The sequence below is a fragment of the Daphnia pulicaria genome, chromosome 6 (assembly GCF_021234035.1).
Source record: "Daphnia pulicaria isolate SC F1-1A chromosome 6, SC_F0-13Bv2, whole genome shotgun sequence".
Lineage (NCBI taxonomy): Eukaryota > Metazoa > Arthropoda > Branchiopoda > Diplostraca > Daphniidae > Daphnia > Daphnia pulicaria.
The window spans coordinates 20,034,576-20,087,895 of record NC_060918.1 but is presented as its reverse complement, the minus strand read 5'-3'; the positions used below and the strand labels follow the sequence as shown (position 1 = coordinate 20,087,895).

Here is a 53,320-nt window from a genome sequence, read left to right as displayed (position 1 = left end):
CAAACCGACCGAATGATCGATTCCATCGTCTCCAGTCCCAACGGCCGACAAGAGAAGATCAACATTCTGGAACTGATGGGCGCAGTCAATTTTTACTTTTACGAGACGCATCCAGCCCCGCAAAACGGCCTCAAGTACTGGAGAGCAGCCCTGCATCTTCGTCACTCGACAGCGGCCGACGAGCCGAATCTACCCAAAACTATTCTTCCATCAGAAGCTGGCCTGGCTTTCGGCTTGACGTCCGAGTTTACCACATTGGAACAACTAGAGCAGCTCTCCAGCAACACCTTCGAGCTCTTCACCCAGGGACTTTTGGTCAGCCAGCGAGTGCTGGACATGGTGCATCCTGATGGTCCGCACATCTTTAATCTCACCTACTTGTGCCGATGCGCTTCCGTCTATTCCTTCGGCCAGCAAGAGCAGAGCGGCGAAGCCAGCATCCGCGCGTTGAGGCTCTTTCTGCAGCAATCGGAGCAAGGACTCGAGTGGAAGGGATGGAAGACGAGTCGTATAGTCAACTGGGCCTTGGACATCATGACGAAAAGTGTCGCCCATCTGCGACAGAAGAAGCCGGCCGGCCAGGAAGAATTCCCGTTTGCCAGTCTGATGGCCACCTTCGATTTCGCTTGCAGTTACATGTCTAATCTGCAGGCAAATCGCAGACTCGAGAACATCTACCCCAACACTCTGGTCAGTCTGGCCGGTTTAATCGTCGAACTGATTTTCTGGGCCAGCGAGATGACGCCACAATGGAGCCACCAGGATCGCCAACAGTTTGAGCGCAGTCTGTCGCTCTTCATCGCCAAGGATCACCGGTGGGGAAACGCCAATCAGAATCTCCTGCACACCATTTGCAATCTGACGAGTCTCGGTAACATGCTGGTCGCTGAAATTCCTCAAGACATGGATGACAATGACGACAGCAGCAGCAGCAGCAGCGACTCCGGGAGCCAAGTGTCCGGCTCACTCACCGGCAGCTATGGCCACAGTGATGATGGGCTAGACGACAACAGCGAATTTGACTGGAGCAACTCCAATGATGGGAGCGACCTGGACAGCAGCAGCGACTGTGATGCTGACGCTGGCGGCGACTTGATTGACAGCCCTGATATTAGCCCTGCTCCTGCTGATGGTGATGAGAGCCAAAATGTGCGTGACGACGACGTTTCTAATTTGTCGGAGGATGAAGTCATTGATCCATACGACTACGACTACAGCACTGACGTGAGCGGATGTCCGTCGTGTGCCCATCACCGAGATGCTCAGCTGTGGTCGGACGAACGTGACGACGCGGAATTTGTGGAAGTGATGAGTAACCATGGCGACGAGGAAGAGCCGACTATTACTCGGGCCGAAGATTCGCAGCTGCTTCTGTCTGTGACCCGGTTGATCCTTGGACTCGGAGCCGATCCCAACGCCGTCAACCTGCACGGATCGACTCCCCTCCACTTGCTGGCCATGAATCGTAGCAGCGTTATTGCCCAATCTCGGCTGCTTTTGGAATACGGGGCCCGCATTGACCAGCAGCAGTTGAACCAAAGCAACTGGACACCCTTGATGCTCTTCCAGCAATGGCAAAGTCAACTCGCCAGTCAGGGCCATCCCGATCCTGACCTTCAATTTATCATCAACTACGTCCCGCCACCGTCTCTGAGGTGCTTGGCTTCTCAAGTCTTGCACAAAAGTGGAATTCTATTCGACGAGGACCAGGTTCCGCCCGCTCTACGCCACTTTCTTCAGTCAATAATTTAATAAGACGCCGATTGGAATTATTGTCAAGAATTTCCAAGATTAAATTTCTCAGCTGTTTTCTTTCAGTTTTGGTCAGCACTGTTCCGTCAGTTGATTTCAATACATTTCTTTTAAACACAAGTTATTATTGAACTGCTTTTATTTGTCTTTTCATTTGATTCATTCAATATATTGTAGGATTTATTTTTAAAAATCAAGATAGAATTATTCACTTTTTAGTAGTGTATTTGAAGCTTACATCACAAATAATTAGCACATAAAAATGGTATTCGTTATCAGGCAAATCAAAAAATTGTTGTTAAAATAATCAAAAATCAAAATCAAAAATTTTTTGACTTGCCTGATACTATTTACAAAATACTTAAGAATGCCGTTAACGAATACCATTTTTTCAAAGCCCAATAATAAAATACAGCTGGTATCGCACGTAATACTTTTTTATTATTTTACTATAGAAATGGTGTTAATTTTTATCATAGAAAAACGCTTATAACTCAAAAACAAAAAATAACACACATCCAAATTTATTATATGTTTTTGAAGACATACTAAGCTATACAATGTGTAATTTTCACGAAAAAAAAGTGTTCAACACTTTTTCTGTGAATTTTTAAAAAAGAGTTATTTGCAGATTTTGACACTTTTTGCATTCTATGGAATTTTTTAAATTTTTTCTACTTAAGTTAGGGTTACCGTCTTTTGTATACTTAAACTAGTTATATCGAACTATATTATGATCGAATAAAAAATGAAAAATTCTTGTGACGTCATCACTAGCGCATAGTTCAAAGTAGGGTGGTTTTAGCGTTCGGAAAGATCAATGGTGCTGCCACCTGGGTCGTCCGATTTCGACGCGATTTTTTTCTAAAATTAAGTTATCGTTCCCTTAACACATACTGATCAATAGTTTTCCCTTAATTTTAGTTAAAAATACAAAAAACTGTAATTTAAATGAATACGGTATATCAGCAGGGTACGAAAAATATAAATCGATGCCATGCCCACCCATCCCCTTATTTTTCAATACCCTTCAACAAAAAGTCTTTATTTTGACCTATATTTAAGATTTATCATTAAAACAAATTAATTCGGGAATATGACCGCGGCAAGGTTTTGTCGTTTTGGCTTGTAATAATGTCCCATGATGTCTAGCTCAGGCCGGAAATCTGCACAAAGGAAAAGGTTGATACATGGTGCGGAAACAAACTGCCATGCGATGATTTCATGTCTCTTCTGTCAACTTATCGATAAACTTGGAACGAGTATGAATCTTCCTTAAACTCCTAATATCATTATATTCATATTCTTGGTTTTATTTACCGCTGCTTTTACTTTTGCTATCACTTTTTTTGTGTATTAAGCAATTCCAAAGACACCACCAGAGCTGACACGACCGCCACATTTTTGAAATTTTATTTGTCCTGCTATTTTTCGTGCAGCCACGTTTCCAAAATAGTGATCTTAATCCCGTATCTTTGTGATCTAAAAAATTCGTCTCTTTAAGACCTTTTCGAACTTGTAATTTATTGTAAAGTTGTAAAGGAAAACGAAATGCAGACAGTATATTCTAATATATATTCTAATTAGTCATTCTTAAAATATCGATAGACAAAATTAAAAAATCGACCTCTCTCCTAATTAAGCAAACCTGAATTAAACACACCGATCAAAAACAATTAAAGCGGTTTTCTCACCTGCTGAAGGATATATTAGTTTCAACTTTCCAGTCTAATTCGTCTCCCAGACAAGAAAAAAGTAAAAAAACAGCAGATAATTACTTTTAGACCAGAAACTACCATGGCCGGTGACGTTGTATATTAGCTACTACGGATTGGCGATGACGTTGTATAGTTTATGCCTTTAACTAGCCCAGTACTTCAATTGGGGAATAACCTGCGGTTTCAAGTTCTGGTGTCTACATTTTATCTCTTGGACTAGGGTTTGCGTATCTGTACCGCTGTAAAATGAGGTTGTGGACTGTTTTGAGCCCACTTCAAAACAAGTGTGGTTGCTCAGACGCTTAATAATACACGATAAGCTCAGACGCTTAATAATTGAAGTGGAATCTCGGCGCGGGAGGCATTAACAAACAACCAACTGAGAGATTCAAAGCAAGTTGAACTCGTCGTTATTTCCCATATTATTTAGACAATTGTAGCCATTATAGCAGACGATTTTTTGTCTGATTAAGTAGAAATCATTACAAGAATTCCTATCCAGCAGAGTTGTGCAGTGATTCCATAACCAACTGGATGATGGAAGTTTATTGGGGATTGCTGCTCTTCTTGATCAGCTCATTGATTTCGTTTTTCTATTATTTCTACAGAAAACGTATTCGTGCTACTACAACTATTATTGAACAAACGGAAGCACCTGTTATTGATCATGGTAAATACTCTAGTCAAAGTTAATACAATAGTATCTGTAAAGGGTCGTTAACTTATAGATTGTGTTGTTTACATTTCTAGTGACTGTAAGTGGAAATGCCGACGGAATTGCTTTTATAACTCTGCCATCCGATGGCCAGCGCACCAACTTGTCCCCTATTCCTTCTTATGGAACGTTTGTTCACAAAGAGAACGATCCCCCGCCAAGTTACGAAATGGCGACAGCGTTGCCGACTGGTTGACTCCCGTTTTCTGGACTTGGATTGATTAAAGTGCTGCTTTGGTCTCGGTAATTTTTGATTGACGAATGATTTGACGAACTTTTCTGTGCCTTCATATACTGCAACTAAGAAAGAAACTCTGCCGCTTACGAGCAATAATCTGTAAATTTATTGACATAATGTGGCAACTGAGAATTGCATTATTGCATCACACACCTATTCTCGCAACGCACTTGAAATATCCCCCAGTCAGTTAGTCATCATCATAAGAGGACAAAGTTATTAGAACAAGCCGACAGCACAAACGGATCGCCAAATAAAACTAGCTTAGAACCAGATTATTAACCCGGCATTGTGCAACTTATAACGTGTATGTGTTTTCAATGGTTATATTGCTTTAATATATTATTTCCCTGATAACTTGTGCTGGGATCTGATAATAACGTTTGGCCTTGGTTGACGCGGTTTTATATCTATTCTGGTAAGAAAAAGACAACGTAACGAGCAGTTATTGTGAGTCATCATGTGTACCGTGTCATATATAGAATCTCGTATATTTACGTCAGCGTCAGGTATGGTACATATAACGTAACTAGCTTCAAATCTGGGCAATGACATCTTCATCAATTGAAGCATTTTTATCTCGGTACGGACAGCATTCATAAATAGACTAACCAACTGAAGGATTCCGAGTCAGTTCAATGAGACAAACGTAGCGAATTTTGACATCAAATTTGTCCGAATTTAAACTATTTCCCTAGTAGAACAAGATATCTTGTAGATATCGTTCAGACAGAAATACATCTATTAGATAGCTTCAAGACATGTATGAGACAGCAAATTAATAAATTATTTACCGCTTCTTATGCCTTCCTAATTCCCTTTTCAGTATTCCTTTCATTCTTTTGCAGTTTTAACTGATTTCAGACACTTTTGTAGTGATTTATTACTTATAAAAGCTTTGTCTTTACCGGGAATTGAACCCGGACCAATTTATCAATCGAGTGCGATACCAGCACGCCACATTAATTACATATATTCTTGTTCAGTTTTGATAGAATAGTTTGTTACCTTATTGATTGATGAGAAAGCGCTTTTATATCGCACATAAGTAAGGTAATTATCTCTTAACGTACACATACAAATTTTTCTTCCGATTTGTGGTGTGATCTAACTTTTAATCTTTTTAAGTGGGGTTGTTATGTAAGATATTATGGTACCTTTTTTTAAAATATATTTTTTAAATCATGCACATTAACAGTTGTAGTGCAAAATCTTTATTTACGTACAGATTTAGCGTGTTTTCTAATATTAGTCTGACTAAGGATTTTTCCAAGCAATTTTTCCCAGTTGCTAAATGTAATGAATAATCTATTGAAACATAATTTTGTGAACAAAGAAAATTCGTGACTTTTTCAGGAGTTCCTCTGTGGATGTTTTACAGCTCAAATAATTTATAATAATTTGTTAGAATTTCAAATAAAGTCGCAATGCATGTTTTTCGCATATTTATAACTTAAAATTGAAGAAATTACATTTGATAATAAGACTAACTTACGTTGGTTTCACTTAAACAAATTTGCTTTTACACGTTGTTTTTCTGTTCACACAAACCGAAGAAAAATATATTTTATGAGATATCTTATAGATAGTTGCCATCTATCTCAAGAAGATATCTAATTGTAAAATTGTTCGAGCGCTAGCGCTGAACAATTGGGATTATTTACTAAAATGAAAAGAGAGACAGAACTGTGTGTGACCTTTTATATTGAGCATATTTATAGCAAACATGACTTGAAGTATGGCAACAGTGCCATACAAAAAAAGATGAAGAGGTGTGGACGAAGCCTATGAGGCACCACACGTCGGTATATTAATCAGACTTTAGAAGCACTGAAATATAAAGTAACACGGAGGAAAGGCAACAAGAAAAGGAAACATGATTACTTTTTGTCTTGTCTCCTTTTCCCGGCTGTAATCGTTATTATTTCCACTGAAAAATAACAAAAGCAATAACGAGTCTGATCATTATTAATTACTAAAAATATGAAAAGCAGCGGTGGGCGCGTGGGAGAGACAGTTCTGTCTCTCTTTTCATTTTAGTAAATAATCCCAATTGTTCAGCGCTAGCGCTCGAACAATTTTACAATTATTTAGTAAAATTCGTTCGACAGAACTGTGTGTTCAAAGCAAAAGCTGACGAGGTATAGGGAAAAGAGCGAAAATAGAACCACAACACAGCAGAGGGTTCGACTGTGACTCCAAGATGATGTCAGATGGATGGCGATCAGGTTGGATGGTCCATCGACCATCTCCCTGTGGTAAAGCTGTTTCAACATAGACTGTCTGGCCCAATGGCCGAAGTCTAGGATAATTCGGACTCTTTTTCTCTGGTGCCGTGAAGGTTCACCCTAAGCGCTAACTAGTCCCGTGGCCTATTGTAGTGACGGGGAACGGGATCACGAAGTTTGTTGTTGTTGAGCAAGAGAGAAGCGGAGTTGGTGGTATTGCGCAATGCTACAGTACAATCCAAATGTGTTTCCACGCATTTGACAGAACAAATTGAAAAGAAACATAAAGTCGCTCGGTCCCGAATGACACACGATGGAGGGGCCTGGAGTGTTGAGTTTTACTTAGTTGGCCAATTGTAAAACACATTTCGGAATCGACTCAAACAAATTTGAAGAGATTCGTAGGTTTCTAGTAGTGTGGGAGTCAAGAGCAGAGATACCAACTTCCGAGACATTTCAGGGTTGTGTTGTTGTGACATCAAAAAAAGGATTCCATGATTGGGGGTATCTGACTGATGTAGGCAAATATATTTTTTTTTTTTTCGCATTTGACAGGACAAATTGAAAGGAAAAATTAAGTCGCTCAGTACGTGATGGAGGGGCTCAGAGAGTTGAGCCTTACTCAGTTGGCCAAGGGGAAAAGACATTTCGGAATCGACTCCAACACATTTGAGAGATTTCGTAAGTTCTTAAATATTGGCATGAGGGTCAGAGAGAGAGCAGAGTGACCAACTTCCCTGACAGTTCAAGGAGAGATCTCTTGTTTTTGGCGGGCGGATGAGATGTTACCCGGGTTTACAGCAAGCGTAGAGGAGAGAGTAGGGGTGCTGGCCTACGTCTTTGTTCTGCAGCTCCTTCTCACGCTCGTAGCACATAAAACAGTTCCCTACTAACACGGCCCATCCTCTTTATGTAAGATGTAGATAAATATGGGATGGATAGATCCAGGTCGCAATTGTGGGGCGGTAGTATAGCGTAGGTATAAATTTATTCGGATCTAGGATGGGATCAAATAAAGAATATTCATCGTAGATCCACCAGCGTATATTCATTAACATACTGATTGTACATCAAAGTAATATACTCGGGGGTATGATTTTGTTGTGATACCATTTGGTACATACACAGAATGTGCATCACAGTATAACCATATTAGGTACACAGTGGACGAAAAAGCTAAAAAATATCTCAATTTCCATTACTCCCAAACTTTTGTTCCTAAATTGTACGAGCTGTTGGTCAAATGGTTAGAGAGGTGAGCTACGGAATTGAAGGTCAGTAGTTCAAGTCTCGGGGTAGACTTTTATCTTTTAATTTCTGACAGAAATCATATCCAAAGATGGATGTTATTTAAGGATACTGTGTATACACAAACCGGTATATTCAAGGGACATACAAATGGTACGTGCGGGGAAGGGGAAATAAGGATAAACATGAAGCATTCCATGGATATGCTGTTTGTATCTCCCTTATCCTTGGGAGTACGCTTCAGTCATATCCATGGTACATCGCTGTGTTAGTAGGGTTTCAGTCGGACTTATGTGCAACGATTTAATGTAGATAACGGTGGTGTCGGTCTTGCTCTCCGCCATGCAATCAGGGTGAGAAGAAGCGATGAAACATTCGAAAGGTTATTGACATCTCGGCCAATTCCGCTTTACACCAAGGCAAGTGACAAGGCAAAGGCAAGGGTAACCCAAAAACGCCCTCGGTTGTGAACAGAAACCAAAACGGAGGGTAGGTGAATATTTGGATTAGTTTCAGAAACGCCCCCGACGCAAGTATTTCTTTTGGCCTCGAAAGACTAGACTGTTACCTTTGTCGACTTAGCTTTCTTCTCCTTCGTCTGTACTACTTGCCCCCCCTCTCCTTTTTTTTTTTTTTTTTTATAAACTCCACCTCTGTTGACCAAATATCCAGCTGGACGCTATCCATCGATGCATTTGGTGGAATATTACGTTGAAAGAGGGGAGGGGAAAATTCGCCTTTGCTGTTTAGTTATTAATTTCAGTTCAAAAAATTCGGCTTTTTTGTAATAGTAGACAAACAAAAAATCTAACGGCACAACCCACAGGTCATTGTCAGACGGGCCTATGTGATAACAGAATGAACGGAGCGACTGGCAATCGGCCAATAACTGAGGAAACAAAAAATTAAAAAAGAATTTGCATACCGGGCGAAGCTGTTGTTGTCGTTGGGAGAGCCGTATAGAGGATGTGAACGGCTCAATTTCCCCGGTGTTGCCGAAGTCGATGGTCCAGCCACAGAGCTGATTATCAAACTAGCGGTCTTGACTTGAGAGACGAGTTCATTGACAAAATCCGTCCCAAAAAGATCCTCGCCTCCAACTGGAAGTTTTCCTGCTGCGCGGGAAAGTAGACCGATGTGATTGGGATGAGTCTGTGTAAGAATGTTGAGACGTCTAGAGTGGGTGATCTCGCGAAACAGGTGAACCCACAGCATTAACAGGGATCTCAAGGCCTTGGAGTCGTTGTTGCTTCTCTTTCTTTTCTTGTTGAGCAGAAATAAGAGAGGTTTGGCCATATCCAGGATGAAATCTGTCTGTTTTCGATACACTTTCTCCAATTGGTCAATATTGGCCATTGTTGCACTCGAATTCTTGGCAAATTTAAGGGCCCCGTAGAATGTCTCGTCCAATTTGGGATTCGTAAAAAGATCAGAGGCACTGACACTAGCCTTTTTGCCACGTTTGACAATAGGCTTGTACTCCTCTCTAGCAGACTTCAAGTTTCTTTCACCTATGCCTTTCGCAATCCAATTAGCGAGAACCAACGATTTGCGTCTGCTAAGCGTAAAGTTTTTTGGTTTAAACTTAGTAATGTCTGAAAAGGTACTTGAAAAAGAATTAGAAGAAGAGGCGGATCTCTCAGACGAGTCAGAGTCGGAACTCGAACTCGAACCCGTCTTACGAGAACGCCTAGATTTACGATGTTTAGACATGCTTGCTATGCAAGAGCAAAAAAAGATCTGATTAATATACCGACGTGTGGTGCCTCATAGGCTTCGTCCACACCTCTTCATCTTTTTTTGTATGGCACTGTTGCCATACTTCAAGTCATGTTTGCTATAAATATGCTCAATATAAAAGGTCACACACAGTTCTGTCGAACGAATTTTACTAAATTATTACATATATCTTCTAGATATCTTTAAGATATCTTTATTTAACGAGACAGTGATAAGATAGGAAGATATCTTAAAGATATCTAGAAGTTATCCTGTTCTACTAGGGTTAGTACACAAGCGAATCGAATTATTCCTATCGAGTTGGACATCTGTTCAACTGCACTATGGATACCATTTTCGTTGTTATTATAGCTGTGTTTGCCGCTATTGGCGTTTTTTCATTTACGCTGTTATGTTATAGTTGTTGTAAAAAAGGGAAAACAGGTGAGCAAGTTAAAAAATGCTTTATACTGCAATTATTCAACAAGAAGAACAATCATATAGCATACGTAGTATATTTTGATCGGTCAATCATCTGCCTTGTTATGTTGACATCTTTAGTGACGGAAAACCAAGGCTACGTCAATGGCGGTGCAGACGGGATCAGTGGTGCCATCGATTGTTCTCCGAGTGACGGTGCGTCCGCCGGATACGACGGTGGTGGCGACGGTGGTGGTGGTGGTGGTTGCGACGGTGGTGGCGGCGGTGGTGGCGGCGGTGGTTGCGACGGTGGCGGCAGTGGTTGCGACGGTGGCGGCGGTGGTTGCGACGGTGGTGGCGGTGGTGGTGGCGACTGATAATTACTGCGTTTCTCTGCTCCTTTCCACGCAACGTGCGTGATAGCAAAGACAACGACTCACCACCTATTTTAATACATATATGTTATGTTATGTTATGTTTCAATTGATATAGATGTTATACCAATGAAAAAGTAGTAGACATGCCAAAAAGTCGTGCGCAGTTTACGCCGATGCGCACCACAGCGGCCGATAGCAGAACCTAGATTGTTATTACGCTTGACAACCTCTATAGTCAAGATCCTTTGTTCGACAACAGTCGAACAAGGCCTTTTTGTCGAACAAAGGATCTTGACTATAGAGGTTGTCAAGCGTAATAACAATCTTAGTTCTGCTATCGGCTGCTGTGGTGCGCATCGGCGTAAACTGCACACGATTTTTTGCTCGACTACTACTTTTTCAATGGTATAACATCTATAGCGCCTTTTCCCTCACTCGTTTCCAAGTGCTCAAAGGCGCTTTTTTTTCCTGTTTATCAAAATGTGATACACATCACAGTATGTTTAACGTCATGTTTCTTGAAAGCAATCAAGAAACTGTGTTGGCGTGCAGCCGCTATAGGGCGCTTCCTACAATTTTTATGACGGGTTCAGCAGGGATTTGAACCCAGGGCCTCATTACCTCTTGATTGAAGCTTTGATGCTCTAGACCATTCACCCATGCAATTCCGTATACACAATCGTTTTAGTTCGCTAATATAAACACATGCCCAGCTTAAGCACACATTATTGTTTATAATCTACTTTCGGCCAATCAACAAAACAATTCAATCGCTCCCTGCTTGAGTCATTTGGAAATTCGAAATGTATTGACATAATGTCGTGATGGGCGTAGCGCAATTCACCCCCAAGCGGCCACATTTGGCATACTTTACCGATCCCCGTGAATCGACTGAACTGCAACTTGTTGACTTGAAACAATAATCGAAACTAATTGTATTCATCTGTAATATGAAATAAAACTGTTGATTAACATTCGAATAATTACAACACAATCACAATAACGTAGCGTACGTAAGTCAAGAAAACAGGGTCAGTAGTAGTCAGTAGTAACTTTGACAGCGAGATGCGAGACCTAAACTTTGCCCTGTGGATGCCGAACTTATTTATGTGTGCATGGCGGCATTTGTGATCGCATGTTCACGATGTTGTACATGTTGTTGTGGAAAAAAGAAACAGGTGAGCAAGTAAAATCGTACTATGTGCAATTATTTAAAAAGGAAGACTTGTAAATTGTTATTAGTCTAGTATTTCTGGGTATTTTGATCTATCATTCATTATTGTTACTTGTGACTTGTTATTTTGATATCTTCAGCAACAGGAAAACAACCTACCTGTAACTACACAAATGGAGGTGCAAACGGGATCAATTCTGATGGTGGTCGAAATTCCAAATGTATTGTGACACAATGTGACGCAATATGTTGTGCAACATGTGTTGCGACACACTGCCCTAATTGCCGTTGCGCAATTCACCCCCAAGCGGCCACATTGCAAACTACACCGATCGGCGCCAGTCAACTCAACTATAACGTTGAATTGAAACGATTATCAAATTAAATTGTATTACTCTGCATGAAAAAAAAACTGTTGGTTAATATTTGAAAAATTAAAACGTATTCAACGCCAAAAAATTCAAGTTAATCGGTTGGCACATTTTCGAGATATCATCGTAATTGCAGGAGGAGTTCGACTTGCCAACAAAAACTGGCTCTTCCCGTTGATATAAAAAGGATCGAAAATCTGAAGGATCCCATCGTTTATCTTAACTGTGTTCTTCTAGATATAACGTAACTTGTCTTTAACCTGTGCAAACAAGATGGAGGAATCTCGTGAGAAAGTCAAAATGGTTTGGCGAAAGATTTGGCGAAGATTTTGGTCCGACGAAGATTATCCGATGGAAATGATCAAGAAATGGCGAAAAGTGTTGAGGCGTGTCCCGGCAAATTATACGCCACCAGCCTCGTATCCACTCCCTTCAACGGATCCCCAGCTCATCACTTACGAGGACTGCGAGGCATTTTTCCAGGCTGTAACCGGAGGATCCAGTCAAGATGTGACTGACATTCTGCAAACCCACGGGCCGGCAGTGACCACCGAATTGTCGACATCGTACAACGAACACGGGCAGACGCCGCTGCTGGTGGCCATCCAGCTGGGAAATTTGGAAATGGTTCAATTCTTGGTTGACAAACTGGACGTTCCCATCGTGCAAATCGGACGATTCGTGTGCGGTGGCGTCGAATACCTGGACGTCCCAGCACTGTACGCGGCTATCGTTTGCGGAGAGCTGGACATTGCCGCCTACCTCCTTACCGCGGAAGTGAGATCACATCAAACCGACCGAATGATCGATTCCATCGTCTCCAGTCCCAACGGCCGACAAGAGAAGATCAACATTCTGGAACTGATGGGCGCAGTCAATTTTTACTTTTACGAGACGCATCCAGCCCCGCAAAACGGCCTCAAGTACTGGAGAGCAGCCCTGCATCTTCGTCACTCGACAGCGGCCGACGAGCCGAATCTACCCAAAACTATTCTTCCATCAGAAGCTGGCCTGGCTTTCGGCTTGACGTCCGAGTTTACCACATTGGAACAACTAGAGCAGCTCTCCAGCAACACCTTCGAGCTCTTCACCCAGGGACTTTTGGTCAGCCAGCGAGTGCTGGACATGGTGCATCCTGATGGTCCGCACATCTTTAATCTCACCTACTTGTGCCGATGCGCTTCCGTCTATTCCTTCGGCCAGCAAGAGCAGAGCGGCGAAGCCAGCATCCGCGCGTTGAGGCTCTTTCTGCAGCAATCGGAGCAAGGACTCGAGTGGAAGGGATGGAAGACGAGTCGTATAGTCAACTGGGCCTTGGACATCATGACGAAAAGTGTCGCCCATCTGCGACAGAAGAAGCCGGCCGGCCAGGAAGAATTCCCGTTTGCCAGTCTGATGGCCACCTTCGATTTCGCTTGCAGTTACATGTCTAATCTGCAGGCAAATCGCAGACTCGAGAACATCTACCCCAACACTCTGGTCAGTCTGGCCGGTTTAATCGTCGAACTGATTTTCTGGGCCAGCGAGATGACGCCACAATGGAGCCACCAGGATCGCCAACAGTTTGAGCGCAGTCTGTCGCTCTTCATCGCCAAGGATCACCGGTGGGGAAACGCCAATCAGAATCTCCTGCACACCATTTGCAATCTGACGAGTCTCGGTAACATGCTGGTCGCTGAAATTCCTCAAGACATGGATGACAATGACGACAGCAGCAGCAGCAGCAGCGACTCCGGGAGCCAAGTGTCCGGCTCACTCACCGGCAGCTATGGCCACAGTGATGATGGGCTAGACGACAACAGCGAATTTGACTGGAGCAACTCCAATGATGGGAGCGACCTGGACAGCAGCAGCGACTGTGATGCTGACGCTGGCGGCGACTTGATTGACAGCCCTGATATTAGCCCTGCTCCTGCTGATGGTGATGAGAGCCAAAATGTGCGTGACGACGACGTTTCTAATTTGTCGGAGGATGAAGTCATTGATCCATACGACTACGACTACAGCACTGACGTGAGCGGATGTCCGTCGTGTGCCCATCACCGAGATGCTCAGCTGTGGTCGGACGAACGTGACGACGCGGAATTTGTGGAAGTGATGAGTAACCATGGCGACGAGGAAGAGCCGACTATTACTCGGGCCGAAGATTCGCAGCTGCTTCTGTCTGTGACCCGGTTGATCCTTGGACTCGGAGCCGATCCCAACGCCGTCAACCTGCACGGATCGACTCCCCTCCACTTGCTGGCCATGAATCGTAGCAGCGTTATTGCCCAATCTCGGCTGCTTTTGGAATACGGGGCCCGCATTGACCAGCAGCAGTTGAACCAAAGCAACTGGACACCCTTGATGCTCTTCCAGCAATGGCAAAGTCAACTCGCCAGTCAGGGCCATCCCGATCCTGACCTTCAATTTATCATCAACTACGTCCCGCCACCGTCTCTGAGGTGCTTGGCTTCTCAAGTCTTGCACAAAAGTGGAATTCTATTCGACGAGGACCAGGTTCCGCCCGCTCTACGCCACTTTCTTCAGTCAATAATTTAATAAGAATCCGATTGGAATTATTGTCAAGAATTTCCAAGATTAAATTTCTCAGCTGTTTTCTTTCAGTTTTGGTCAGCACTGTTCCGTCAGTTGATTTCAATACATTTCTTTTAAACACAAGTTATTATTGTACTGCTTTTATTTGTCTTTTCATTTGATTCATTCAATATATTGTAGGATTTATTTTTAAAAATCAAGATAGAATTATTCACTTTTTAGTAGTGTATTTGAAGCTTATATCACACAAGCTACTATTATGAAGGAAAAAATATCATTGGTAGATTGATCTACAATCTTCGCGTGGATAGAATTTAGATGAAAAAATCAACATGGTTATTGGAAATAAAATTTTTCCAAGGTTAAAATAAGGTAAAATAGATCTTGTTAGTCAGTTTCAGTCAATGATTAACAGGCAGGACATCCTCCATGGCCGCCACCATATCCTCCGCCGAATCCACCGTAGCTACCACCACCGCCGACAGCTGTGGCTTGAGCGGCCTGAGCGGCCGAGTACGCCTTGTTGGCCGCTTGCTGGGCAGCGGCGAGATCGGCCAATGAAGCCTGTTGCTTGTAAGCCAAAGCTTGGGCGTTGGCTTGGGCTTGATAGGCCATCTGGGCCTGAGAAGCCTGTTGTGCCTGAGCGGCTTGTAGGGAAGCGACAGCCTGGGCGGCGTGAGACTGAGCGGCCTTGGCAGCAGCGGCAATAGCTTGGGCTTGTTGCAAAGCCTGGACTTTGGTGGCTTCGGCAGCCTGAACGGCCTGAGCAGCTTGAGCAGCCTGGGCAGATTCGGCGAATGCAGCGGCTTGAGCGGCTTGTGCGGCCTGGGAAATTTGGGCAGCCTGGGCTTGTTTGGCCGCTACTACGGCCTGAGCTTGTTGGGCAGCCTGAACAGCCTGGGCTGCGAGGCTCGCTTGCGCTTGTTGGGCGGCCTGAGAAGCAGCTCCGGCTTGGGCGTTCTGGGCAGCTTTTGCGGCATTGGCGGCTTCCTGGGCGATGGCTGCAGCTCCACCATAACCTACTCCATATCCTCCAGCTCCTCCTCCGGCTCCTCCGCCATATCCTCCTCCGCCTCCATATCCACCACCACCACCGCTTGCAAATCCACGTTTTTCCTGATGATAAGCATTGACAAAATTTCCATAATTGAATTAATACTAAATAATAGCCTTGTGCTAATGAGCGCAAGACTTACACGAGCTGGCTCGTCGATTTTAGACTTGTCAGATGATTCAGCTTCTTTAATAGCAGATGCGTGAAGAACGGCTACGAAACCTAAAACGTCGAATACACAAAATCCTTATAATGCTGTTCAACTTCCATCTCAAAAATCCTTAGATAATAAATTTCAAGAAAAAATTGTGAAAAAGCCTTACCGAAAATCATGAAGCAAATAGCGATCCTCATTTTTCAATAGATTTGCGATTGGTGTCTAATAGACGTCGAACACTGTGCAATAAGCTCACCAAAAGGCGACTGATGGTCATTTTCGTCGCTATTCCAATCTTAAATAGTCTACCATTTGTTGCAGTCAACACTATAGCCGAACGGAATCGTTATGCATAGCTGCCATTATTAGAAAAGAAAAGGGGAGGCCTTTATTACAACCGCGCAAAGAAGATGGAATATTCTTTCAATAAAATTGAACTGACTGACAGGGAAGCCTTTAGAAAAAGAAAGTGGGTAGTAGCACATCCATGTACTAATTTAGAGCTGTAATTCAATTTCACCCGCGATATAGTTAGGAAACACCACCGTGAATTCGTGATCTCTTTTGCCGTTCTATTATACCGTCCAATATAACGCAATTTCTCTTTTCCGTGTTCAATAGACGGAAGTATAGACTTTTTTGTCTTCACCCCGAAGAAACCCGGAGATCGTCAACTGCCATCCAATTCATTGTCATCGCTCGAATTTCACAATGAATGAGGTGCCTAATAATAGGATAAAAGAGCGTTCGATCAAAGTTTCCAGCCGATAAAATGGCGTTACGTCTGCATAGACTGCACGCCCTGTTAACTCCAAACGTCAGCAGAAATCCCCCCCAAAAAAACCCGGAAAAAAACAGTTAATTGTCTATTACCTAATATACAGCGATTTAGCAATATAATAAGGCGCAAGGCGACTTTCTCATGGACGTGCACTTTTCATTCACGGAATCAAAGAAGTCACGAATCATCCGAACTTCATTATGGTTATTGTCCTATTAATATCCGCCAGAAATCGAATGACACACATACAGTGTTATTGTTCACCGGCATCAACACTATATACTTCAGCTCCTTGTTTACTTCTTCGTTTACTCCTTTGAAAATGAAAGTCATACTCTCTGTTCTCTTTCATCTGTGGAAAGACAATTCAGCAATTTGCCAATTTCCTTTTTCACATTGAATGAAACGAATAAAGCTTTCGATGATTATTTGATTATTGATGCCAAATGAAGTACCAACTGTAATACACTTTCATTAGAACAAACAATCGATTTGGGATACGCACGCTTATAGTTGATGCTGATTGACGTGTAATGTGTTATTATTATTTCGGTTTTTAGGGAGCGTTCGTAAATATTACAAAGGAGATTCACACCGTCATGTGATATACGTTGAAATAGTTATTGACGTGTCAGCTGTCGGCCAATCAAAATTCGAATTGTATTAATTTCGGGAGAGAAATATATATAGTTGATAGGATGTATATAATAGTTTATGTAAATAAAAGAAGAGGGAATAAACACACACGGCCAATCGGAAAGATTCGCGTCACCATCATTCGGTTACAAAATATGGACAGAATTATATAGAAAAAGAGTTTGACACCATCGGGGCAAAATTTTATATATTCAAATTCGATCCAAAATTGACCACATCTATTCATAATAATTCGACGAAACAAAAGTTTTCTAATTGAATAGTTGCGCTCTGACCAGAAAAATGTCGTCATTTCTATGTATATATATAAGCCAATTATACATTTAACGAAAAGAATAAAAAAACGAAACAAAAACAAAAATTGGTTTGTGATCGTCGTAACAAACGTCGTTTTCTATTTTTTTAATTTCCATCAGCATCAAATATTTGTTTGTCGTGTGTTTTTCGTTATGTTTTTCTTTTGTACATTCTCCTTGTTCCGTCCACACGCACAACACGTCATATACAAAACAGAAACAACAAAACAAAAAAAAAGAAAAATTTCATCATCACGTCATCAGAAGGTCAAAAATACACAAAAAAATAAAAATAAAAAATTCAGCGCCATCTTTTTCATTTGATCTGTTATTTCATCCTTTTTTAAAAATTGGTTGAAAATTTCTTTCCCTCGGAAAAAATTCGAATTTCGCGGGTCTCTATTTTTCAATAAAAAAAAACAAGACGGAAAACACAGACGACCAGCAATTTCAGGATCATTGATCTTATTATTATATATCAACGAGAAGTTTGTATATAGAATAATAATTTCAAAAGAGAGAGCATATATATATATAGATGGAGAGGAGCGAAAAAGGAGAGAAATAATCATAGCAGCGGAGAGCGTGACGAATATAATGTTTAGAGAATAAAAAGGCCGGAGAGATAATTTCATTTTTAGAATAAACGTACATTGTTATTATTATACACTATGTAGCGGTGGCTGCGAGCGCTCTTTTATATGTGGTTGCTGGTTATTTTGTTTTGTTTTTTTCTTCTTCTTGTGGAAAATTGCAAGTGATAAACGAAAAAAAAAGAAACATGAAAAACATAAATGTAATAATATATAGCCTCTGATCAGATAAGATGACGTCAGTCGTCAGTCAGGTGGGGGTGGGGGTTGGGGGGTGGTATATTGCGTGTGTGACTGGATTTTTTTTAATTTTGCTGCGTGTCTATAAATCTCGTGAAAAATATGTCCAACATAATCGGTAGATGTGTAAGAGGAGAGACAGTCATTTAATTAGAAAGTTTAAAAGTGAATGAATTTGAAACAAAAAAATGCGCGGGATCTTTTTTTTTTTGAAAATGTCTTGATTCTTTTTTTTCCTGGCTGTTTGATTGTAACTCGGAATGCATCGTCTGTCGCCCGATCGAAGTTTTTTTTTTTTAATTAAAAAAAAAAGATTGTTAATTATTTTGATGTGCTATTTTTTTTTAAACTGTTGTTTAATTGCCCCCCACCTTTTGGTTTCCGTTTTTGCAATTGAATTACACATTAACTATAATAGTGGACTGTTTTCCTTCTTCTTTTGTTCGTTATCATCCCTCATTTGAACTCGATTCCGATTTTTAGTAGGAAAAAAAATAATAATTGTTGTTGCTTTTTAGACTGTTGTTTTGAAATTTTGACCAATAATAAAAATGGGCATGCACAATAATAGAAGACATTCAATATATATGTACAAAAAAAAATTCGAATTGAATTTTCGAGGAGAGAATTGAAAATTAAACGGGAAAAATGAACAAATGACGGGCGTGGGGGTTGGTGGTGTGTGGATATTTGTCGATAATCCAAGCGGACACGATAGAAGAATAAAAATGTACGAAAAAAAAATTCGGGTGGGGAAATTACAATAATTATAGCAGGAGGGAGGGGGTGTGGCACGAGCGAGACTTTTGTTTTTTTTTCAGTGTGTGGATATTATATAATAGGTACAATAAGCTCATCAGACTGGACACAACCAGGATTTTTCTCTAGTTTATGTGTGTGTATGTGTTTTTTTTTTCTTTGTTTTCCATTTTGAATTTAAAATCTTTTTTTCCTTTTCGCTTCACAGACGATTATTTTTTTAAATGTAATTCGGCGGTGGATTATTATTGAAAAAATTAATGAATTAATTATTACAATTATCTAAAAAAATTAAAACGGGAGGGATGCCAAAAAAATGTCTTGAAATGTTTTTCCCCTTTTTTTGTTTTCTGCGCGCGTGCCGAAAAAAGAAAAAGGAAAATTGAAATTCTTTTTTTCTTTCTCAACTTCTTGACTCTTTTTTTCTTTCTTTCTTTAGGACTCGCAATAAAATCTTCGGATATTTACAAGTATCCCTCTTAGTATTATTTTTTTTTTTTAAATTTTCGTGTGTATGTGTTGGATATTAATTTGTTGTGTGTTATATCATCTTGTTCGGTTTGGCACAAACGTTCCATCAATCGTAAAGAAGCAAAGTGGGGGAGGGAGGGGCAATTTAAAAACAAATTATCAAAAAAAGCGCGAGAGCCAAACAGCCAAAAGAAAGAAATTTCAAAAATCGTGATTTGACTGTTTTGTTTTTTTAACTTTTTGCGATATCGTTCGAATTATTCGAAACGAAAAAAATATGTAAAATAACGTATAGATATAATAATAATTAGCCGCGGGGGGAGAAGAAAAAAAGGAGCTTTAGTATACACATATATATATATATATACTAAATATATATACATATATTTAAAAAGAGTGAGCTATAATATTATTTCGAATATAGTCACAATTAGTTCGAAAGAATTTGAAAAGGAGAGGGGAATTTTTGTAGCGGTAAAAAAAAGGAGTTGATTTATCCCCCTGGCGTTTGAAATGTTTTTTTTTTAGCGCGAAAATTTGAAAAATTCGAAAAAAAAAGTTTTGTGGTTTTTGTTTTTTGTTCGATGGCCGTTGAAATAATTTTTCCAATAATTTATTATTTGGTGTTGGTTTTGTTGTTTTCTTTTAAGCCGTCGGATGTTGCTGATGCTGGGATTGTCTGTTGTGCTGCGTCCGGCTGCTGTGCGATCCGGCGCCGACGCGACTCCGCCCCTCTCTCTGCCTCTTCTTCTTGGCGTCGGCGTCGCCGTTGTTGCTCTTGTGGCCCGACGAAACGGCGGCCGACGACGAGGATCCAGAAGAGACGGTGGGGCCATCTTCCGGACACGACGGACAGCAATCGTCAGCTCCCGCTCCAGCGGGAGATGTCGCCGGCCGGCCTCCGTTGCAACGCGTTTTCACGCACTTCTTCCGCTTGCACTTGACTTTTCCGTCCTAATTAAATTCAATTCAATCCCAATAATTTTCATTAATAAAATAATTGCCAATTTGTGAATCAAAATTCCGGAATTGAAATTTTGTTTCGAGTTTTGCACCGAAATTTAAAATATAACTTCCGGATAAGTAAATTAAATTTTTCAGAGTGTTGTTACCTTGCAGTTGCAGTTGATGCATCTCATTTCGCCCCAGGGCTGGATGCGCGGATGCCACTCCTCGCCATTCTCGAAGACGTCGCCTTTGAATCGGCAGCCGCCGGACGAGAGGATGTCGACTTCGCCTCGAGCTTGGGCCTCCTCGCCCAGCAGCTCCTTGTTGGCCAGCAGGGCCGCCGTCGATTGGGTGGTCGTGGCCGGCGCTGCCGGACACTGCTTGCAACAGGCCATCGGGTCCGGCCGGTAAGCTTCGCCCTCCTGGCAGCTCAGCGCCGGGCAGGTCAATTTCGTGCACTCCACTTTCAAAGTCACCGGCTGGAAAATTTAACCAAAATTTGAAAAATTTAGCATCCGGAATATTTTGGAATTTAAATAAATTTTTTAATTGAAATTGTCAATCGACTTACGTCGCAGACGCAAACGGCGCATTTGCTGAACCCGAACGGCGGCAGGTAGGGATGCCAGCGGCTTCCGGCCGGATGGAATTTCTGATCGCCTTCGAAATGGCAACCCTGGCGCGACGATTCCGTCACCGTTTTAGTCACATCTGAAACGAGTTCATTCAATCAATTAAAAATTGTAATTTAAAAAAACAATTCAATTGAATTAATCGACTCACTTTCACACTGCGGACAGCAGTCGCCCGGCGGGTGGATGATGGCGGATGAAGGGCCGGAGCAGGTGATTGCCGGACAGACGACGGGATCGCAGACGACCCGCCCGCGCTGGCAGGAGCACATCATGCAGCGATCATGCTCGGCCGTCCAGGCCTTTCCGTCGTCGTAGAGTTTACCCTCGTAGAAGCAGCGGCTGGTCGCCATGGGGATCTCGTTGTTGTCGTCCTGGGCCCGGTCGAACACGTAGCCCTGGACGCCCAGCAGCGACTGCTCGCCCGACAGACCGTCGCCGCCGGACGGCGAGCCCATGCCGATGGGCAAACAGGAGCCCGGAACGTGGACGTTGGTCAACCAGCCCTGGAACTGGGCGCCCGGCTTCCCTGTGCCAATGACGGGCGCTTCCGTCAGCTTGAGGTAAGCCACTCCGGCCTCCATCCGGGCCAGCGAGAGCTTGTTCAAGTCGGCCACGCTGTTCTCCACCTGGTAGCCGGAAAACTCCTCCAGCAGCCGGATGTTGGGCATGAATGGGATTTCGCCGTAGTTGCTGTTTGGATTTCCAGAGCTGCTGCTGGACTCGCTTCCGTCCATCAGCATGATGTTGCCGCCGGAGCCGGGCGAAGTGCCTCCGCCGTTGTGGCCGTGCTCGATGCTGAGGCGCGGGATGTCGACCAGCTCCAAAACCGTCAAACTGTTGGCCAGCTGGTCCCTGGGCCGGCCTCCGCCGGACGCCAACGAGCTGGTGACGGCCACGTCGTAGTGGAAATTGCATTCCTTGTCGACGTGGACCCAGCCGAGAGCCGCCCGGTTGGTGGCCGTCGCGTTTCCGACCGGATTCAGCAAGACGGGCCCGTTCTCCGTGGCCAGATGCGACTCGCCGGCCAGCCTGGGCACCAATTTACCGCGGATTTCCGACACTGGAAACTCTTCCGTCGCCACATTGACGTACAATTCGCCTTCGTAGAGAAGTTCCAGGTCCTTGGCGGCCAGCCGGCTCACCGTTCCGTTGATCCAGCTGACACCGCCCGGCTCTTTGCCGTCGACGACGGACAACATGTCGGTCACATCTTCGACGACTCGGGGCTTCTTGTTGGCCTTGCTGGACCCGCTGGACTCGATGGTGACCCGGGTGACTTTCGACTTGAATCCGCGCAGTTTGATCCGGTAGTGGATGGCGCCCGTCTTGCCGATGTACATCCAGGCCAGTCCGGCCGAAGAAGAAGAAGCCGTCGACTGCTGCTGGACGGAGAGGTCGCCGGACTCGGCCGGGATGGCGTCGCCGGTGGTGACGAGCGAGTCGAACAAATCGCAGGCGATGCGCGGGCCGAACGGGCCTCTCAGCCGGACATCTGGCGCCCGTTTGGCGTGAACGCTCAGCACAATGTGTCCGCGCAGTAGGAGCCTCATCTCCTGGGCTTCCAAAACGGTCCTGACCTCAACGACGTTCACCTTTTAATAATAAAAGAAAAAGAAGAAAAAATGAATTTAACCTTGGCGATTATTGAAAAATCTCGTTACGACACGTGAAATCGATGGGCCGTGTCCATTCGTGCGTCACTGGGCCACAGCCCGGACTCGGTAGAGTGGAAGGAGCCAGGGGCCTCGTTTGACGTCATTGGGCGCGCGAAATTTTTTGGCACAGCCAACATCATTCAAAAAAGAATTTCAAAAGGACAAGTTGATCGGGGGTCTAGAAAACAAAATTTTTTTTTCCAAAAAAGAAACTCTGCTGCACGGCATTCTGACATGCGATGACGACCGAGCTGGAGGCGGCCAGGGCCAGTAAAAAAAAAACAAAAAAAAAAAAATTTTCAAAAAAAAACGAGGCCAGCAAGACAATAACGCCCAAATAAAAAATGTTGAAACTAACCCATCCCAGCCAATAATAATATTATAAGAGAGAAAAATCCGAAAAAAAATAAAAATAAATAAAATAAAATAAACGAATAAGGCAATCTGAATTTGTCATCCTTCACCATCCAGGAAGGAGAGAGAGAGACGGACAGAGTGTGTGTGTGTTTGTGTCGCGCCCGTCTGCCAAAAAAGCCGCGCGTCGCGACTCGGACTGTCTCTCTTTCGCCTTTTTTCTTCTTCTTCTCCCATCTGACCATTTTGGTTTTTTTATTTTATTTTTATTTTATTATTATTATTTTGATCTTTTTTTATTATTATTTGTGTGTGTGTGGCGTTGTTGTTTTCAATTTGATTCGATTCGTCAAACCGAAAAACGACACACACACACGGTGAAAAAAAGTGCGTCACATCACATCTGACAGGAGACGAGAGTCCCCCGAAAGAGAAAAACCAGAAGTGTCGCTGGACCGCGGACCCAAAAAGTTATGGCTCTCCCCCCATATAAAAAAATTCCCCTTCTTTATTTTTATTTCATTTTTTGAAAATTTGTACATGACACAATCAAAGTCTCGGAATCGTGTACGTATATAACCGACGTCTAAAAGATTTGGAAGTTTGGAGGTCGGCCTGGTCCGGTTATTTCGTTTGTTTTTTTGTTATTTTTCCCTGCGCGGTTGTCCAGTTGAAATCAAAAATTTTCAATTTTGGATTTATTTTTTTGGGGGGTTTAAATGTTGTTGTGAACGACGCAGTTTCACGCGCTCCCGTTTTGATGTAACAAAGTGTCGGATAAGTCACTCTCTTCTATGGCGCTGCTGGGAAAGAAGCTGGACCAAATATAGACGACGGATCCCTCCCACCAAAAAATAAAAATGAAAAATGAAAAAAAAATAAATGTTCTTTTTTAAATGGTCCGGTCACCAAACCCCAACACGAAATCAAATGTTTTTCTTTTCTTATTTCTTTTTCTTTTATTTTTCCGAGTGAGGAACGGCCAAGGTTGCGAGAGAGGCAGCGGAACGAGCGGCATCCGCCACGCGGGAGCCACGGCACGCGGCGGGACGCCTTTCGCCCGCCTATAAGATGCTGTATTGCTGTAGCTATCTGCTGATGCTGGCCCCTTGGCCGCGCTTATTGCCTGCCCGCCCGCCCGCCCGCCCGCCACACAGCGTTGTATATCACTCGTCGATTCGTGATGGTTATCGCCATAGCGATAGGAGATGGAAATAGTCTCGTCGTCTTTCCTTTTCCAACCCAAAAAAGAATTTTTTTTCTTTTTCTTCTTTTTTTCACGACTTTGGCTCAATGAATCAAATAACAACCGCACACACAGCCGGCCCAGCAGCAGCATCCCGGGCATAGATAGTATAGACTAGACTCTCTCTCTCTCTCTCCTTGTTGCAAAAGTTTTGATAGCCATCATCAGCCGTGGCGCCACACAGCTTCTTCTTCACGGACAAAATATATCCAAACTTTTTTCTTCTTTACTTATTTCTTTTCTTTTCTTTCATTTTCCAATAAAATAAAAGAGAAAATATGAAATAGACGGGCCCCACACAGAACGTTTTTCTTCTTCTTTGATATTTACCCTTTTTTAAATAATAAGCGCGTGTGCCACCTTGGTAGATATTTTGTTCGGTCTGCCCGGCAAAATCGAAAAAAATAAAATTTCAAAAAATTTCAAAAAATGAAAAAATCAGATAAGGAGAAATCTGATGGAAATAAGGACATGCGGAGCGGGAGCCGATTTGAGTTTTTATATGAGAGACCCGCGGGACGTATAGACTCTCTCGCTTATTCGTCTCTTATGTATACGCCGTGTGTGCTGTGCTGTGCACTGTCAAAAAAGGATGTAGGAAAAACGAAGCGAATGGCTAGACGCAACAGAAGAAGAAGAAGAAGGTAAGAAGAAGAAAATAAAAAAGGGCCGTCCTCCATGGCCAAAAAGAAGAAGAAGAAGAGAGAGGTGATTGTGCCGTACATCATTCCGAAACGGTTCTATATACTACTACAACCTAAGACGGCCAGCGGCAGCAGCAGCAGCAGCAGCAGCAAAATCAAATAAAAGTTGAAAAAAAAAGAAACTGAAACGACGACGAACTCGAAGCGGACGGACACACGGACGACGGTCCGGGCGGCGGGACTGAACGGCGCGACGACTGGGCGGGCGGGCTGGCTGCCAGCTCGTGATCCAATTTGGTCACTGCGCTCTCCTGTGACTTTGAGACGCAGACCCTAACTGTTTTTTCTTGTTGCTTCAAAACTCTTTTTTTTGGGGGGGATTTTAAAATGATTTTTTAAATGGATAAATACAAAAGAGATTTTTATTTTTTTGGTTCAGGCCAGTCAATTCGAAATCCCGTCGTGAAAATCGTCCACCGAGAGGAAAAAGAAAAAAAGGGCCGGCAGAAAAAGAAAAAAAAAAAAGTCGTTGAGTGCTAAGATTTATGAGCCCGCGCTGGTGATGAGACAATGTCCATCCATCTTGCGTTCGAGCTGGGCAAAAAAGACTGGGAGAAGAGTGTTTTCCTTGTTCTTTCCTCGCTGTGTGTGTCATGGCCGGGTTACAAAGAGAAAAAAACCAAAATGACGTCATCCGATATTGGAACTTGTCCAGCTCAACCAAACGGACGGACGAACGGACGGACGGACGGACGGAAAAAAGGCGTGAAAAAGATTTTTTGTGTTTTTCTCTTACCTCTTGCGGTTTCTGGACGGTGACGAGTTCCTCGATGACTCGGGACGGATGGGCGCCCGTCTCCAGCGTCTCCAGACGGACGACGAAGGTCTCGACGTCAGCGCCTCTGGACGAGAGGCCCGAGACGGCCACTGTGACGTGGATGCTGTTGGAGGCGCTGGCCATGGAGACGGCGGCCGTGCCACCGCAGGCCGGGCAGTTGGCCGAAGAGCCGGAGCCGGAGCCGGACGGCGTCAGGACGGCGCTGAGGAGCTCGGTGGACAGGGCTTTGTAGCGGGCAACGCGGCCCGTGATGGCCTCGCCGTCCTTATCCTCCATCAGGGCCACCCACAGTTTCTCCTCGCGCAGGAGCTGCTTGTAGACTCGCGGCACTTTGCGCCACACGCCACAAATCTGAACGAAATTCATTAAATACCGAAAATTATTTTTTTTTCTAAATATTAAATGGCCCGGGAAAAAAAACAAATCCGACGGACCAAAAAAATTAAAAGATAAAAAAAATTGATTTGCGTTTGAAAAATTGCGTCATAAGTTTTTTAAATAAAAAAAAATCTACAAGGCTACACGAGGCCGGAAGGGCCGTCCGGTTTTTTTTTTTTTTTTTTTTTCCCGTGTGGTCCGACCTTCTTCTTTTTTATTTTATTTATTTTTTCAATTTTTTTCAAGCGTGATCATTTGCTCCTCATTTGTCGGATGATATTGCGTCATTCCTGGAAACCAAAATCTAATTTTTTTGGCTGCGCTTCTAATAACTTTTCGTTGAAAAAGTTGAAATTTGGTTTAGCTGAGATCCAGGCAATAACTGGATGTTATTTTGGCCTATTGATGGATGGAGCGGAGGAGGATCCAGCAGTCGACGAGTCTCAGACTCTGTAATTTACTCTCTACTCTTAGACACACTGAGATTTTTTCTCAAACCACATCAAAACCCAACCGAAGAAGAAAGAAGAAGAAAGAAAGAAAGAAAGAAAGAAATGATGATGATGGACAGACGGGAGTAGTAATATACCTTGCCGGTGGCGTTGTAATAGTCGTTGGTGGTGAGCTCCTGCTCCTCCAAGATGTTACCGTCCTCGCTGAGGAATTGCAGGTAGCGGGGCGGTCGGGTCCAGCCGCCGACGATCGAAGCATCCGCTTCCGGGCTTGTGCCAGCTGCAGCCGCCGCCGCCGTCGCCGCCGTCGCCGCTGGAAGGACCAGCGAGAAATACAAGTGCCGTTTCTGGAAGGTGAAACGTCCAGTGGCCATGTCGGCCAATGGCGGCCCGCCTTTCACAATCTGACTAGCCCCACTGCTGCTGCTGCTGCTGGCCGGCGTCTTCTTCGTCAGCAAAGCCGCGAAATCTATACATTTCAAATGTTTTTTTAATTATTCATGACGTCATTTTTTTAGTTTGTTTTTTTAATTGGAGGGAGAATTTCATCCATTAATCAGTGAACCTTGAAAAATAAAAACAATTGAATGAGCGGGATTTTCGAAATATGATAAAAACCCTCACGCAGTTATCTGTGCTGGACTAGACTGGACAGGGGGGAGGCGGTGGGGAGAGTTATCGCTGGACAAGCCAAACAACTTTTGTTTGGCTACATATAAACCCACAATCCCTGGGCAACGGCCAGCTCAGACAACACACACACACACACACACTAGAGCGCTCTATGTCGATTATTTCATAAATTATTCAAGGAATTTTACTCGCCCATCAAAAATATTTTCGACTTTTATTTTATTTTATTTTATTTTATTTTTTGGTCCGTCCGTCCGTCCGATTTAAAATTTTCTCTCTGCCCGTTCCCAGGTATTGACCGAGAGTCTCTATAGTGACTCTGTCTATAGAGCCGCAGCAGCAGTTTCTTTCCGCATTAGCGCTCTAATGAATTAATCAATTAATTACTTAATGACATCGTTACGTATTACTTTGCGTGTTTGCGCCGAAATTTCGCGAGTCGGCAAACTTGTCCACACATTCCCTCCCGACTATTTTTTCTTCTTTTTCTTTAGTTGGTTGTTGTTGGGTGGCTATTAAATTTCATCGTTATTCAATCGACCCCCCCCCCCCCCCCCTGACGAACGGTGGGCGTCTACACAGAGGAAGTCGGGAGAAAATCAAATCAAAATACGAAAATAAAAAAGGGAGGAGCTAGCTCTCTGTCCTGCGCTAAGAGATTAATGCGGCGACGTCGCGGCGGATAAGTACTAGACGTCGCGACAGCAGTCGATTGCCATCTCCTTTCTCTCTCTCTCAATTCTTTTATTTTTTGAAAGAATAAAACCCAACACTATAGACACACACAACGACTGGTGAATGGGCCGGGGAGGAAGAGGTGGTGGTGCTACAAATAAGGAGTTGCGTCACACTGGCTCCTAATAAATTTCTCCCTCTATTTTCTGATTTCGGCGGGATATTTGAAAATTCAAAAATTTTCTTACACCGAAATTTTGTTGGGGGTAGGGAGGGTCTTGTCTTTTTTAATTATGTGATAGGAGACGGAACATTCCGTCAGCTGGACGGACAGTTCGTGGAAGTCAGAAATCCGCGCGTCTCGGTTGAGAGAGAAAATTGGACCATTTCCATCGAATTTCGGTTGCGGGTGGGGGGAGGGGGGGATTCATTCGAGCGACGCCACTAATCAAAATGTTGGGAACATTTTTTCAAGGTTGGATCAAAAAGAAGAGTCTGAATGCTGCTGGCCTGGCCCGGTTCGAAAAATAATAAGGTCAACATTTAAAATTTTGTAAAAATAAAATGGGGGGGAACGCAGCAGATGGAGTTGTTGATGGGCAAAGGCCAAACATTTTTTCCAACCGGGCGAAATTTCAAAAAGTAAAAAATTGAAAAAAGAAAAAAAAGTTAAAATGAAAAGAATGGCATTTCTTTACCTTTGGCTTGCTTGTCGTCGTCGTCGAAGCCGATCCGGGAGACGTCCTCCTTCAACGGTCCCAAACCTGAACGACACGCAGAAATGTTGGAAATGAATAATCGCTCGCATCGTCATCTCTAAACATTTTCAAGTGAATTTTGTTTGGGGATATTTTTTTGTCGATGGCCATCAGCAGCGCAGCAGCGCAGCAGAGGAGCTCACAACAACAATGTCAATCAGAGACATTCAATAAATCAATCAACCCGAAGGAAATAACACAGATTGACGTCTAACAAGGACGATATACATTGATCGAACCCCCCACGCAGATGATGGAATAAAATTCGGGCCGTCCTCCCAGGGTCCCAGCAGCGAAACATCGAGTGCTGGCGCCATAATCCTCCGCCCGTCTGATACCATCACCATCTTTCTTCTTCTTCATCATCTATTTTCTGTCTTTCAACATATTTTTTTTCCTCACGTGAAATTGTATACAAAACATTTGACTAGAAAAAGAAGAAAACTGCACGTCAAAATCGGATTTTCCCAAATGCGAAACATCAAGAGGAAACAACAACAACAACAAAAAAATGTTTTCATTCTTGGAAGAAAACGGCAACATTCCGGGCCCCGCGATGGTGATGGTGTAACCCACAACTATTTTCGGTATTTATTTATTTATTTTTTATTTTTACTATGGCGCCTGTATGTTACTATATAGACATTCCCCCTCTTCCTATTTTTTTTTCCTTAAATTTCTTTTCGTTTTGCATTCGATCACTTCTGATTTATTTATTCCAGGAGAGTCTGAGAAAAATCCAACCCCCTCCCCCCCCCCCACACACACAAAAATATTTGTGTTTAGTTTGCGTAAATCATGTTCAACATGTATCAAATTTGTTTCGTTTTTTTTTAAATTATAAAAAATAACATTTTAATGAGATTATCATTTTTTTGTAAAAAATATTATTTTTTAAAAATTTAATCAAAAGAATTGATTTATTATATTTACCGATGGCTCCGTCTTCTAGACAGACTTTGCAGCAGCGGCCGGGCAGGAGGACGGGCTCGTCGCAATTGGGTTTCGGGCATTCGTTCTTGATGTTGCGGCAGAGTGTCCGTCCGGCGATCCTTCGTTTCTTTTGAACCTGAAAAATGAACCATGCCCGCCCAGAAAAAATGAAATCAAACAATTTGAATTTGAATTTCAGGAAGTCAAATAATAAAAATAAAAATGGCCGCGACTATGGCGCCGTTGATCCGCGTGGAATCGGATCCATCACGTGTGCCGTTCCCGCGGGAACCGGGAGAAACCCCCTTCCCCCTCCTGACTCTCCTTGCCCAGCAACGTGCGGTGTAATCCGATCAAATTCGTTGGCCTTTAACAAAACTCTCTCACCAGTCTCTGCTGTGTACAGTCACTCAATCACTCAGCGCGCACACACATACACACACACACATTTGCCCGCGAGGTTTCTTGGCCGTCTTTGAATGGGGTGGGAGGGAGGAGGGGAAGAGATCGGAGGGGCCCCGGCGGGAGGGATCGATTTCACTCCTCGCACTCAACGGGGTCTCTCTCTTTCTCTCTTCTCTCCCGAAGAGAGAGAAGAGGTTTCACATCACACGGACGTGCGGGAGTTGTTGTTACAACGGTACAAAACTCTTTTTCTCTCATTTCTCTTTTTTGAAAATTTGTATTTCCCGCTAAAAAAAAAACACAAAAAATTGTCATTTGAAACATCTCAATCGGACGTGATACTAAACAGCAACCCCCCATTTATATTTGAATTGTTTTGAGTATAGTCTGTCCGGCTGTCGGCCGTGATGGTCCTGGCAGAGAGCTGATGTGGGAATAATATTTAAGTTAAACAGTGCGGGGTATGGCGGCGACTATATATCGATATGTATATAGCTAGAGTCTGTTTGGTACCACCCCGCTGGGTGTTTTGATAGACTCTTTTTTTTCTTGTTTTTTCTTTATAAATATTCACACGGAAAGGTGGGGAGACCCCAGCGGGGGTGGGGCACGCTTTATCTCACCCCACCAGTTTTTGATGTGGTAACTTTCCGTCCGAAAATAAAAGAAAATGAAAGAAATTCCGGTGGAGCAAGAAAAACACGAATATCGTTTAACACTTGCCCGAAATGTTTCTCGTCTCTTTTAATTTCCCCTCCATTGAGAAATCGAAACAACAAAAACAAATAAAACAAAACCCAAAATCTTGTCGATGACACACAACCGAGAGAAAATGTGGGGGACGACATTCCTGATGTCGGTCAGAGAAGAAACGAGAAAAAAAAAATAAAATAAAAAAAGAAGAACCTGAGGAATTTATATCCCAACGATATCCCCCCCCCCCCCTTACCATCCATCCATCCATTCTTTTTGGGCCGGCACAAATATGGAGAGAACAGAGAAAAAGAAAAAGAAGACGGGCAAAAAGGTGATGATGATGAAACGAAGTGGAGAAGAGGGACGACGACGAGCTAGTCAGTCTGTGTCCAAGTCTCCCGTCATTTGTATTATTCTTCTTCTTAGATGTTGTACACCCAAAAGGACAGCAGCAGCAGCAGCAGAAGAAGAAGCTGGACAAAAATATATAGCTAGCTATACGTATGGCTACCATTTTCTTTTCCCTACCGGTATATTATATTAGACATCATTTATCATGTCGCCCGGCTTTTCTTTCTTTTTATTTTTCTTCTTTTCTTTCTTTACCTGTCGGACAGAGTTGAACGGCTCATTAGCCGTGATGAAATGAAAACCTTTTTTTTATTTTCTCTCTCTTTTGTGTGTCGAGTTATTTAAACACAAAACAGACGGACACACACGATCGTCTCTTGTTGAAGAGTTTATAAATAGCGGCCGCCGAGTATAGATATGGCGAAACGGTAATGTTGTACACGTTGGCCGCGTCAATCGATTGACCAAAAAAAGAGTGATGCTGGACAGACACAGGCAGAAACAGAATAAGAAAAACAAAAAAAAATAATAAAAACTTACCGCTATACATTCGCAGCGGATGCAATACATGACGCCGAACGGCGAGCCCAGGTCCGGATTCCACCGCTCTTCCAGCTCGTAGACTTTCTTGCCGAAATGGCAATCTGCAATGAGAAAAATCGAGAAATAAATAAATAAATAAATAAATATAGTATAGAAAATTGGAGAATTATTTATCGGCAGAGACGACAGTCAATTAGCCGCAGGCCCAATCATTGGAGAAGACGACGGCGCCGATAGAAACTAATCAAACGATTTGCAAGTCTAATCAAACGATTTTCTCTCTCTGTGTGTGTGGTTATTTTTCCTTATATCCTATTCGAGATTCGACGCATTCATATTTTCTTCTTAGAGTAGTTCAATTGAGTTATTTTTAACCCGAGAAAAGAACTTTCTAAAACAGATTTGTGAATCGACCGGATAAATTAAGAAGGAGGCCGTCTATTTATTTCCAGACTTGACGGACATATAGTTTTTTCTTCTTCTAAATTTAGTCCGTCGCCCTGTACAACATCGACGAAGATGGCACACCGGACCTATATCATAAATAGTTGAACGGAAAAAATAAAATTTTTCAAAAAGGATCGCCCAGTTTTTAAACAAAAAAGAAACGGACGACGACGTGACCGGCGCCATGTCTGAAAATGCCTCCGAGATGAAGGTTACGTGTTTGTCTAATATTTCGCCCGTCCGACTGTGTACCCACACACACATAACTAAGCCAGCGAAACTCCAAAGGGGGAAATGGGCAACCAAGGTCCAGCACTAGTATAGCTGGCCTGTCGCTCATTGCAATTTGAGAAGGGAAAAATAAAGAAAAAAATTGAAAAAGAAAAATACGAAGGTCCTTACATTCTGCTGGGCTTCGCTGGCGATATAATAACGAGCTGCCGGGCTCCTCTCCGCGTCCCTCTTCTGTCGAGTTTTGGTTATTAACGACAAAAGGAGAGAAAAGCCCGTCATCGCAATCATTATCGAGTGGATGTGGTCCAGCAGCCAGCCAGCCCAGCTCGACGTACGTTTTCGTATATTATAATAGATTTAATGCGTACGTGAGTGATCATTATAGACGAGTCGCAGATGACACAATAGAGTTGGACAAGATGAGCTCCTAATAATCCCAGCAGTCACACAAGTTGGGGAATATCTATAACGAACGGCCAAAGTTCTTTTGTTCTGTTTAGCTATATACGTATATAATCAGTAGCTGGGCCAAAAGACGGGAGAAATATGGACGGAGCAACGAACTTTGCTCCCCGACGACACCTCAATGACACCCACCACCCCCCAGAAACGTATATAAATATATACGATCGTAAATAATTTTCGCGTTCGTTGCTGTGGCCAAGGCCCTCTCTCGTCCAGCATCATGTCATTTCACGACTAAAAATAGTTGTATAAGCCAATCAGCCGGCCCCACATCATATAACAACCTGATCCCCCACCAAACAACATCGCATAGACGCCGAGTCGGCAATGAATAAATAAATAAATAAATAAATTCAAAAATAAATTCAAAAAAGAAGAAAAAAATCCAATGAAATGGAAGAATCGTCTATAACGAAGGCGATCGTATAACTTTTCCATCCGGTATATTCTCTACTCTCTCTGTAAGGTTCGCTTGTTTGGTTGTTTTTTACGACACTCTCCGCTATGGGACCGCGGGACCCTCTACGAACAAAAATATTTTTTTTTTCGGGGTCCGTTGAGGATTTTTCTTTTTGTATTTTATGAGTGACATCATGGCAGAGCCAAAAGAGGAAACGAGATGGCCCATTGACAAAATCTAAGACAACAACACATAGACCACACACACACGCGCGTCCGTCTTTATAGGGCAATCAAAATTATTATTTTTTATTTTTTGGCGAAAAAATAAAATGGCGTCGCCGGTCCCCCGTTGCGAAGCGTCTGCGACTTTATTTCCCCCCCCCCCAAAAAAAAATATTTTGTTTTTGAAACCCCGCCCAATTTATTTTCTTTCGTAATAAATTTCCCCAACGATAAATGTGAATTCGGTTCATCATTCATTTTTTTATTTTTATTTTTGACGCAATGATTAGAAGATAAAGAGTTGGCTGGGCCTTTGAATTTTGCTGGGCTGGTTAGTCTCGTGACAACCAGGTCCTTGGGTCCATAAGTTGGTTCTTATTATCGGAGTCTTATTATTATTATAAAAGATGGAAATTCGGTGATCCACTTGAGAAAAAAAATGAAAATTTCCCGCCGCTTTGAACTTTTTTGAAAAAGTCGCCAGACGAAATCAATGGGCGGCGCGCAATTCAAACCGTCGTCAAAATTTTCAAAATAATAATATTAAAAAAAAAGAAATATTCAACGAAGAAGAAATCAACTGACGAGAAATTTTGGCGCGCCGTGGGTGTGTATAGTGCGTACGCGTCCAAATGGCCGTAAGGATTTTGATTTTTTTAATATTTGAGAAAAAGGGAAAAATTTTTTCTTTTGGGAAATAAAAACGGACATGTTTCTCTTCTCTCATCCATTCTCTGTGCTGCGTTGGTTGCTGGAGCTTTTCCTCTCGAGATTCTTGGCAGCCATCCGAAGATGCCGAATAAGAATGGATGGACTTTCTTCTTCTTTTCTCTGCCCACTTTTCTTATTCAGAAATTTCAGACCCAGCAGCAGAGGACCCAACGGCACGCAGCAGTCGACTGTCGCCTCCCGTCTCTCCCGTCTCTCCCGTCTCTCTCTCTTGGCTATTAACATATTTCCTTAAAGGAACCACTTGACCCTTTTGACAACAACAACAACAACAACAACGAAATTCGTGTGAATTTTGGTTTTTTCCAATAAAAAAGAGCGGCAAATTTTCAAAATATTAAAAAAGGGCGGTAGATATTTCTTTAAAAATAATGTTGTGGCTGGCCAGACATAATCAAGTGTCCCATTCATGTATATATATACACCCAGGCCATTGCCGGCGTTGCCCAGTCAATTTTATTTTTTATTTTAAATTTTTATTTTGGAATTCTCTGATGGAATTGATTTATTTCACACTAGACTGGCGCGTTCTGAAGTATTTTGCGTGCGCGGATGATTCCCTGTGTGTGCTGTGTGACCCTGCGGGGAAGATGTTGTTGGGTCCGTTTTTCTTTTTATTGGCACGGAGCCAGCCATCATCAGGGCAGCAGCAGCAGCAGAGAACTGCCCAGCAGTTTGTTATTTTGATTTCTTTTGATTGCCACCACCAGGGAGGAAATCAAAATTTCGAAAAATAAAAAAATAAAATAATAATTTTTCTGCGTTGTTAATAGCGCGACACAGTGTCCGCGCCCCCTCCTTGCCCGTCCCGCCGTCCGTGTGTGTATGAATTGCGCGTGAAAGATAACGAGAGAGCTCGTCCATTTTCGGGGACGTATCGTCTTTCTCCTGTGCGATGTGGCCCAGCGGGAAAAAAAAAAAATCGGTGACGTGTCCCAAAACAAAAATCCGTCGATTTTTTCGTAACTTTTTTTTTCTGTATTTTATTTTCTGGCCGTCGTGGATGACCGCCGACGGCCATCACGAGCCAACTACTATCCTACCATACTCTCCTCTCTCTTCTTCTTCTTCCTCTTCTTCTTCTTCTTCTGTTAACAAACATTCAACTCCGCTCCTTTTCTTCTTCTTCTTCTTCTTCCATTTTTTCGTGCTGTTGTTGTTGTTGTTGTTGTTGGCCGAAACTCTGCGGGTTTCCCCCATCTCTCTACCCCCCCTCGAAACTCCTCCCCCATTTGCCATGGCAATCTATCCATCTCTCTGGCCGGCTGCTGGCCCACTTCCTTTTGGCTTCTCCCAATGCCATATTCAATAGGGAAACCAACCAAAAATAAAACTAAAAAATCCACCAACCATTTCTTCGACTCTCCTTCTATTCCGATCGGGAAAAGATTATACAACGACGGCCGGCAGAAGAGATTCACGGTGAGCGATGTGGCGTTAAAAAAAAGGCAAAAAATATTCGGCCCAGCAGCAGCAGCAGCAGCAGCAGCGACGGCGCATATATAACGACCACCAGAAGTTGTAAAAGGCGCCGGGCCAGCAACGCCGCCACCGCCACCACCGCCGCTGCCGCCAGCGTTTCGAGAGAGAATCAATAAGTTGTTGGCCTTCTCTCTTCTCTCTTCTCTTGTGCTACAGACGGAAAGTGTCTCTCTGTTTTTTTCTTTTTTCTGCCCAGTCAATAACAAGTTGATTATAGGAGAAACAAGAGAGAGAAAGAAAGAGATAGTGCCCGGCTGGGATATTCTCAGAAGTGAAACTGACCAGAAGTTTTGATTTTTATATTTTTTCTTACTCGCATGACTTGGCGATTTTTTTTTGATTTTTCTGCCCGTCGCATACCAAACGGACGCCCGCGTTCAAGAGTTCAATTCAATTTTAAAAAAAAAGAAAAAAGTAAAAAATCCCGGCCAAAACTAAGCTCCCTTCCGTTTCAAATAAATATCGACATTGTCCAGCCGACCAGCGGAAATAAATTGACCGAAATAACAAGGACACATTTATCAGAAGAAGAATAAGAAGAAAACCAAAAAAGACCAAGAAATGAAATTTAAAGGTTTTCCCCAAAAAATCCCCAAATTCCGGTTCTCTCTTTCTCTCTGTGTGTGATCTGAGCGCTGCTCATTTGTTTCAGGAAAAAAATGTTGCTTATATAGGCGGCGGTATAGTATATATATCTATCTAATATAATAAACGTGTTTTTCGGGTGACTGGAATGTTTGTTTGTTTGTTTGTTTTTTTCCAACTGGGGGGCTTCTTCTTCCTGCTGGCCCGTCCTTCCGAAAACGGGCAGAGAGAGAAAAATAAAAATAAGAAAAAGACAAAGACAGAAGAGAGGAGAACAAGCCGATGATGTTTGATATAAATAGATGACGAGAGATTGCCGGCCAGAAACACACACGTACAGCAGAGCGACTAAACTTTTCCGTTGGGGGGGATCAAGTCGAGTGATGAACGGGCGAACTCTTTGAATGATGACAGGGAAAAGAGCGAAGAAGAATCAAGACAAAAAAAGAAAACTTTTCTTTTAACTTTGATGATTCTATTCTACCCGGAATAATAGAATTGATTTCGTGTTGTGTGTGGCTCTCGTCGACCGATTACATCCGCTCAACTGATTCCTTTCCAATATATAATATCGACTTGTTTTTAGTAATTAATGGGAAAACAGCAGCTCACATCGTTTTGTTTGTTGTATAGATTGACTGGCCGGCTGTATAATAATAAATAACAGCGGTGATTGATTCGTTCAATCAAAAACATATCGGCCTTCTTTCAAGTGAAAGGATTAAAAACAAAGAAATGAAAAAAAAAATAAACATCAAATTCGCTGAAATTGTTTCGTAATCTATTCGTGATAATGATTGTCCTTTTCGTGAAATTAAAAAAACACACGTCAAAGTCCCGTCATTAAATGCTCTCCTTTTTTTTTTTACTTCTTTACAAACTGGGAAAGACGGACGGACGGGCCAGGGTCCAGGCTTTTTGTTTGTTTGTTTCTGTTTCCTTGAAATCGGGAATCGAAACAAAAAGTTTATTTTTTTTGTTTTTTTTTTCATCTTAATAAAATAAGAAGGACAGACAGTCACGTTTCCTATATCCCGCAATCAAAAAAAGAAGTCAAAAGCAAATAGACAAGAAGGAATACACAAAAAATATGTACCCCGAGTTACACGGATGTTTTTATATGTTTTTTTTTTTTTTCGGGATTATCTTTTGAAATAAAAAAAGAATCTCCCAGGCGCTGCCAGGAGCTCCATCCCGGTGGATAGTTTACAGTTGAAATAAAACTCATGTGCCATTCTACGTACACGTACGTATACTATATATTGTGCGCGCACACACACGGGCAACATATAGGACATGACAGGGATGATGATGGGATCGGATGTATATATACAAATACACTCGATGGAGCATTATTAGCGGATGTTGTCTCTAGACACGTACAGCACGACGGCCCGGAAAAAAGGATCGAGTTACTGGAACCCAATTTTGTTTTCGTATTTCTTTTTCCGATCAAAGTTTTTGGGTTTAAAATTATGATTTGATCATTTCTTTTTTAAATCAAAGAAGCAAAGTTTTGTTGTTGTTTTCTTTTCCCGTTGGAGAGAGAGAAATGAAGTTGAGCAAACAACATTTTCAAGTGAGGCAGAAAAACCGGATTCTCTATACTCGTCTGCTAGCTGCTCTGCTGGTGTGTGTGTGTGTGTCTAATGGCTCCAGGGATTTTATATTTTCTCTTCTCTTCTTATATATACTGTTGTTGTTGGGCTGTGCATTGAGTTTGATTGTCTATATTAGGCCAGCAGAGCTGCCTTGGAAAAAAATCTTTTACACATTTCGGCGCTCTGAAAGGTTGAAAATAACGATGGCCCTGGCCGTCGTGTGTCTCTAACTAAACCATTTGTAGGGGGGTGATAGAAACGTTCGTGAAAAAATAAAAGGTCCAAAAGAAAAACAGAAGATGAAAGGACAACCCAAAAATTGGTTCCCAGACTCTCTGAGCTGCAATCAATAATCTTTTGTCCGTTCCACACAATCACGCTGCTATATCAGCCGGAGCGACAAAGTGCTATATCGGATGCCGAGAGACACACACAGAGACCAATACAGTCTTGATTGAATTATACATTTCCCCGATGGAGAAAGAAAGAAGAGACGAAAGGGAAGAAAACAATCAACGGATCGAGAGATCAAAAAGAAAAAGGATAAAAATCGATTGATCGATTATAAATGAAAGGAGGTGGTTTGGGAGGGTGGTGGTGGTGGTTGGCGGTTGATACGAAGCAGACAGGTGTGTGTGTGTGAGTGAATGAGGAAATGATTGGGATGTGACACACAGACAATAAATAGAATAAAATAACCGGGCGCGGATTTATGATATCAAATTAGATTCGGAACTTACCGGACGTGCGACGATTCTTGTTGGACGACTCCTCCGAAATGATGGGCGGCGGTTTCATTTTACTGTTGCGCTGATGGCCGCCGGATGACGGACCAGCCGCCTGGACGGCCAGCAGTGCCACCAGGACGGCCAGCACGACGGACAGGAACCATTTGCCAGACGGGTAATAACAAGCCATTTTGTTAATAATTTCTTTCTCCTCACCACAACAAAAATTGTCTTTTTCTTTTCTTCGTTTGTTTTTTAGAAAAAACAATTTGGCGCGCAGATAAATCGGTCGGTCCACTTTGCACACTCGAATTTAGCGCACACGTGAAACGCACTTTTTTTTGAGAAATAATGATAATTTTTACCCGGTTGTCACGCACGCACGAACACGTTGAAAATCTCTTTTTTCGTGTGGACAGAATTCGGGAGAGAGAAAAAAACAAATTGACAATTTCGGGAGAGAAAGAAGAAGAAGCGAATTTCAACTGTTTTCAGTCGTCGAGTCGACAGCAGATGACAACGAGCCGTAGAGCAGCACCAGGTCTCTCAGGGCCGCTTCACACCGCATTTCTTTCCGGCCCGTTGATTTTCCCGATTATTTTTTCTCTTTTTATTTTTTTCGTGCCGGACCTGAACATTCAAAAAAACAAAAAAGAAGAAGAAAAAAAAACGTGAAATAATTTGATTTGATTGGTTTTTCGTGCGATTAATAATTAAATAAACAACCTGGATGACACATTTAATTTTAGATCGTCCCACTTTTTAATATATTATTTCATCTTTAACTTTCACCCCACAAAACGAAAAGGAGACAAAAAAATAAAATAAAAATAAGAGAAAAATGTTTGAATTCTTTGGGTTGGTTTGTTGTTATACATTTTTTCTTGTCATTTCAAACGGACGAGAGAAAGAGAGATGGCCGTCCCTGGGATCCCGATAAGGACTCGAGGCGCCACCTTACACATGTCTCTCATTTTGATTTGCCTTTTTTTTTATTTTTATTTTTTTCTGAATTCTTTTATTTCGGTTTTTCTGTTGTGTGTGTGTGTTTCACCGAGGAAACACACAAAAATAAAAGAATTGACTCCCGCAGTGCTGTGTGTGTGTGTGTATTATATAGTCCTAAGTCTATAAGTATATCGCACGTGAGCCGCATTGGTCATGAGATGAAAATCTTTTCTTTTTTATTTCTTTTCGAATTTTGTATTTTTTCATTTTATTTCAAAAAGAAAAAGAAAAAAAACCCTGCCCCGGGTCCGGGTACAGACTCTGCATATGGTGGCCATGGCCAGCCTTATACACACATGCATCTTCTCTCTTGAAATATATAATATTGTTTCACGTTTGATATCAATTTCCACCTTTGAACGTTATATTACGCCAAACAATTAAATCTGATTCCAAAAACCCACCCACCCAAAAGGTGTAGATGGAAAAATACAAAATGAATTGTGTTTCGTATGATAATACCATATGGGCTATTGCGGGGAATGAACTCACCTTTAGTCAGCAGCAGCAGCAGGGCAGGAGTAAAAAAAAAAACGAAGAGAGAGAATGAAAAAGAAGAAGAAGAAAAAGAGAATGGAAACTCAATATTTCTCTTTTCTCTCTCTCTCTCTCTTGTATTCCCCGATGCGATTTGATCGAAAAATCCGACTACTATAGCGTGTCGCTGGCGAAAAAATTGTTGGCCGAAATTCACCCGCGATGACGGCCGAGAATCTGTTGGCACTTTTCTCTCTCTTCAATTTATATTTCACTTCTTTTCGCACACAATCAAAATGAAATTCACTTCAAATAATGAAAAAACCGGGGGCGCACTTTTTGAAATTTGTTTGTTGTAATTTTGTTTTGGCGATGGGTGGAATCGTGTGTGTGTGTGGGGGTTTTCTCTCCACCGAATCAAAAAGTGGGAGATGGGGGGACGAGAAAAAGGGTAGGGAGAGAGAGGTAGAGAGAGAGAGAAGAAGAAGAACTTGTAGCGCGTTCGAGAGTTGAATCACGACTGCGCCTCGACTCGGGCGAGCGGCCAGATGTGGTGCTGGGCTTTTTGGGTAGAGCCTTGTGTGTCCCTCCTCTTGACTCTATCCCTCCCTGGCTATAGCTGTGTGTGTGTGTGTATTAAACCCACCTCCTTTTACCTCCTTCTCTCCGCTTGCTGCTGCCGCTGCTGCTGCTGCTGCTGCTGCTGCTGCTGCTGCTGCTGCTGCTCCGGCGTGTTTGGCAACGGGCCCCCGCTTCTATTCTACCACCCACCGGCATTCACAGAGCGCAAAAAGAAAAAAAACTACACACTAGATAGATCAAACTCTGGTGCTGCTGCTGCTGCTGCTGCTGGCCCCGAAATCTTTTCTCTTTGCTGGCCAGTGTGTGTGGTGTGTGTGTGTGTGTGTCTTCTATTGATGGCGCCTATATCAAAAACTGTTTTTTTGGCACACGAAAGACTATCGCCCAGCGTCTCTCTATAGAGAGCGCAAACAGCAGACGCAGCAACAGCCAAACGATCCGGTTTTATTTTTTTATTTTTTTCCTATATGGCATACACACACACACACACACAAGAAAGAAAGAAAGAAGAAGAAGAAGCTATTGCTATGCAGCAGTTCGTATGACGTCATTTAGTTTTGAATTTGATTTCTTTCGTCTCAGGCATTTACGCGCGCGCATTTGAATTAAATTTTTTTGAAAAATCACAATTTCGCGCCCTTTGCATTTTTCAACATTTTAATTAGATCCGGGCGACGTTATTTATTTATTTTTTTAAAGGGGGAAAATATTTATTGATTTCAAGACAAATTAAAAAAAAAGAAAATACCAAAAATTTATTTTCCGCCAACTGCGCGTTTGGGAGGAGAGACCCCACCCAACTCCTCCTATTCTTCCTTCCAATCAGTTGTCGACATGTTTCTTTTCTAGTGTCTTGTGTGTCTGTGTGTGTGTTGTGTATACCTGAGCGTTACAACCACACCTTCACACCTCTACTTAAAAAAAGAAAAAAAGATAAAAGAATAAAAAAGTTTGAATTTTTTGGTTCGATTCTTCTCAGCTGTGATCACATTATGGATCATATCGTCTCTCCCGGGACGTTATAAGTGCCGGTTGGAAATCGAAAGAAAAGAAAAGAAGAGGACCAACCCCAATAGATCTTGCAGGTGGTCCTTGTGTGTGTGTGTGTGTGTCTTTCGTGTTGATGATGGGGGGGAGAGATATTTTCTTTCCAGTTAAAAAAAGCCGAAAGAAAAGAGTCCAGCCTCTTTTGCTCATTTATCCCCTCGACGACTTGTCGACATGAAAAAAAAATTGTCCAGGTGTGTTTGATGCTGGCCATTGGGCGAAAAATGAAAACAATAGGAATCCGCCAAAGAATTTCCCCAACATTTTTTTGTTCTTCTTCTTTCAAAAATAAAATCAAAAATCAATTCCTTAGCGAAATGTGTTTGTGTTATTTTTTGGCCGGCAAACGCTCTATGTATATCAATTGATTATTATACGTATAGATGGCCCGTATTATTGTCTCATCCATTCCGCCTGGGCGATCCATCAGCAGCAGCAGCAGCGGGGTCCTTTTATCTCTTATTCCCCCCTTATCCCAAAAAATACAACCCAATCCAGCTCGCGGGATAGAGCCCGGGATCTACTATTTCGCTGCAGAGCACCAACGATATAATTAAGCACACAGCGAGAGCTGCTCATTAACATGTAATCATCAGGAAATGAGGCGAATTTAAACGCCGAGTGTGTGTGCAGCGCACACAGACACACACACACGTACCAAAAGTCCCGCGCTTATACATACACAGCACAGAGAGAGAAATAACCTAACAGATAACAACCACGTTAATTAAAAAACCCGAAACTTTTTTTTTTGTTGAAGGGGATTGTTATATAAATGATTTTCTTTTCTGCCCGTCTCATCACCTTAGACACACTAAACGGATCGATGAACTATGTAACGATCCTCTCCGATGTCTGCACGCGGCCCGTCTATACTCTCTTCCTCGTGTATATATGTAGGGCAAGAGTCCGCCCGTTCGGTTCGTGAGAGAGAGAGAGAAACGGGCGGGCCGAGTCGCAAATAAGGAATCCCGAGTCACTTGACTCCCCGATACTTTGATGTATTGATTGATGCCCGGCTTAGCTCGCATTTGCCGTCGATGGAATATTATAAAACAGTTAGAGAGAGAACACAAAACGGACCGGACACACACACAGCAAATTGGCCCGGCTCTAAGTCGATCGTGGGAGACGGAAAATCGCCCTTGGCATACTTTTTTGGGCAAATGGCGATTTAAAGTTTGAAAATTGGCGGCAAATTGGAATCCAAGAAAATGTCTTTATTTTTTTATTCAAATGCAATCGGCTATGTCTGAGCGCTCTGCCCCCCTTTGAATTTTCATCTCCTTTTTTTTAGATTTTTATAGATTCTTCTCTGTGATCCAGCGGCCACGAAATGGGCCAGCGCACTTGCTCTTAAATCACGTTAGATCCCTTTGCCCCTATCCCGCGAAACGTTCCAGGGATTCACTTTGAATTCGTTTTGACTTTTTCTTTTTCTCTTGAAGAGTTGAAGGAGAGATAGGGCAAACCGACTTGGCGATTCGTTAGCTTTTCCATCCGCCATATCAAAAGGAGTTGAACGAATCAAAAGGGAAGAAGTAGTTGGACAAATTTGATCTTTTTTTTTCTTTTTTCCTTTTGATATTCTCTTACAGGATTTGTACAGAGATCTAACCGAGAGAAAGTTGTGTGATGATAAGAAATCGATCCGGAGGAAAAAGAAAAGATCAGAAGAGAATCTCTCTTCTCTTCCATCCATCCGGAATTGAATTTCTTTTTCATTTGCCCAATTCAAAGTTATAACAATCTGATTGAATTACATTCGGTACATAGATACGTTACATACGTGAACTCAATTGCCTGTGTATTGATTCGACTAGACTCTATTTTTTTGGACGGCCGGCAGACGGCCGGCGACGGGCAGACGGGAAATTCCAAAAAAGCTTCATAATTTTATTGTTGTTTACCGATGACCCGAATCTTTTCGATTTTTCCCAAAAATAATCCCTCGTCTACTGCTCGATAAAAACCAAACCAAACGCTATTTATCTTTTTTTATATAATCCCGTCCGGCGTCCAGCAGTCCCGACGTCCCCCCAAAATAAAAGACGGTTCGATATCAAACAGCACACGTCCCATATAATAAATTTATTATAGATCCCACACTCGTTAGGTTGTTACATGCTGTCGCCCTTATTTTTGGGTGATATCTCACCTTGTTTAGTGGATATATTTCCATGTTGCGTTGTGTGTCCGTCTCGCCAGCGCCAGTCAGCCAGCCCCAAAAAAAATCAAATGTCCACCCATATCTGCACACACACACACATTCAAATTTTTTGATTTGATTTCACGCGTTGGTTTTGGATTTTGCTGCTGGCGGACACGGGCGTGCGCGGGACATATTGGCTGAAACTGCGACACATTTCTCTCTCCCGGCCCGGCGTCGTAGTCGTTTGACAGGCCATGGCAGACGACCGCTCGGCGGTTGACACACACACGGCACCTTGTCGCGCAATCAGTTGACATATTCCCCTCCTCCTCCTCCTCCTTCTACCCCACCTCCTTGTGTGTCGTTTTGTCTTTGGTGTTGGGTATAGTTATAGACGGACTCTCTCTGCCAGAGTCCGCTTTGACTGCTGTGTGTGTGTTACACATTGACACAAGAGATAGACTTGACGACAGCATGCAGCCCAGTCTCAGCCAGAGACGTGTGCCCGTACACATTTTATTAGAGATAGTCCAGCAAACAGCCAAACCACCCGACGGGAGAGGAGGCTGTTATTTTCTCACACACACCCCGCGCCGTTGATATTTTTTGTATTTTTGAACGGACAACATTTTTTGGCGCCAGTCAGCCCCGACCGGAAGATCTTTTTCATTCAACATAATAAATTTTGTTCCTTTTTATTTTTATTTTTTGTTGTATTTTCTTTTCGTGATAAACGACACCCAACCACCCACATCTGAACACAACTGCTCCGTTTTAAAAAAGAATAAGAGAAAATTGATCCGTTTTTATGAGGTTGGTTGGTGGGAGGTGGGTAGCGAAAGATTTGTCTGCATCGTGTCGCCCGTCCGTCCCGTCCGTCCCGCGTCCATCCCGTCCGCGCTGTCCGGCTCTTCTCTATATATTTTATACCAACCCGTGGGCGGCTGGCGCCTGGTTTTAAACAACAGCAGATCGCAGCGGCGCGTCATGTCTGCTGCGATGTGGCCCTGTCGCGTGTCGTCAATTTGGTTTTTCCTTTTCCTTCTTCTTCTTCTTCTTGTATATCGCCACCCATTGTCCAACGCGTTCCCGTGTTGCACAGATCGAGACCGACCGACCGACCGGCCGGCGGGGAATAGAAGACGAATGGGGTGGGGCCCAGTTTATATCAAACAACAAACCATCCAAAGTCTTTTTTCTTTCTTTTTTTAAATGGTTCTATTAACATTTCGCGAGAGCAGCGACAACCTGGCGCGTCTGTTCAGACACACACACACAAAAAGAGGCGGCCACCATCTAAACGAAACTCGTAAAAAAAAAAACCGAAAAAAAAACCAAAATTCACGCGCGAGCAAAATAGGAAATGCTGTGCACAATGTGTTCAATAAATCAAACGAAAAAAAAAAATTCTCCAAAAAGATTTTAAGAGGAGAAAAAAAAAGTCACGTCGCTCTCGGGTCGATCGTTTTAAAAAAATAAAATATAAAAATGGCGAAAAAAAGTCAATTTAATTTTACAATGATTTCTAATTTTACAAAAAAAAAAATTTGGCGCCAATATTTGAAGGAGCGAATCAAATAAATAGGCCGAATATAGTCGACTGGCCATTTTCTATTATTATTTTTTTTCTAGACTGGTATATCATTTGCATATTATTTTTGATTGGTGTCAATGCCGATAGGCTGAGAGAGAACAACAACAACCAAATTCAACTGAGCTGTAAATCTCAACCAAACAACAACCAACATCCAAAAAAAAATCCTTTCTCTCTAAAACAGACAGACGCACACACACACGACCGAGGCGAGGTCACGAGCTTCTATTTAGTTGTTGTATATGTGTATCCCAGCATCTTATAATATAGCTGTTGTGTGCGCCCTGCTGCTGCTGCTGTGGTTTTGCCTCTCAGCCAAACTCTTTTCTGATCAACTTCGCTCTATAGCTGCTGCAGTGCTGCTGCTCTGGCTCTGGCTGTTGTTGCTGTTGTTGCTGCGTGTGTGTGTGTGTGTATCATTCCGGCGCCGAAGATCCTGGGCCTCGCCACCAAGGCACGTCATCACTCAAGGTTTTTTTTTTTATTTTAATAATAATAATATTAGTGGAGAGAGAGAGATGCACATACGAAATATTTTTTTTTTTTTTTTAGGGCGGGGCCGGACCGGCGACCCCGGCCAAAAAGGTGTCGTAGATTTTTTTTTTTTTTGGGGGGGGAATATTATATAAGAGCAAGGCAGGGCAGCAGCAGCAGCAGCTCAGAGAGATCTGGTATAAGAAAATGAACCGCCGCCCTGTGTGTCTACACACACGAGTGTGCCAGAGTCATTAGCATCGATGGAGATGAGAGCCGAGAGAGTCTGTTGGCGGGCCACCCCAGCACAGCCACCGCGGCGGCCAACTTGCACACAACACAACGAAATAGCGCGCAGACGAGCCTTATAAGACCGCAGCACCGCAGCGTGGAATATCTAGAAGAAGAAGAAGAAGAAGAGAAACACTACATCTATGCAAATGAATTCATCAATTTATATACACATCTTTTTCTTCTTTCTTTCTTTCTTTCTTTCTTTCTTCCCATCTGTATATGAAAGTTCCTGGTTCGAAATAAAAAATAGGAAAAAATATTTTTTTTCTTTTTTTTTTTTTGGCTTCATCGTCTCATTTTCGATTTGGGGGTCGTTTGTTTGCTGGCCAGTCAGTTTATACCTTTCAGTCATAAATCCTAGCAAACGATAGTCGATACTTACGGCGGAGAAGATTATTCCGCGTATAGATATTATAATAGAAGGAGAGCTCTGGCTGTTGTTGTGGCTGTTGTTGTTGTGGCGGGTATCATCTCTCAATCGGTGAGATTCCCTGGCGCCATGGGAAATTTTTGTCTTGTCCCCTCCCCCCCCAAAAAATTAGATTTGATTCAATTTTCTTTAAAAAAAAAATTATCTCAAATTTCACGATTGGTAAAAAAAGGCGCATCAATTTGCATGGGAACAATCAAGGGGAAAGAAAAAGGTTCCGGTTCGGATGCGGACCAAAATGTTGATGATGGCCATTTTGATTTGACCTCCGCTCCGAAATTGTTTTTTCTTGCGCAGTTATTCGGAGCAGATAAATAGAGACGACGCTCTGGTAAAATAGTTATTGACCTTCTACTACGACGCTTGGAATAATAATAGCCCGTGACATCATCGCCCATCTTCTTCCATTGTCCACTTCATTAAACAGCCCAGCTGTGAGACTCGGATGTGTTCCTAATCGGTCGCTTAGTCAAGGTTTTGTATTTATCCGGGAGAAAAAAAAGGGCGCGGGAAAAATTTGAATTCAATTGATCGGAAATCAAAATTTTTTTTTTTCTTACGATGTTAGATTATTTATAGCCTTGATTATAACAACGAACCGGATCTTGATTATTTGATTGGGAGAGCTGAATTCTCTCATCTCTTCAACGCGGAAAAAGCAAAGTACCGTCGAATTTATTTTTATAAGCGACGCGCGCTGCTTTCTGCTAACAAGCTCTTGATTTTATTACATCATATTCGAGGTGGGGATTTATATCATATATATTTTGGTTGTTTTTCTCAAGATATTTTCTTTTTATTTCATTTTATTATGGGGACTAACAATTTTCGTTTTCATTCTGCTAAGCCTTTCGACTTGTTCCTTTTCACGTCCTGGTCATTTATTTCATTCCATCGGAGAGCGAAAAAATAAATATATCTTTTTTTACGATGGCCATACACAATTGAAATGAAAGTTTTTCATCGGGATGATATATTTCATTTTATTATTATTTTTTTAACTTTAAGTAGTTTAAATCAAGTGAGAAAAAAAATATGGTGTGTAGTGTGACCGGTCACAACAAGACAACAAAAACGGCGGGGGGAAATATTTAATGAGAAAAAGGAAAAAACCAAATAAATATAAGCCGCTGCGCCATTTTTAATAGGTAAAAAATGGCGAATAATAAATATTAAAGAGATATATATCTTTTAAATGGCATCAGGCGCGGTGAGATATATATGCTGTCTATATGTAGATTAATGAGGACACACATCACCGATAGGTTTAATACGTATATACATGGCATATAGAGAGATTTCCAGGTCAAGATAAATTGTGCGTGTCCATCTTAACTGAGATCGACTGATTTTTTTTTTGTTTCTTTTTATAATTCCCCTGTCGTCGCCCATCGATTGGGCCGTTTCTCTCTCTTTTAGCGGAAACTCTAATGGAGTAGAGCGCGGCGGACCATCGTAGTATACCACCTCCTCTCCTGTGCGCTGTTTGTGACTGCGTGTCGACCGGAAGGGCCATTCTAATCATGGACATTCAATTTCCCAGTTGACACCGCAGCAAAAAAATTTCGTCGATTCGACTTGCTGCTGGACAATAGAACAAGTCGAGATGTGCCCGGTCAGTTCCAAATTTTTTCTTGCTCCGAGGTGGCCAAAAAAAAAAAAAATTGTCCTGGGACAATTCAATGACAAAAGTTAAAAGTATATTTCCATCTCTAAAGGTCTACAACAACACACACAGAAGAAAAAAGAACAACAACGGACAATCGAAAAAGGAGAAAGAAGCCGGCCCGGCCCAGCAGAATTGGAAATGAGAACAATAACACACACACACAGAAGCTTATAATAGTGGCTGGATGTATATAGTATACCTATAGAGAGGCATCCAGCGAAAGAAGAAAAAAAAAAGGAGAAAGGGCGAACCTTGGACACATTGTAGAGTCGAGAGAGACGGGCATTTTTCAAAGGATGAATCACAAACGTGTCCAGGGAGAAGAAGAAGAAGAAATAAAATACTTTATCCACAGCCATTTGGTCAAACTCTCGAGCCCCTCATTTCCGACTATTTACAAGGGTCCTTCTTCTTTTCTTTCATGGGGCCTAAGATGGATGTATACGTGTGAAGTGTGCTACTACCAGACACTACTACTGAACTGACTGGGCATGAGAAAAAATAAAATAAAAGCTAAAAAAGAAAAAAAGGGAAGAAGAAGATTGGACATGCCGCCCAGCACCTGATTTCGGAAGCGGCTTAAATCTATCTTATATATAGGCGGTTTGCTCTTAATGGCCTGAAATTGGTCACACCATTTCTTCTTCCCCTTTTTTTTCTTTTCTTTTTCTTAAAATTCCTTTTTCTTTTCTTTTCTGAATTTTTCTTTCTTCTTTACTAAAGTGGTGGCGCATTCCAAATATATCGGCAATTGCCGCCGGACTTTGAAGAGACAAAAAATTACGAAATTCTAGAAATGTGTAGCGCTTATTTAGAGAGAGTCTAGTGAAAGGCGGGGAATTTGAAATAAAAATAACCCAAAAAATCCTTTTTTCTTCTTCTTACATTTTTTCTTCTAATATTTTTGAACGAAGAAGAGAAAAGAAACAGTTGAACATTTCGACCACAAAAACTATACGTAGCTATATTCTAATCTATTGTATAATTCTACGGAATGTGTAAATTGCATTTGAATATTCAGTGGCCGACGACGTCATCGGCGTCGGGAGACTTTTCTTTTATTCCCCCGATATTTCGATGTTTCTTTTCTCTTTCTCTCTCTATAAATGTGCGTGAATCGTGCAGCGTGCGCGTTCGGATAACCATCCGTGATTCACATGTGACATCAATCTTACCGTATACACGCGGCGATCTGTACACCGTAGACAACGACGTCGAGAGGCGTCTACTGTGTACAGGGAATAAAGGAAACGCAACATCTCAATGGGAAACGTCGACGGATGCGTCCATCATCATCCCGTGGGCATAGGTCTCTAATTCCTCATTTACAACGAGAGAGAAATTGTATAATCCAAAATCCTTGTGTGATGAAATGACGTCATCGGCGGCGGCATCGCCCACCCCTACAAGTAACTGTACAACCTGTATAGAAAATTAAAAAATAAATAAATAAATTCAAATTCATTTTTTTTTTTTCAAAATAAAAAAAAAAGGCGGGGGAATCGAAAAAATTTAAAAATTTAAAAAAACAAAAAAACAAAAAACACTGGGGGGTGTTGAAAGTCAATCCATCAGCCGGGTGATGTAAAGGCGACTATAACATGTATAACACGACGAAAATGATGATTACCGGGATTATATACTACTGCTGTATATGCTGTAATATTCTGCCCGCGTTTATTTACCAATTTCTTTTATTTTTTCTCCTTTAAAAAATATTTAAAAAAAACCCTGGGAGCAGCCAAGAGATTCGTTGTTTCGGACAGTCGCCAGCACAATGTCAGAGAGAGAGAGTAAGAAAAATCAAAAATCAAATCAAAAACAAAACTCTTGCACGCACGCAACAGGCAGAGCAGCGGAGCAACAACAGCAGCAGCAGGCGAGCAATATATATATGGGGCTATCAGCGCCAGACTTGTCACTCCCATTTTTGGCTGGCCCCAAGGATATAGATATAGCCTAGCTCTCTATACACACACACACTACACTTTAGCCCCGGTATATATATGCGTACTAGATTTACTACGCAGAACGGGCCGGCCCGACCAACGACGAAAAAGTCTTTAAATATATTTGCCTGTACACTTTGATGTAATCGATAAAATAAATCGTTTTTTATAGAAACAAAAAATTTAAAAATAAATTTCAATGGAAAAATTCCATTTGATCCGAGCGCTCTCTCTATTTTTCTGGCATTCCATTTCATTCAGCAATCGTTTGATTTTCTTTCGCTGGGAAAAACCAAATCAAAAACTCTCTGACGAGTCGCTGAAAAACGAACGTCTCACCCTTGACTGTTTTGTCTATAATACGCAACATTTAAAAAGTTGATCAATTTCTTGCTGTGAAAATAATAACCAGAATTTCAATGGCGAGTTGCTGTGAGTGCGAGCGCAGCAGAAGAAAAAGTCCTTGGCCTGTCACAAAAAGTTTGAGCGTGACCTCAGCTGCTCTGCTGTTGCTGCTGCTGCCGCCGCCGCGCGATATTTGAATTTCGTCTCTGTTTTCCTCCGGGCCGATTGACGTGTCGATTGATCAATTGCGACAAGCGTGTCGTCCGTCGTCTGTGCGAACAACTGCAGCAGCAGCAGCAGCAACAGATTTCAATCTATTTCAAATTCTTGTGTACACACAACACACACGCGTGTATGACTAATGCGATCAAACCCGCCAACATTGATTTCCACGGAATTGTTTATTCCATTTTTCTTCCCATCAAATAATAATTTAAAAAAAGTCGTTGGCTTATTTTATCGGGAAATTTATACCAGGAAAGTGAAACGCTGACGTTCTTTTTTTCTTTCTTCTTTTTGGCCAGCAGCAGACCCTTCAAACCCGTCGTATTTATCTTGAACACAAAAATTCTCACGATAATTTCAACGATGTCGTAATGAACATTTCCGATCGATATTTTTTCGTTTTTATCTTTTCGACCAGTTCATTCAACTTTTGGGTGGAAGCGCGCAGCTGTTTGATCTTTTGGGTGACCCCATCGCGCAGGAGAAAAAAAGAAAACAGATGCGACACCCGCGCCAACGAAAATAAACCGAAACGGACACATATTTTTCTTTTAAAAGAAAGAAGGTATATTTTTATAAATATAATATCGTCACATATTTTTTTTTAAAAGAAAAGAATCTGCTTTTTGGTGTGGATGGGGCGCGGCTTGTTCAACCAAACAAAACAATTTTAGACCGATTTTTTCGGCTCCGACACTTTGCTGGACATTTTCTCTCTCATGTGCGCAGGTGGTCGATCGCGATGGGCATCTTGACTGTGGGGGGAGATGAATAAAAGAGGGGCGGCTCTTCTTATATTAGTCCTTCGCTCATTTCCGCGAAAAAATACAAGTCAGTTGTGCACTTTGGCAGAAAAACAAAACACAAAAATTTTTTTGGGGGATTGTTATATTTTTTTTTTCGTCCCCCTTTTTTCTTTAGTTGCGGATCCTATCCTATCAGTAGAAGCGGCGCTCATTTCAAACGTCCAAAAAAATTAACTTTTTTTTTTTTTTTTTTTTTTTTTTGTCATTTCCACCTCTTGGGTTTCATTGGAGAGACCCAGAAAAAAGGCTTATAAAACACAAGAAAGATGTACACGATGATAGTATTCTCTCGAGTCTTCAAAGAGTTAAAAGCCCCTTGTAAAATATGATCGAGGATCATTTAGAGCTGCTGCCCCGGCTGTGAAACGGATGCCGAGCTGTCTACCCCATTCCGAAATGCCAAAGGGCGAAATGCGCCCCGGTCCGTTGGGGTGAAAGGGAACAATCACTCTCGAGGAATTTCTTTTCTCTTCTTCTTCTTCTTCATCTCCCAGCAGCAGCAGCAGCAGCAGCTCATTTGGCAATAGGATCCGATTGTTTGACGGGCGGGGGGATTGCTAGCTGATTACCGTGAACCCCAACGACCTTTGTGGCTTGGCGGGGCGGAATCAAACGGGCCAGGGGGATTATCATTCCGCAGTCGACGAGCTGTCTGTCGATTCCGAGTGACGGAATAATATCAAACCGTTGCCAAGTTTATCATTTGATTTTTTAAATAAATAAATTTCAGAAAAAATCTTTTCCGCCTCGGCAGTTTGCAAAATGTTGGGAGAGGGGGGGGGGGCGACAGTTTGGCGCGACATTTGAAGGGGCGGTCGCTGTGCGGTGCTGATGGGCTCACGTCAAGTCAATTCATCGCGTCGTCCCGCGATTTTTATATTCAAAATTCAATTCCCGCCTTTTTAGACATTCCACCGTGTACAGACGTGTGCCCAAGAGACAACCTCCCATGTCGAGACGGGCAAGCCCGGCGCGTCGCCTTTTATTTTGTTTTTTGTTTTGTTTCCAGACTCTGCTGACTATTATGGATGTACTGATTCTCATGTACCGATTATAATATGCAAAAAAAAAAAAGTGTCAGCAGCATAATAATAAACGACCAGCGTGAGTCAACCACCAAAAAAGTCAGAATTTGGAAATTTCTTTTTCGTTCTTGAATTAAAAAAATAAATAAAAATCAAATAAAAACGAATGGTGCTGAAATTCGATCCCGTTTTTTTTGTTTTTTATCCCCACGTCCTTCCTGCTGTACATACTTTGGGGGTTATTGATGGGCGATATCTTTTGGTGTAGTACGTCCGTCGTCAACACACTCTGTGAGCTATTTCACTTCTTCTATAGCTCTCGCTGGCAAACAACAAAAAAAACGTCGCCGTCGTCGTCGTCCTTGGATTTCATTGCGACGGCTAATGGCCGACGATGGCCCCTCGTGATTCATTAATTACTGACCCCAGCCGCCGGTCATTTATTATTCGGATCCCTTACGTAATTGACTGTAATGTACTACTCTGTAGAGATAGACACATGCGTGCTGTGTAATATATATACATAGACCGTGCGCATATAATATCCGCACAGTTCATCGCCCACAGCGGGCGGCAATATAACCAGTTTGTCTCTCCTTAGACCTTTTTTTTCTTCTTTTCTTTTCTTAAAAATTATTTTTTTTTTTTGTTTCTTATTCCTTTCTTTCTGTGTATACACACACACACACACACAATCA

At 42.3% G+C, this 53,320-nt stretch overlaps 2 protein-coding genes and 1 long non-coding RNA gene across 4 annotated transcripts; 1 reads left to right on the top strand and 2 right to left on the bottom strand.

Annotated features, from left to right (window-relative positions):
- Nucleotides 1-3,815: 3,815 nt before the first annotated feature.
- On the top strand, nt 3,816-10,281 carry LOC124344458. 2 transcript variants are annotated; one of them, XR_006919746.1, is made up of 3 exons: nt 3,816-4,140; nt 4,221-4,730; nt 10,180-10,281. It is a non-coding gene; the product is annotated as an uncharacterized LOC124344458 (long non-coding RNA). The 2 variants fall into 2 exon arrangements; XR_006919745.1 differs by lacking the exon at nt 10,180-10,281 and having other exon boundaries at nt 4,221-4,780.
- Nucleotides 10,282-14,708: 4,427 nt separating this feature from the next.
- On the bottom strand, nt 14,709-15,974 carry LOC124343998 (glycine, alanine and asparagine-rich protein-like). Its single transcript, XM_046797387.1, has 3 exons — nt 15,876-15,974; nt 15,695-15,774; nt 14,709-15,614 (listed from the first exon to the last, which is right to left on the bottom strand). Exons 1-3 carry the CDS (start codon nt 15,904-15,906, stop codon nt 14,907-14,909), a joined length of 819 nt encoding a protein of 272 aa, XP_046653343.1. The 5' UTR covers nt 15,907-15,974; the 3' UTR covers nt 14,709-14,906.
- A 3,502-nt stretch (nt 15,975-19,476) lies between these two features.
- LOC124344049 (dorsal-ventral patterning protein Sog-like) lies at nt 19,477-40,586 on the bottom strand. The gene is made up of 11 exons (XM_046797442.1): nt 40,046-40,586; nt 38,558-39,175; nt 31,648-31,751; nt 29,656-29,791; nt 28,663-28,728; nt 26,794-27,125; nt 25,785-26,177; nt 21,238-22,681; nt 21,026-21,165; nt 20,619-20,933; nt 19,477-20,460 (listed from the first exon to the last, which is right to left on the bottom strand). Exons 2-11 carry the CDS (start codon nt 38,733-38,735, stop codon nt 20,152-20,154), a joined length of 3,417 nt encoding a protein of 1,138 aa, XP_046653398.1. The 5' UTR covers nt 38,736-39,175; nt 40,046-40,586; the 3' UTR covers nt 19,477-20,151.
- Between the last annotated feature and the right edge of the window lie 12,734 nt (nt 40,587-53,320).

Excerpts from the sequence above, each read along its gene's own strand:
- LOC124343998 (XM_046797387.1), bottom strand. The coding sequence starts at position 15,906 with ATGAGGATCGCTATTTGCTTCATGATTTTCG. Across the intron at positions 15,775-15,875 it reads TATTTGCTTCATGATTTTCG|GTTTCGTAGCCGTTCTTCAC; the intron begins GTAAGGCTTTTT and ends TCGACGTTTTAG. Across the intron at positions 15,615-15,694 it reads AAATCGACGAGCCAGCTCGT|GAAAAACGTGGATTTGCAAG; the intron begins GTAAGTCTTGCG and ends GCTTATCATCAG.
- LOC124344049 (XM_046797442.1), bottom strand. The coding sequence starts at position 38,735 with ATGGCTTGTTATTACCCGTCTGGCAAATGGTTCCTGTCCGTCGTGCTG. Across the intron at positions 29,792-31,647 it reads TCCGCTGCGAATGTATAGCG|GTTCAAAAGAAACGAAGGAT; the intron begins GTAAGTTTTTAT and ends TTCATTTTTCAG. Across the intron at positions 20,461-20,618 it reads GCATCAACTGCAACTGCAAG|GACGGAAAAGTCAAGTGCAA; the intron begins GTAACAACACTC and ends GAATTTAATTAG.